The 72,089-nt window shown below is 40.2% G+C and overlaps 2 protein-coding genes across 3 annotated transcripts; both read right to left on the reverse strand.

Moving 5' to 3' along the window:
• Nucleotides 1-39,102: 39,102 nt before the first annotated feature.
• Nucleotides 39,103-45,499, reverse strand: LOC147617869 (flavonoid 3',5'-hydroxylase-like). 2 transcript variants are annotated; one of them, XM_086776121.1, is made up of 2 exons: nucleotides 44,569-45,499; nucleotides 39,103-39,920 (listed from the first exon to the last, which is right to left on the reverse strand). In XM_086776121.1, the coding sequence occupies exons 1-2, from the start codon at nucleotides 45,469-45,471 to the stop codon at nucleotides 39,306-39,308; spliced, it is 1,518 nt and encodes a 505-aa protein (XP_086632247.1). In that variant the 5' UTR covers nucleotides 45,472-45,499; the 3' UTR covers nucleotides 39,103-39,305. The 2 variants fall into 2 exon arrangements, with proteins under 2 accessions (XP_086632247.1, XP_086632246.1); XM_086776120.1 differs by lacking the exon at nucleotides 39,103-39,920 and adding an exon at nucleotides 43,466-44,286.
• A 23,757-nt stretch (nucleotides 45,500-69,256) lies between these two features.
• LOC147617870 (cytochrome P450 76C2-like) lies at nucleotides 69,257-71,359 on the reverse strand. The gene is made up of 2 exons (XM_086776122.1): nucleotides 70,340-71,359; nucleotides 69,257-70,057 (listed from the first exon to the last, which is right to left on the reverse strand). The coding sequence occupies exons 1-2, from the start codon at nucleotides 71,315-71,317 to the stop codon at nucleotides 69,443-69,445; spliced, it is 1,593 nt and encodes a 530-aa protein (XP_086632248.1). The 5' UTR covers nucleotides 71,318-71,359; the 3' UTR covers nucleotides 69,257-69,442.
• Nucleotides 71,360-72,089: the final 730 nt, after the last annotated feature.

Below are 72,089 nucleotides of genomic sequence, written 5' to 3' on the forward strand. Positions count from 1 at the left end.
TTCAATCTAGCAGCACGTAGTAGTTCTAGTATGAAATGGCAAAAGAGAGTAGATACTAGTTTAGGGAAAGAGATTGGATCCTCTCAAGGAAGTATACCTGCCAAAGCTTGGTCGACTTCACTGGCTAGACATGCAAGACCTATGCTTCACACTATCTAGCATTCTCTCCGACCACCTCCTAGCACTGCAGTATCCCCATAGACCACTCAATCACAGCACACCCCTCACCCCACACACAGAGATAAAAAAGGCCAAGAGAGTAATATTGTATACCAAGAATGTAGAGAGAATGATACACTTGAGGAGAGAGTGCTCCCCTTTTCTCCTCCCTCCTCTTCTTACAACCCTAAATCTTTCTTGGGTGTCCTCCTCCTCAAATTTTCAACCTTTATCATGTTGTGTAGAGAGGGAACATCTTCCGCTTCAGATGTCACACTCATCGGGAAAAGGTAGATGGTGCTCAAAGAAGATCTTGCCCTTCCTTGGGAAAGGGAGAGCGGTGTTCATTTGGAGTTGGCTATATAAATCGTAAGTGCCTCTGGTATTCTAAGGACCCGATGGGTAGGAGATGTTCGAGGGCACCGACAGTGTGACGGAGGTCGGAGTGTGGTCACGGAGGTCGGAGGTGATAGTGGAAGGAGTTGTTGAGACAACCCTACCAGTGCAAGCTCGTTTGGTGATAGAACATGAGATAAAGACAAACCTAAGGAGTGGTGAGGAAATGATACCTCACCTCGTGTGTGGGAGGGCCGATGATGTAGTGGTGGCGAGGGCAATAGTCGAGGAAGCCATGAGAGACGTGATGGTGATGGGAGGCCACAAGAGAGGTGGTGTTCCACGGGAACACTCACGGGAACACCGATTATGGAAGGAGGCCGGAAGCAATTAATGCAACAGAGCGGGATTGTAGCCATGGGAACATAAAGACGCACATAATTTTTCCATATTTTTGTGCCAAAGTGCAATGTAAATCGTTTTAGGCCAATGTGGGTTCTAAATGAGAGTTCTAAGTGTACTAAGCAAGGCTCACTTATGGGGTTGTCCGCCCATGTGTGAAAGAGGCCTACGGTTAGGGTTAGTGACATCTCTACAAAAGAGATGTTAGCTAAAGAAAGTGGACGTTTTTTGGCCATTCTCATAAGCTATTGAGTGAAGCTCTTGAGCTCTCAAGCTATGGCAACTCTCTAACTCTCTCTCTATTATATTTTAATGAGCATCAAGCTCCAATGAGTATAGTTCCACTTCATTCTCTTAATTTGTTTTAGCATCATTGAAGTAGATTAATCTATGATTAGTTGAATGCTTCTTTCTCTCTCTTGTGTATGCTGCATGCTTGTAGTGTGTGTGTGTGTAGTCTCCATTGATGCAAGCACTTGGCAATGAGTTATTCATGGATAGACTCTCTCTATGAGCTTGTGGGTTTGTGAATGTTACATTCTATGCTTGCTTAAGCTTTTGTGGGTTAGTAGATGCACGCTTATGGGTTTGCAGGCATTAGGGAAAGCTAAGATTTATTCAATGTTTGAATGGGATTAAGAGATTGCCATGCATTGCTTGTTCTCTTGATTAGTATAGTGGATTTAAGGGATTGAGAGATTGATTGAGGTGTTGAATGGTTGAATCGTCAAGTGGTGGTTTGTGTATGTGAGCTCTCCCTCATGGGATAAGCCTTCATGCACTAATCGGGTTGAGTCCTCGGATTGACATTGTGTTTCTTAACACATTTGTTGATCGGTAGTACTCTATGAGCACTATATTGCACAGTAGAGAGAACCGCTCTACAATGGCGCCGCTGTCGGGGATCGAATGCCTACATTAGTTGAGCACCATACACACACTACCACTCCTTGTTAAGCTCCAATCGGTTGCAAAACTATTGGATAGGAGAGCAGGCTTTGGGACTAATTTTGGTATTTATTTAAGACTAATCTGTTGTTAAATTCTCTTTATTTGTCTTGCAATTTAAGTGCGATTGGCTAGCTACGCTTCTCCCTTGAGGTCAGGACAAGGATTCAAGACACGGGAAGGATTGGAGGTAGGCGCTAAACCTGCAAATTTCAATTTGTGTGCGAAAGAGAGAGGCCTGTTTTTGCATTTCTGTCATTCTGTTTGAGGATAATTTTTGTTGTGTGAGGTTAATTTTTACAGTTTCAATTTTCTGCATGTTCGTTTTATTTTTTGTTCTTAACTTAGTTTAGTTTTCTGCATCTTTAATTTTGTGCATTTTAGTTCTCTGTTAAACCTGCATTTTAGTTCTCTGTAGAGAAACTGAAATCTGTACACACACATGAAGATTGAACATTTTGAATTTGCTGCAAATCTCATAGCTGCACACGCATTTAGTTCACTGCACACGCATTTAGTTCATTGCACATGCACTTCAAAAAAAGAAAATAATAATAATAATAAAAGAAGACGGTTGTGCGTGAACAGCACACCGCGCGGAGAGATCCACACATCGCACCATAAAGACCGCCACCGCACACCGGATAAGGGGGTGCCAAAAAAAAAACAGTGGAAATTTTTTTCATTTTTTGCCACCGCGAAAAAATTGGGGGAGGTTATCTAACTTTTCGAGAGGAGTTAGAAAACACCCATCGTCGAAATTTTGGTCCCGATACCATTTTTCCATAGTGAGTCAGTATGGAAAACCGGTAAATTTTAGGTGATTTTTGATCCAAAAAAATACGCTATTTTTTTGGCCTAATGTGTTTGAGGGGGTTCAAAATGGGTTCTCGCAAAGTTTGAGCTAGCTTGAAAATTATGGATTAAAAAAAAAAAAAAACCTTAAAATTTGACCTTATGCACTTGCGTTTGGGACATCATATAGACACTGCCATAGGGTCTAGGGTACCTTCTAGAGTACCTACGCAGGAAAGTGGGACCCAATCGGTAGGAAATTTGGCAGATATTGCTGAAACCTTTTTTGAATCTCAATCTGATACCCTTTCCAGGACAACTAGCTCATTGTCTATGGACAATCTAGGGCCGTCAAATAGTCATCCCTTAGCCCCAAATAGCACACCCACCAGATCTTTAAATCCATTTGAAGCCGACACCATGGGGTTATCACTCAATGTGAGACTTCAATATGTCTACACGAATGCTCAAGGAGCTGAGATCTTTAGGAATCCACAACAACAGTATCTCGTTAGATCGCAGACTTTTTCTCAGAGCTTGATAGAGCACCTCTAGTCAATGACCAGGGTAACATGTACATGGGTGGAGATGGTGTTCGCTTCTACGAAGCCACCTATCATCCAGAGAATGTAGACAAATTAGGGGAGCTCTCTAAGAGTGAGTTCCTAGACTTATCAAAGCCTTCCAATGCAAGGGAGTCTAAAGATGATTGGCTCATTGAGCCGGACATGCCTGGACCATCCAATGCCTAGTCCTTAAAGCCATCCATAGATGATTTACTTTTTGTAGATCTAAATTTGGAAAGGGATAGGAAAGGCAAGAGCAAAATGGATCAGGGGGCTGAGAACCAATGGGAGTTTGTATGACAAATTCCAGTGACAAAGGTCTTTCAGGATGACCCACTTCAAGAGGTCTATAAGGACTCTTTAGAAGTATATTATGCCACAACTAGATTGCCAGAGCTAGACCTTCCTCTAGCACTTGTGGTGGTAGCAAGAAGCTTGCAAGATACAAGAACTGAATCATTGATAAATGGGCCAATGAATACCGGACCTTAGATTGGAAGGAGATTCGTGAGCTCACGTGGAGAGGACAACCATTATTCATGGAAGTGTTCTCCACTAATACAGCTAAACCAGGAGAGACAGCCTTTCTTGGAGAAACTGTTGCTCCTCCCCTATGAGAGTTCACTAGAGAGGGACCCTCAACATCAAAGTGGACCACTGCAAGTAGCCCAACTCTAGCACCAAGATATTATCCTACAGCAAAAGTGTGACAGATCACACCACAACAACGTTTCTCTCACTATGACAATCGGAGGGTAGGGGAGCCAACTCGGCCTCCCATAAATGCACCTCCTGAAATGCGAGTAACAAGATCTTTGGAAGGGGTTGGTGAGGTAGGTAATAGGGGACCCACACCAATTTGGGATGCATGTGGACCATCTTACCAAAGAGAGGAACAGTTCCCACTGAGAGTGAGGCCGTAGGTCCGATGATGAGTAATCAAGATGAGTAAGGCCATCAACTCTTCAGAAATTGGTAAAGAAGTACGAAGGGTCGGGAGATCCATATGACCATGTAGCAGCATTTAGGCAAGCAGTTCGAGCTGAGCAAGTGACTGATAAAGCATACGCAAATTGAAGGATTTGGGCTCACTCTTGAGAGAAAGGCCCTTGCTTGGTTTCAGGCACTAGAGGCTTCAGACAAATCTTCTTTTATGAGTTTTGGAAGAGAGATTCATTGTTGCTTTTTCTTTGATGGGGATTCAGCATGACACAGTAGCAAACATCTACTCTTTCAAGCAAGGCGAGAGTGAGAGTGTTAGAGACTGTGTAAATAGGATGAAGTAGTACATTAATCGTTGCCCAAAAGATGAGAAGCCCACCCAGAGTCGACACCCAGAGTCGATTAATTTCTCTCTTCTTAAAAGGACTCAAAAATTCAACACTGCACACACATCTCTATGCAAAGAAGCATACAAATTTCAATGAGTGTTCCCATGATGCTATGGATTTCACAGATAACTTCAAATTCCAAGATGGTACTGGCCCTCAGTTGCAACCTAGAGATCAGTGGGGTGATGACCAAAGTTTAGGATCTAGCGCACTAGTAAATCCAGACCACATAGCTTACCTAGTACTGAGGAGATTGGGACAAACCTATCGCCCACCCATGCAGCCACAACAACAGTAGCAGCGAATGAGGAGTGTACTACCTACAGGTCCTCATCTTTTGGAGCATGTGGCGGTAACCATAAAACCGAAGAATATAATACCTTTTCTCCTCTAGTCACAAACCAACCCACAAAGAAGTGGTGCCAGGCCTGTGCTTGGAATTATACCCACACCACACAGGAATGTACTCGCATTGCAAGAATGAGACAGGAGCGTGAGCAGCAAAGGGGTGTAGTGGCTCCACAAATGCATCAACAGTATACTAATTTTGAACGTAAGCCACCGATGGCACAAGAGCAAGCACGACCTGTACTTGGAGCTCAACCTCGTGCTCGTGGGACTGCTCCTGTGAGGTTTGTTGACTACGACAATTCAAATATGTGTAGAGACTTGGTAAACCCAAGCTATGTGGAGGAGGAATATACATCATATTCATTTAAGGAAAATCTCTTTGAAAGTCCCGCATATCCAAGCCAAGCACTAGAGCCTCAACCGGGGGAACAAAATTCTTTGATGTTGCTAGGAGGCTACCAACCTAGGACTCCAGGCCCCTCAGGTCAATGGCAGCAAAGGAAAGTAGAAGCCAAACTAATGGGCCCCTGTTATGAGTGCGGAGAACCCCATTGGGCTCGTGATTGTCCACATCGCCCAAGGCAAGCAGCTCGATCCAATACAACAATACCACAGTTTCCACCAATTGAAAGATATTGTCTAGGGTGTTGTGTAGAACACTTTCCAAAGAATTGTTTGCTGAAACCACATGAGGAAACTACCTCTCAACCAAAGGTCTCACTCAACTTTGTAGAGGTAGTTCCATCCCCACCTTCATCCGAGAATGAGGATGTCGTGCCACTTAGAGTCATGACTAGATCACAGACACGAAATGCCGAAATGCAGACTGATGAGACACCTTGAACTAGGGATGCAAAGGCAAATTTAGTGGACAAGACCCTACATTCCAAAAGAAAAAGGACCACTAGGAGGAAAAAGAACCGCAACAAGCAAACTAAGAGTGCATCCACTAGTTCTCAAGAAGTCTCTAAACAAAACATGAAGGATCAAGCTTTTACATCCCAAGAAGTGCATGAGGAGCATCAATCTCAACCTGGGCCTAGTGCTAAACAAGATGAGGCTAGTACAACCGAGGATAGTTCTGGGGGTTTTGTTTTTGTGGATAAGGTGAACGAGACTCTAGATGCCATCATTGATGCTCATAGAAGTCGCATTGCAGCTTTATCTGAGCTACCCAAGAAGCTTGAAGAATACCCAAACCCTCGTGAGAGGAGAAGATCAATCTAGCTGTACATCAGTAACTCATTAGGGAAGCTCAATCAATACTTGAGGGCCCACCTCCACCTATCCCTCGGGGCCCAACCTCGCTTAAGCCAACATTAGAAACCATACGAGAAGTGTCATCAAGTTGGGAAATGAAAAGTGAGCTGATCTCACAAGCTCATAGCGAGAAGTCTGCACCAATTGATACCCCATTGAAAGAAGGCATTCTGCCACCACCTAGTCTTGCCTTCCCATGCAATGATGAAGTTATTGATCCTAAACGAGGACATGGCAAATGAGATGTGGGCAGCAATTCATGTGAGAAAGTTAATGAGAATATGTCCTCTATTATTTCACCTCCATTCTCTGAAGTGGATTTTACCGGGGGCACAGAAAACAACTTAAGATGCCCAAGCATCCAGGAGGAAGTTCAAACAATTGTTTCTCCTAGAAGTAAGCATACAATGAAAACCTTACCATCTTATTTGGGAGAATATGAGAACTGTTCTCAAACCTTGAGGATACCCTCCCTGCATAGAAGGTTGATAAAGGAGATGGATATGGGTATCGTGCAAGCTACTTTGTCAGCACCAGCAGTGGCTTGTACCTTACCTTTGCTTGATTTGATAAAGCTTCGACCTGAGTTGTGGAATGATATTGCCAATGTTTGTCAGAGCAGGTATTGCTACAAAAGGTTCACCATCATTGTACTATACACCCTGAGACAAAGCATGTTATGCCAGTTCCTATCAACAAAGTAGGAAAATTTTGTGAGGACGATCAGGGCGCAATGCTACCCTCCCATTAGAAGTGCGAAAAGTAGCTTCAACTGCAATACTTGACAGTGGTGCAGGAGTGGGCAATGTGACAAGGTCCATTTGGGAAAAGTGGGGCAAACCAGCTATTAGGAGTACCAGGATGCGCTTGCAGCTAGCAAATGGAAGCTTAGAACATCCCATTGGGCTGCTAGAGAACATATTGGTCACCACATGTGGGATTGAATATGAGCACACATTTGCAGTAGTGGATTTTGGAAAGCATCCAAACTATGAAGTGATATTGGGTAGACCATTCATGCGACAATTTCAAATGATTCAAGATTGGGGATACAATTATTTGTACCTCTGACATGATTCTGTCATCACAAGGGTCAACCTAAAGAATCATTCATATCGTGATGTAACGCGGTCTCCAATAGATGAGTTTGATTCTGCTTCATCTGAGGGCTCAAGAGTTACTTTGTCAGATGGACGAGAAGATCTCTATGTGTGGAGCCTCATGTAAGGATTTCAACACTGAGAGACTTAAGGGTAATCGAAGTGTATCAGATGAGGCATACATTCCACAACCCTTCCCTGAGCACTTAATTAATCCCTTAGAATGGAGTCATGTCCTTGCAACATTATCGACATGTGCTTTACCTAAGCCAATTCAATTTTGTGACTCAGATGGATATGACATTATTCCTATACGAATGGTACAACCACGTGACCTTCTAGATGATTTGTACTATGGGGTTGCATCCACAGCACTGTATGTAGAGGAAGTCTCAGTGGAGGATTTAACACTCAAATCGGCTAATGATGCTGATAAGGAAGACGGATGGGACTCTGATTTTGATGATGATGTGATAATCCCCGAGGAAGAGTTAGGAAAGGCACGCCTACTCTTGAGAGGAAGGGAGGTTCAAGTAGAGATCCCTCGAAGCCGACCCAAACGTAAATGCTGTAAGAGCCATAAGAGAATCCGTAAACAAGATGAGAGGGAACGACGTGAGAGAATACAAAAAGAAAACGAGGAGCTTAAGAATGAACACTCTCGACCACCACCTCACTTCTCAGGAAAGAATGGATATCTATACTATGTCCAAGCACAAGATAGTATCAAAGACCAAGTAAAACGATTAGATGGATTCCAACCAGGAGAAAAGCTAAAAACTATTAGCAAAAATCACAAAAAAACAAAGAGACCAAAACAAAAACTCAAGTCTCAAACAGATTCAAAAGAGAGTGTCGGAAGTGCAAAGATAAAGGTTGAACGAAAAACTCTGATGCAAGATTGCAAAAGAGAGCTCAAAACCGCATGGTCTTCAATTAGTGATGACTCAAGTGGACAAGAATAAGGTCTCAATGTTCCCCCCAACTTCACACAGTACACTCTTCAAGATCGGAAGATTGTTCTTCAACAGCCCATGCGACAAAAGCCAAGCATGCCAGGGGTTTCATATGATGGTCTAGAAGATGCAAAAAAATTTGATATCGCTAAGCCAGGAGAAGAGCCTCGCTATGTGTGGATTGCCACAGACTTGTCCTTAGATGAGGAGAAGTTATTAATTCAAACAATAAAGGAGTATCGCGATGTTTTTGCTTGGAGTTATAAAGACCTCAAAGGAGTTGATCCAAGCATATGTCAGCATACAATTCCATTGCGAGAGGATGCAAAGCCTTCCAAGCAACATCCTTATACTTACAATGAGAATTTTGCACGAAAGATAAAAGAAGAAATAGACAAGCTCTTAGAGGTAAAATTTATCTATGAGATTGAACACACTGAATGGGTCTCCCCTATTGTAGTGGTGCCCAAGAAAAATGGAAAACTTCGAGTATGTGTAAACCTCAAGAAGGTAAATGAAGCTACTGTACGTGATCATTACCCACTTCCAATCACGGATCATGTTTTCGAAACGAGTTGCAGGGAAAAAGGAATATAGTTTCTTGGATGGATTCTCCGGTTATAATCAAGTGTCAATTGATCCAAAGGATCAACACACAAGACAGCCTTTGCTACTGAAGATGGCATCTTTGCCTATCGTGTTATGCCATTTGGTCTAACAAATGCACCTGCAACCTTTCAACGGTTAATAAGTCATGTATTCAAGGAGTACCTTAGGCTATTTCTTGAGATCTTTATGGATGATTTATGTGTTCACTCACAAGAGCGTGATGATCATATAGAACACCTCAGACATGTGTTTCAAAAGTGTCAAGTTTATCGTATATGCTTGAATCCTGACAAGTGCAAATTCATGGTAAGACAAGGGAAAATTTTGGGCGATATTGTTTCTCGCAATGGGATTTCAACAGATATGGATAAAATTGATGTCATTGTCTCATTACATCGGCCTATCAACCCTAAAGGGGTACAAATATTCATGGGACATTGTGGCTATTATCGTCGATTCATCTACATGTACGCTATCCTAGCCAGACCATTATATGCTCTTCTTGTAAAGTTTAATTGGACTGACGAGTGAGAGGAATCCTTTGAAAAGTTGAAGCAAGAATTAGTGTCTGCACCCATCTTACGGGCACCAGATTGGAACTGAATCTTTCATGTCCATATTGATGCTTCAAACTTTGCAATTGGATGTATTTTGGCTCAATCGGGAGAACATAATAAGGATTTCCCAATCTCATATGCTAGTCGACAGTTGAACAATGCTGAGAAGAATTATACCACAACATAAAGAGAAGGTTTGTCCATGATATATGCAGTGAAAAAGTTTCGCCATTACCTTTTGGCAAACAAATTTATATTTTTTGTGGACCATCAACAAGCACTGCTATATTCGGTGAATAAGCCTTGTGCAACTAGAAGGATTGTGAGGTGGTTTGTCATCCTTCTTGAGTTTGATTTTGAAGTGGCAGTCTGAAAAGGAACAACTCATCTAAGGGCAGATCATTTGTCTCGAATCACCTCTGGAGAAGCTCCTGTGGGTGTGGATGATGATATGTTAGGTTCAACACTTTTCCTTGTAGAGACAGCTCCTAAATGGTCTGACCCCATCTTAGAAATTTTGACAAGTGGGCAGATACAACTAGCGGGTCCTAATGTGGACCTATGGCGACCATTTAAGTTAATCTCAGGGAGATTATATCGTCAGGGTAATGACGGAGTGTTGCGGCTTATACCTAACCCTGATCAATATGAGGAGATCTTGGAATGGGCACATGAGGGTATTGGTGGAATCCATGCATCAGCTACTACTTGTGTGCGACGTATAACTCAGGATGGGCAATGGTGGCCTACCATGCATGTGGATGCTGAAAAATTTGTTCATAACTATGCTTCATGTCATATTCAACAACCAATTCATAGTGCACATTATTCCAAATTTCAACTACACCAAGTTGGAGTAAGTATATTGTGGACTATCTTCAGCATGGTCATACTGATCGAACAATTCCTAAATATCGAAAGCATGCTATTGAAGTTGAAGTGGCCAACTATATGCTGATAGAGGGCCAACTCTACAAGAGGGGCAAGGATGGCAACTTGCGCATGTGTGTATGTGAAGCTGACTACTTGAAAATCTTGACTCATGCACATGCAAGTGTTGGGGGTGGACACTTTTCGGGTAATACCACAGCTAAGTTGATTAGGTGGTCTGGGCTTTGGTGGCCAACCTTACAAATGGATGCCAAAGAATATGTGAAACGTTGTGACGATTGTCAAAGGACCAAACCTCCCATCACAAAGGACAATATGCCAGTGCGGCCTATGTTAAGCACACGTGCGTTTGCCAAATGGGGTATTGATTTTGTCGGTCCCATTAAACCTCCAGCTCATCACATGCATGCCGAATATATTATAGTCCCAACTGACTATTTGACCAAATGGGTAGAGGCAAAGGCTACAGTTAAAAATGATGCTAGAACCACAGCCAAGTTCTTGTATGAGTACGTGTTTACACGCTATGGATTACCTATTGAAATCGTTAGTGATCAAGGGGTGCACTTTGTGAATGAGGTCATAGAGTTTTTACTTCAAGAATTTATGGTAATTCACAAGCGTTCTGAACCCTATCATCCACAGACCAATGACAATACAAATTGCAAATTGATTCTGATTGCATCTTGGAATCTGCTGCTCCACAAGTTTTATCATGTCAAAAGGGTGGTAGTTCTACCTTACACAACCCACTTTCAACACCTGCTCTTCAAGCTCCAAGACAAATGATGTGGATAATCGATGAGTCCTCAAATGAGGGCCATGGTGGCTGGCATGTTCCAACTACTCTAGTCACTGCTCAAAGAAGGCCAGGCAAGAAAGAATTGTCAATTTGGCTACCCAAAGATGCGTACAAACTTGTACCATCTAGCCTAGTTGCTAAACCTCCTAAAAAGCATATCTTTTCCAAGCCTAAAGATCAGATTGTTACTCATTGGGTCCCAAAGCATGTTCTTAAAGCACAAGACTATTATGAGGGTGCAACAGCACTTTGGCTTCCCAAATGCCATGGTTTGCTAGAGCCAGAAGAGTGTATCAATAAGATTCCAAAAGCCACTCTTGGTTTTTCATATCAGTGGGTGCAAAGGAAATCAACACAACCTCTTCAAGATAGGATAGGTGGTTGTAATAGCACCTACAAATCTACTTGTGTTGACCTTCTCCAAACATGTATTAAATCACCAGTTGTCCCAATTTCTCCTTGTTACACAATTCCACCATCAACTTGTGTACCTAAGACAAATCCAACTTTACATGAGTCTCCTTTGAGCATAGATTCTAGCACTTCACTGCCTAAATCCTCTTATCTTGCTCAAATTCCTCGACAATTGCTAACCTTCCCACCTCTTAAGGACATACCCAAAACCAAGGGTAAGGCATTAACACTACAATTGAAGCTCTTTGGTAGATCAGTGTTTGAATAGTCTCACTTTTACTAATGTGGTTCCTTATGCCTTTACAGGATTGTGTTCTTTTTGAGATGATCTTATCTACATTATTTTTGATAGGGATTGTAATGATGGATATGAGTGTATAAAGTTTGAAGTTTCTAAATTTCATTGTTCTACGCCCAGATACCTCCTGATGGATACTTGGCGAGATACATGTCCACCATGCATTGACCCTGATAGTACTCAACCTGAACATCGCGGGGATTATAGTGCTCCTCCTTTTCAAACTCATTCTAGGTACAGGTGAAAATTGATGTGGGCATCACTTTGTCACTTTATTCTATCAACAGCATCACCCATTTCCACATTGTCAAGAGTGTGCACGACTCATATTAGGAGAAGCTTCACACATTTGCTGGCTATACCGCTCTTACTTTCGAGGATATGGCACGGGCTTAATGAAACAAATTGTGGGAATTACACCCCAATGCCATAACCTTCTTGATGTGAGAGTACCAGACCGAGGACCAAATCAACGTAGATTACCTGAGGAGGTTCAAGCACAACAATGGAGGGATACATGCATAAATGACTTGCAACCACCTATCTTGCAAGCCCTTCTTCCCCCAGCCTCAACATGTCAATTTTGGATCACTATGAGCACCTATATTGAGCAATTCCAAAATCGGAATTGTCTGCTTAACCTTCCCATAGAACCAATGCCATATTTTAGCGAGGAAGCACTCCTTCCTCTACCACCTTCTCCAGAGGCCGGCTTTTGTACAGGGTTATCCTTGCATCTTGAAGTGATTAATACCATCTTTCCAGCAGAAGTGGACACGGATCCACCGCCAGTGCAAGGATAAGCACATCAACTCCATAATAAGATCAACAAGCCAGGGCACTTTTCTCCCGCTGGGTTTTTCCCCTCGGCTATGTTCGGTGATTGGCACCAATAACAAGTTTTATTCTTTTCTTGTTTGTTAATAAGACATTTTGCAGAGATCTCAGCTAAACAAGAGCATACAAACACGCCCCAATAGTCCACCTACCGTGCACACAAATTAGGAAGGGGGGAGACATGCAATGCCTACAAAGAGCAAAGAGAAGCAATCTGTACAACATCAGCAATGCATCAATGCAAACGCACAACATCAAAACGAGCACTACAACAGGTGTATTCAAATCATAATCTTTTGTTCTTTATGTGCTTTTCACTTTTGCATATATTGTTTGTATGTTCACACACAGATGGTTGGTTTAAGTTTTAAATTAGTTGTTACCATGTGGTGAGCGATTTCTAGATTCTTAGAGGACTTAGTAGAAGGTATTTCTATTTGAAGATGGTGTAGGATATATGCCAACGGAGTATGCCAAGTCTTATGCTCTCGAAGTATATTAGTTATCCCTAGTGGTAGCTACCTCTTAGGTATGGGCTAGGTGCTACGATTAATAAAAAATTTACGAAAATCATGCCCTCAAAAATATATACAAGTGAATCGAGACATGATGTGTCTACAACCATGTGGAATGCTTGGTAGGACCATGGGTTGTCTTAGCACCTTGGGGCCAATGCCTTGGTTTCCATGGGGTGAACATTGACGTCTAAAAGATTAAGAAGAAGACCTTCAAGGACTCTATCGCCTTGATAGATGCTGGTAGGACTCTGGGGTACATTATGGGCCCTCGAGACCGATGCCCTCATCTTCATGGGGTACTCCTTATGTCAAAAAGAAAGAAAAGGGTCTGTCGCCCTTGAGATACTTAGCAGCCTTTAGATTCTCTTGGCGGGCGGAGGTCTCTTGGCCATTGCTTGGGTCTCATTGGGATGGAACCTTCCTCTTTATCAAGCTAAAAATTATAATTCTCTTTAATCTTCTGCTCTTTACACACCAAAAAAAAACCAAAAAAATAAAAAACAAAAAATAAAAAAGAGAAAGAAAAAAAGAAAGAAAGAAAGGTCCAATCACCATGGCTTATATTTAGGAGTAGGGTTGCCATTGAGGAATAACTTAAACACTTGTAGGACATTGAGACTGCGGTCATAACCTGCGGTGTAAAAGCACACTTGCCTTTGCATAGCACTATCTACCACTTAGTCTCACTTTGACTAGTCTTTACTCACTTCTTTTAGCACTCTTTAAAACTCTAATCGGCCTTTCACTTGCATGCTCACGTGTGAGATTGTCATTGCTGTTTTTTTTTTCAATAAAAGGCTTTACTTGTCTTCCATTGTTTTTTGCAGCTTTTGCTTCTACCGCGCCCGAGGACATGCACGATTTAGGAAGGGGGGAATGTTCCACGGGAACATTCACGGGAACACGGATTATGGAAGGAGGCCGCAAGCAATTAATGCGAGAGAGCGAGATTGTAGCCATGGGAACATAAAGATGCACATAATTTTTCTATATTTTTGTGCCGAAGTGTCTACATGGACGTAAATAAGAATAGCTGATCTATGTCCATGCCGATCTTGGGCACTATATATAGTCTAATTTGGCACCCATCATCAAGCTCATTGTATTCAAGAACTCTTGTAAGAAAGACATGCTTTGTCCGAGATTCTATCTAGATTTCCATTGATGCGTTGGGGGAGTCTACCTCTATAGCTCGTCCCAACACACCACCGTTAGGGAGGACACTATATGCTAGCACCATAACACCAACAAAACACATATCATAGACACACTCTATCCAAATCCAAACTGCACATACATGTGATGGTCCTGGGTGATGGCCTCTATATTACCACCACCAGCAACACAAAAAGAATATATACTAGAATCAGATGCGGGGAACACCAAAATCACAACTCCAAGGCACTTTACAACTCTGTTAACATCATCTACTACAGTCTTGTTGACTCAAACTGACACTTGAACATTCTCTACCTAACTCAACTGACTCCTCCAACTCTAGGTTCCTAAAATGTCCTCCAACATCAGCAAACTTCAAATGATTTTCCTCAAAACCTCACTGAACCTATTAGCACTCCTCTGTTGACTCTACGAGACATTCCTAACTAAAAAATAAAGCTATCTGACACAATTTTGATTCTATACCAATAGAGACTTCCACTCACAATTGATTCTTCTCAACAAATTCCATCAAAACAACATAAATATAACACTAAAGAATAAAAATTCATCAATCCAACTCATAGGATTCAAACTCACACTCAAACCTTTTGCATATAGATGAAATAAAGCCATTCTCAACAACCCTGAGACATGGGGTTCAAACAAAAAAGAAGAAACACCAAAAATATGAGGGATCCATTATAAGTATATCCTAGCAACAACCCTTCAGAACATGTCTTCATCTTCATAGGTACAAACATCAATGTAATTTGCAACCACTTCTACACGTCTCCATCTTCAAGCACAGAAAGGAACAATTGAGCACAGCACTAGATCGATCCAAGTTCTATGAGAGCTGCACTCCTAGAGATCCTAGGGAACCTCAACCTCCTAAAGATCCTTTGTTTCCTTTTTCACCCTCTACTCTGGACAAAACCAAGCCTCCTCACACTACTCCCATGTCTTCTTCCACCCAGAAAAAAATCTAACAAGATTTCACAGAGCTTCTTCAAAATCTTGGCTCTTCTAACCTTTCTCATGGGCTGCTCTCTCAGCTACTCTCATGGCTGCAAAAGCTCCTCTTTTTCTAGGAAATTACGATGATTAGCTTAGCTCCTAGCCTCTCCTTCTCTTAACTAAAACTGGCAAAAGTTAGATTTATTTAAAGGTGACCATGCAAAAGCCTATTATTTCTATGGTTCTAAGCATGCCTGATGGGATTACTCTCATTTCTAAGGTTTAGGTAGGCACACTTCTTGGGAACTAGATCCTCAAAACTAAAAAACCTATCATTATTTATTGAAATCCCTTTGGTTAGAGCATTCATGCTCAACCAAATCCTACTAGCTCACCAAGATGGTCCTCAAGGAAGAATAGATCCAAGTCCCAAGAAGTATCTTCAAGATTAGTTGGGAAATTTGCATCAATATGCGGGCTGGTATCCATCACCACCCACTGAATCCTTTTGGATATGCATGACCCTGCACAAGTATGGCTTGATCCTGTAGCCATTCACTCTCTTGGAATGCCATTGATCATCCAAATCAACCGACTCATATGAACCATTCTCATATGCATATACTACCTTGAAGGGGCCCTCCCATTTGCTCTACAACTTAGTTTGTGTTATGTGTGCATCATAACCCACCTTAGGCATGTGAGCATGGGATCATGGGAACATGCTCTAGTGGGACAACGGTTAGACCTAACCTGGGGTTGGGGCTAGGGTCAAGCAACCAAGAGTCACACATGGAAATGGAGAGTCAAGATTCACTTGATAGCTCTCCTATATAATAGGAGCATGGGTCACTCTCAAGGGATGTTCTCTTGTGTAGAGCATAGTATCTACTCTCTTTTGCCATTTCATACTAGAGCTACATGCTGCTAGATTGAAGACATACCTCTTGGTGGTATGGAACACCAAGGTTAGGTATGTGGTTCTTCATTACTTTGATGTGTGCACCCTTGGGCCCTCCCATTTGATCTAAAACTTAGTCTGTGTTATGTGTGCATCATATTATGTGCATATACTAGGAGGCTAACCCACCTTAGGCATGTGAGCATGCGATCATGGGAACATGCTCTAGTGGGACAAGGGTTAGACCTAACCTGGGGTTGGGGTTAGGGTCAGCAGGCAAGCAAGGGTCACACATGGAAATGGAGAGTCTCTCTGTCTCTCTGTCTCTCTCTCTCTCTCTCCCACCCATCTGACACGCCACCTAACCGCCCCTTTACCCCCCCCCTCTCTCTCTCTCTCTCTCTCACCCAGTTGCCCTCCTATAGTAGTAACCACCATCTCCCATCATCGCCGCCTATCCACTCTTAGTCCTCACCCCTGTAGAGCCATCACCATGGAGGAATGCTTTTTCCCCGCCGTCACCACTACCTTGGCAATAAGCAACATCAGTCGTGTCTGCACCCATGGATTGACTTCTGCCCTAGTGATGTCACTCCTCTCCAGCCCACCACAAAGACCGTCACCTCGACTTCTTGGATCCCACTCGTGCCCACCTATAGAGCGGTTCTCTCTACCGTGCAATATAGTGCTCATAGAGTACTATCGATCAACAAATGTGTAAAGAAACACAATGTCAATCCGAGGACTCGACCCGACTAGTGCATGAAGGCTTATCCCATGAGGGAGAGCTCACATACACAAACCACCACTTGACGACTCAACCATTCAACACCTCAATCAATCTCTCAATCCCTTAAATCCACTATACTAATCAAGAGAACAAGCAATGCATGGCAATCTCTTAATCCCATTCAAACATTGATTAAATCTTAGCTTTCCCTAATGCCTGCAAACCCATAAGCGTGCATCTACTAACCCACAAGCTTAAGCAAGCATAGAATGTAACATTCACAAACCCACAAGCTCATAGAGAGAGTCTATCCATGAATAACTCATTGCCAAGAGCTTGCATCAATGGAGACTACACACACACACACTACAAGCATGCAGCATACACAAGAGAAAGAAAGAAGCATTCAACTAATCATAGATTAATCTACTTCAATGATGCTAAAACAGATTAAGAGAATGAAGTGGAACTATACTCATTGGAGCTTGATGCTCATTAGAGTACAATAGAGAGAGAGTTAGAGAGTTGCCATAGCTTGAGAGCTCAAGAGCTTCACTCAATAACTTATGAGAATGGCCAAAAAACATCCACTTTCTTTAGCTAATATCTCTTTTGTAGGGATGTCACTAACCCTAACCCTAGGCCTCTTTCACACATGGGCGGACAACCCCATAAGTGAGCCTTGCTTAATATCATTCTGCCTTACAACATCTCATGTAACCTTGCAAGTCCATCCAATTCAACAACGAGAAGAAGTCACCCAAATTAATAATGCCCAAGGCTTTCATTACTTCTATCAATAGATGCACAAAGTTAGATGATTTTCCCCCGTGCACATTAACCATTATCATGCTAGTAATAAGGAGGAGGAGCTTTAATCCACCACCACCACATGATTCTGTGTAGGTAGCTGTAAGAGTTGATATATTAATCTATAGAATATTAATGTGCCCTGAGGATCCTAATTATAGGAGTATTTCAATGAACACCTCCTTAGATCCTTTCGCCCCCTTGCCATGTTTTCTTACAGCTGTGAGAGCCCCCTCCCCCCTCTCAGTGTCACCTATGAGATAATCAAGTCATGAACATAGATGTGACCACTAGCACAATCCCCTGGTCAACCTTTCTCACATAAAGTATTCATCATCATAGATGACCACTAGCACAATCCCCTTGTCAATCTTTCACACCTAAAATGCGAAATCAACATTAGAAACACTATTGCAAGCAAAATAGGTAACTGACGAGGGTTACCTAAAAAGATTCCCTCCCAAAATGTGTGAAATCTCAAAAATGGCTTAAAAACATAGTTTTTGGAAAACACATCTAGAATTCCATGTAAAAATTTAAAAAATACATAAATTTTGCTATTTTTTTCAAGATTGAAAACATGTGTGACCTTCGTAGATTTATAAACTGTTGTTGTTTGTGTGACAAAAATAAACTTGACTTACAAAATTACACAGGATTCTACATAACTTAAAGAAATATCAATCTTTTTCAAATAAAAATTTATTTTATAAATTTCATGAATATAAGACACTTTTTTTAATGGCATTTTTGGGACAAATTCTACCACTATGCATAAATATGCACATTATTTGATAAGCACTCAAAAAATATTAGAATACATAACAATATAAGCTCCATAATTTATGAAAAAATCTACAAACATCCTTGAATCTATTTCTAGACCCAAATAGTAAAGCCTTTAGTATATACTTACCTTGACAGTTTGCATGATATAATTATTTGCTCTATTATCTATAAGCACATAGTGGGCATGATATATAACCAATGCTAAGAGTTTAAAGAGGTCAACTTATAGGTGTGCAAAGGTAGACTTGTATTCATATATATATGTAGAAGATGGTAACTATGGAGGCTCTGAGTAAACTTAAGCATGTTAAAAGAGATATTTTTTTAGCAGGACAATCTTAGAGGAAGAAATCATATAGTCTATGGGTGTAAATTTTGACCCACATAGGCATTTGTTTTCATGGAGGAAATTTTTGTTATGCAATATGGATAAGGATGGCGAGAACAAATTGTAGCCTATATCATGTACATATGTGGTGGTGGTAAAAATTCATAGTATGCATATGTTGATGTTTGATCCACATAGCCATTATCATCATGAACATAGGTGATGGTATATCTAAGAGTAGTGTAGGAATGAGATCTAGTTATAATTATTTATAGTGCATGTGAAGGATGTTGAAAGATGGTATGTCTAAGGGTAGTGTAGAATGAACTCTGGTTATAATTATTTAGAGAACATGCATAGGATGTTGAGAGATGCAATCTTTGCTCACGAACATTGTCTTTGTGTACAAAGATAAAAGAGAGGAGCTTAGGGCTTCTGGAATGGTGGTAGAGAAGACCTTAGAGCTTTCATGCGATGACGGTAGATTCAAGGTCCCCTATGCTGGAGAGCATACTAGTGCACACACATAGGCATGGTAGAGGTCACGCTCACATGCATCCCCCTCCTCGACATAGATGGTCGCACTACATGTATTTGCTTATAGTTCTTCAGCTTTAAAATTGAATTGTAGAATAAAAATGAGGGTTGGCGAATCAATCGACTTGTGGTATTCCAAATCAATGGAGCCTTGCACATTTCGATTAAAACCAATGGATTACAGGTCATCATGGATTATCTCATCTAGCTCTTCTATTATCTTGATTTTTTGACATCTACTATGTAGCGATATTATTTATGATACAAAGGTTACATGGTTACATAGACAAGCATTTTTTTAATGACCTCCTCTCAAATTTGTAGTCAAAGGTTGCGACCATATGTGTTTTTCACATCCTTAGCCATAAACCTATGTTCTACCTATATCACCTTATCCTAGGTATATTTTTTCTTTAATTCTATGCAAAATATCAAGTTTTATGGAAAAGTTGATGTTTTGCATAAAATCGATGTAAAACATTAACTTTTTCATAAAACTTAATGTTTTGCATCAACTCGATGCAAAACATCAAGTTGTGTGGAAAAGTTGATGTTTTGCATCAACTCGATGCAAAACATCAACTTTTAGGCTAAAAGTTGATATTTTGCATCGAGTTGATGCAAAATATCAGTTTTTCCACACAACTGGATGTTGTGCATATCGAGTTGACGCGCAAAACATCAACTTTTCCACAACTCAATGTTTTACATCAAAGTTGATGCAAAATATCAAATTTTCCACACAACTCGATGTTCTGCATCAAAGTTGATGCAAAACATCAACTCTACCACAAAACTTGATGTTTTGCATCAAGTTTCAGATGCTCCGAAGAGAAAAAAGTTGGAGGATCGATTTTCACAAACAGCTCTTTTTAGTGATTCCGTCTACAATAGCATGCTCAGACAACCTATTCCATAAATTTTGAGTATGAACACAACTATGTTTCGATGCGATTTGCATACGTCACAAAGCAACTTGCTGATGCAGTAAGTCACTTTGTGACGTCTGCAAATCGCATCGAAACATAGTGGTGTTAGTACTCAAAATTTATGGAATAGGTTGTCTGAGCATGCCGTCATGGATAGAATTGCTAAAACACGCTTTTTGTGAAAATCGATCTTCGATCCTTCAACTTTTTTCTCCAAAGCATCTGAAACTTGATGCAAAACATCAAGTTTTGTGGTAACGTCGAGTTATGTGAAAAAAATGATGTTTTGCATCAACTTTGATACAAAACATCGAGTTGTGTGGAAAAGTTGATGTTGTGCATCGAGTTGATGCAAAACATCAAGTTTTATGAAAAAATTGATGTTTTACATCGATTTTATGCAAAACATCAACTTTTCCATAAAACTTGATGTTTTGCATCAAAGTTGATGTAAAACATCAAGTTTTGTGGTAAGTTGATGTTTTGTATAATGTTGATACAAAACATCAAGTATTGTAAAAAAGTTGATCTTTTGCATAGAAAGTTAATGTTTTACATCAACTTGATGCAAAATATCAAAATTTTGTAAAAGTTGATGTTTTGTATCAAGTTGATGGAAAACATCAACTCTTAGCTGAGAAGTTCTTACTCAGTATAAGTTGGCCGCAATCGTTATAGTAGCTAAAACATCCTTACTATCTGTAGTAACCAGCAGGATTCGAACCTAAGTCCCTGCCTGATATTTTACAAAAAAATATTTTGGAAAGTATAAACTTTTGTTTCTTAAAGAGACATTTTCATACTTTCTATACTCATTTAATAACTAAAATTACCATTTAACCCTTTTTTGTCACATCAAGGACACATCATCTTTAAAAATGAGTGTGAAATTATTTTTCAAAGACAACTTTTAAATAGCTTATTCATGATATTTTAAAATTCATATGTACATAATGAACCCTTTTTAAAAAAGTATATATTATCAATTAAGAAATTGTGATACTCAAGAGCTTCAAAATGGATTTTAATACTACTCTCATCGAGAGACAAAATAGGGTTTTACAATTAAGATCATAATCATATCAAGATGACGCTTTTGTAATATAATTATACAAATAGTTTTTTATAGTTACACGCTGTAGCACATCCTCAATCATGCTAACATGGCAGATGACCCAAGTAATCTAAGCTTCAAGTGTACACATAGAAGAAAAAAATTGTATTTGTGGATAGTGAAGAAGAGGATGCCTCATCTACCTTATCACGGAAAGGCACATCGACTAGTGATGGTGTAGCAATGATTATGAGGAACCATACCTATGCCATAAGCTATATGTTTAGAAAATGGCTTCTTTTATAGTTGTATCATTTTTTTAATGGATTGAAGATGGAAATAATTAACATTGTCTCTATTTTGGCATGTTTTTTGAAAACTTATTGTTACATTTTTAATTATAATCTCAAAAAGTAAGCAAAACGAAGTCTTTTTTTTCATGTCAATTTTTGTAAGAAACATGTAAAGTGCCCAAAATATTATCGTTTTTTGGCAATGTTATACTCATGTGTAGACCACTTTTTAAAAAGAGGTGAAAAACTGAACTTTTTTAATGGAATCTTTGAAAGATGCCAAATGTTTCTCGTTTTCAGGAAATATTACCTATTTTGTACACAACAGTGTTTGGATATAAAGGGAAAAGATTGAAAAAATGGGATTGTGCTAGTGGTCTCACCAACATAGATTACCACTAGCACCCTTGTCAGTCTTTATGTGCAAAAGATTGACAAGGGGATCATGCTAGTGGTCATCAACATAGATGACCACCACTAGCACGCTTGCCAATATTTATGTGCGAAAGATTGACAAGGGGATTGTGCTAGTAGTCATCAACATAGATTACCACTAGCACCCTTGTTAGTCTTTCTCATATAAAGTGAGAAATCTACATTGAAAATCTAATATCCAATAGTGAGACAAGATACTCCCCTATCTTACATGACCATGTACTTTAAGCCATATAATGTTTTGCACAACCTGCAAACAAAATATGGGTGTGCATTTATGTGCATGACTTTTTCTATGTCTACCTTATCTTTAAAGCTCTAAAAGTGGGTAAACACTTCGTTTTTCTCTTTTATCAAATACATGTAAGAAAACAAAATGGTGGAAATATTATCAACACAATAGTGGAAGTAGGATCAACACAATAGCGGAAACATGATCAACATAATAGTGGAAGTAAAATTAACACAATACAAAGCATTGAATTACTGAAAGAAGTAGAGAGTAAATAATATTACTGCTTACAAACTTTGATTACAATTGTTGATGGCCATCCATCCACTTGTGTACTTCAAGTAAGAAGCTTTTATGGTGATCTAGAGAGCCTCTAATATCAATTTACATATGGATATGACACACTCAAGATCGATCCATCCATCCACCTATGTGCTTCAAGTAAGAAGCTTTGATGGTGATCTAGAGAGACTCTAGTATCGATTGGCACATGGATATGACACACTTAAGATCTATTTACAAAGATAGAGATGAAAGGCATGGGAGTGCATAAAGAATGTATTACTTTACAAACACAATTAACTTGATGATGAATAAAGGATGCTAAACTAGTCTATAGAAAGTATGCAAGGTTGGCATGGGTCGGCCAAATTATCCAACCTATAAACAAGGTCCAAAATGACTAGTTGACGATATCATTTGACTCAAACTATGTTAGATTACAACAAAGTCTTTTAGGAATCTCATGCAGCTCCCACCATGGCAATATGAGACCGTTTAGATTATCAAATGGGCCTTGTAACCCGAGAACATTGTGTCCTTGGTTTGCTATCTAGCACTCACTAATGCAGTCCCATAGCCCGTATTATAGTGTATCACATAGGTCGCACAAGCATGCACATATACTTGGTAGAGTTCCAAGTCTACATAAGCTATCTCCAACCATTTGGCCACACTTACCCACCATCTAATGTTTAAACTGGAAACTATCCGGGGGGGGGGGGGGGGTGCTCACAGTTCAAGTGTCTAAACTAGGAACTGCTGAGTGCTTGGGTGCTTATAGTGTTTCAATAGAAACTCCACTAAATCATCATCTTTCACCGATAGATCGATAGACCAAAGGGATTCAACAATTCCCTTTATCTTTAAAGCATACACATTGATAGACATGCTTCCTTGCCTTTATGTTGATCTAAAACATCTACACCAGAGGTATTGCCATGCAATTACTAGAGTGTTGGTATTATGTATGTATCCTATCATTGTGTCTTTGACAGTGATTAAAAGCCAATATTCTTGCAGCATAGTTCCTGTCCTTAAATGCTTTTACATCTACTAGAGTGACATTGTCTTAAGGAAACTATGGAGGCTCCTTATTGTGTCCTTCCACATAGTCCCAAAATACTTTACCCATCAAGAAATTGGTCATTATGAACTTCCAAGAATGGAAGTTGTTCTTGTCCATATTCTTAATGACAATCTGATTGAGTCTATTAGACATGTTTGCCTACAATAACCAGAACCTGCCAAACAGATAATTTTTGTAGGCAACTTGTAACACAGGGCAACATCTTCTATGAGACTTCCCAAAATGGTACTTTAGCATAACTTGTATGTCACTAGATGTGACTAGAGTACATGTACTATACACCCAAGATGAGCAATATATATGTAAACATTGTCTGCACTCCCAATTTGCACTACTACTCTGTAATAACCAAATTTTGACCAGAGATAGTTCTCAACTAAAACTTTCCAAAACTACCAAAAACACCTTGTAATGATGACTAAACAGAGACTAAAACATGCCCAAAACATGATTTTGATTGCAAAACTTTATTAGAAAGTACTATGCACCTTATAAGCACCTTAACGCCTGCATGAAAATGGCCCCTCAATTGGACTTGAGTAGCTCCCAGAGCTACCCAAGGGGTGTCATACCTAAACAAGAAGGGAAAGAGATGATGATGCTCTTACCCATGTACCACATATGGAGGAGAGGGAGAGCTTAAGTTCCTTGTTGCAAGAAGCTAACAGACACACAAGAGAGAGAGAAAGACATAAGAGAGAGATGGATGGCTGGATTTTCTTCATAGATAAGAGAAGAAGATAGATAAAAATTGAGTCATCCATCTCTCCCTTGTGGCTTACTCTCTCTCTCTTGTTTGTGTGTGTGTGTTTGCTTGCAAAAAGGAACTCAAGCTCTCCCTCTCCCACACATTATTTTTATAGTATCAAAGCTTTGGTTTGTGTGAGATCTAAGTCTAGGTAAACAAGATTCAAGAACAAGGCAAAGAAGGAAGTAGTATATGGGTAAGGGTATTTCTATCTCTTTCCCTCTTTGATTTTGGAGCAACACCTGTGAGAGCTATAGGCAGATAGGAAAGTCATTGTCTCAGATTGAGACATCCTCTTGGGTGAAGAAAGAAGACCATATTGTATGCAAATAATATAATTAACTAATTTTTATACAGTTTGGTATGATTCGGGCACATTTTGAGTCGCGTTTTAGCTCTGCAATTTTTTTGTAGGCACTATGTGAAGTGTCAATTTTGACTATGTATACCCAATTTTGTATTTGGTGCAAAGTTATAGTAGAAATTTTGTTGTAGGATAGCCTATGCAGAGAATCTAAGTGTTGGCAAATGTATGTGTATGTAACTAGTTCACATACAATGGTGTTAGAGCAGGTTTACAGTACTGCAGTGTTGCTGATTATAAATTTGATGCTTCTTATGCAAGTACATATTTTTTTGCAAACACTATTTAGTAAGTTGCTATATGTAATCATGTGTAACAGTTTATTCCAGATTTGAGTGATAACCTGGAGAAGAATAATTTCTAAACATGAAAGTTTAGAATGACCAATTTCCTTATGGGAAAAGAATATTGAGCGTTCATCACCCACAGATGATAAAAAGGATCCAGAGATTGATGAAGAAAATTCCACCCCATAGCAAGTACAAGCATATAAAGCATGGCATAAAAGAGCTAGAAAGGTGCTATATTGGTTGTCTACCAGTGTGACAAAATCTATAATTGTGTATATATAGGATGCATAAATGCCTAAGAAGGTTTGAGACACCTTGGAGAAGATATATAGTAAACACCCAAGCTCAAAAGATGCAACTAAAGCATGAGCTACATAATGTGACCAGAGAACATCTAAGTATAAATGATTCCTTAGTGAAGTTTAAAGGGCTTGGAGAGGCCCTTGCTTCTATTGGATCACTAATAAATTATGATTGGGATCACCAATAAATGATAATGATATGGTGTCCATGACCTTGAATGGTCTTGGCAAAGAATACAACTAGTTTCAAACCTTCATTATTACAGTTCAAGAAAACATTCACAATTTTCAAGAATTGATTGCTCTTCTCATCCATGAGGAGATGAATATTGGGGGAGGTTCATCCTCTAGAAATTTAAATGAGCAGGCCTTCTACTCAGATACAAGTAGAGGTAGAGGAAGATCATATGCCGAGATGGAGGCCATTTTGGAAACAAAATGGGCAGTAATAATAGGAATTAAACATACAAACAGGTGAAAGAGGCCACTCTTGAGATTGGGGGAGCCAAAGGGGTCAAGGTGGTTGGCAAAGAACTCAAAATGCAAATAGCATAGAGTGCTATAGTATGGCAAACTAGGGAATATAGCCAAAGACTATTATAAAAAGGAAATCGATGTCAAAATTGGAACATTACAGCCAAACAACTATGCATCATCAAGTAAACAAGGTGAAGATACAGAAGTGAGTAGCTATTTTGTGATGCAGCATATGCTTAGTTCTGCAATAGAAGATATATCAGAATTTGGAGATGTTTGTATGTGGATTTTGGCACCTCTACCCACATGGCTAGCCATGGTGGTGAGTAGTTTAGAGATGCTTAGTTCTGCAATAGGAGATATATCAGAATTTGGAGATGTTTGGTATGTGGATTTTGGCACCTCTACCCACATGGCTAGCCATGGTGGTGAGTAGTTTAGAGATGTGCAAAAAATGAAAAAACCAGGTTATGTAAAAATAGGTGATGATACTGTACATCCCATTCTGCATGTTAGTAAAGTGTCATTGTCTATGCAGGATGGCAAAATGAAGTACTTAGCAGATGTGCACTTCATGTTTTAAATATTACAAAGAACCTGGTTTTCTATTAGACAGATGGTTGAGCATGGTCTACGAGCTTTTTGGTGGTGTTGTACGGAAGACTCTCTCACTTGTAGCATGAGTAGTATGATCCGTGTGTAGCTCAATCCAATGGGATTTGCATCCCTTTCGGAGCTAGGGATTCAACCCGTACCGGTGCACAAAAGCTTATCCACAAATGGAGAGAATGCTATGACTACCATCACATGACACTAGACTAAGCACACACACAAGCTCAACTTGCCCTCATTCCTACACACCCATTCATTCACAAATACAAGCAAGAGGAACACAATCACTATGCATACAAGCAAAGAGAAAGACCTCACTCCACTCCTATCTTCCTACAAGCATGCACACACTCAAGCATCAAGCTTCCATGAAAGCTTCAAATCAGCCCACATACACAAAAACAAAATACTAAAAGCATGCATAAGAGTAGAATGATTAGAGAAGAGGATGAGAAAGACTCATGACATTGCTATTGATTCAATGAAGAGATTTATCTCATACAAAGATGTAGATGGGGTGAGAGAAGAGTCTTCACCTCTATGGAGAAGAGGGTAGCTCTCTCAAAGGAGCGCTTGCATGAACTTAGCCCAAAGTGTACCTAAGCTCTCAGATGAGCCACTTTTTATACTAAAACTCCTAAAACTCCCAAAACTTCCCATGTGGGATTATTCTTAAGCCCACTCCCACACTCATCTACAATTTGGAACTCTTTACAAGAGCCCTAAATAAGAATGTCACTTGTTTTCCTGCTTGCATCTTTGTGTTGCATCCTTGCATTGATCACCACTCGTCACGCAACACTCCCCCCTTCCTATTTTACGCACGTCCTCGAGCGCGGTAGAAGCAAAAGCTGCAAAAAACAATGGATACAAGTAAAGCCTTTTATTGGAAAAAAAACCAGCAATGACAATCTCACACGTGAGCATACAAGTAAAAGGCTGATTAGAGTTTTAAAGAGTGCTAAAAGAGGTGAGTAAAGACTAGTCAAAGTGAGACTAGGTGGTAGATAGTGCTATGCAAAGGCAAGTGTGCTTGTACACCACAGGTTATGACTGCAGTCTCAATGTCCTACAAGTATTTAAGTTATTCCTAAGTGGCAAACCTCCTCCTAAATATGAGCAATGGTGATTGGACCTCTTCTTCTTTTCTCTTTTTTTTTTTTTTGTGTGTGTGTAAAAGATGATAAAGAGGAAGGTTCCATCCCAATGAGACCCAAGCAATGGCCAAGAGACCTCCGCCAAGAGAATCTAAAGGCCGCTAAGTATCTCAAGGGCGACAAACCCTTTTCTTTCTTTTTGACATAAGGAGTACCCCATGAAGATGAGGGCATCGGTCTCGAGGGCCCATAATGTACCCCAGAGTCCTACAAGCATCTATCAAGGCGATAGAGTCCTTGAAGGTCTTTCTTAACCTTTTAGACGTTAGTGTTCACCCCATGGAAACCAAGGCATCGGCCCTTAGGTGCTAAGACAACCCAAGGTCCTACCAAGCATTCCACATGGCTGTAGACACATCATGTCTCGATTCACTTGTATATATTTTTTAGGGCATGATTTTCGTAAATTTTTTTATTAATCCTAGCACCTAGCCCATACCTAAGAGGTAGCTACCACTAGGAATAACTAATATACTTCGAGAGCATAAGAACTTGGCATACTCCGTTGGTATATATATCCTACACCGTCTTCAAATAGAAATACCTTCTACTAAGTCCTCTAAGAATCTAGAAATCACTCCACATTTTAACAACAACTAATTTAAAACTTAAACCAGCCAACTGTGTGTGAACATGCAAACAATATATCCAAAAGTTAAAAGCACATAAAGAACAAAAGATTATGATTTGAATACACATGTTGTAATGCTCGTTGATGTTGTGCGTTTGCATTGATGCATTGCTGATGTTGTGCAGATTGCTTCTCTTTGCTCTTTGTAGGCATTGCATGTCTCCCCCCTTCCTAATTTGTGTGCACGGTAGGTGGACTATTGGGACGTGTTTGTATGCTCTTGTTTAGCTGGGATCTCTGCAAAATGTTTATTAACAAACAAGAAAAGAAAAGAAAGGAATAAAATTTGTTATTGGTGCCAATCACCGAATATAATCGAGGGGAAAAACCCAGTGGGAGAAAAGTGCCCTGGCTTGTTGGTCTTATTGTGGAGTTGATAAGCTTACCCTTGTACTGGTGGTGGATCCGTGTCCACTTCTGCTGGAAAGATGGTATCAATCACTTCAGGATGCAAGGACAACCCTGTACAAAAACCGGCCTCTGGAGAAGGTGGTAGAGGAAGGAGTGCTTCCTCACTAAAATATAGCATTGGTTCTATGGGAAAGTTAAGCAGACAATTTCGATTTTAGAACTGCTCAATATAGGTACTCATAGTGATCCAAAATTGACATGTTGAGGCTTGGGGAAGGAGGGCTTGCAAGATAGGTGGTTGCAAGTCATTTATGCATGTATCCCTCCATTGTTGTGCTTGAACCTCCTCAGGTAATCTACGTTGATTTGGTCCTCGGTCTGGTACTCTCACATTAAGAAGGTTATGGCGTTGGGGTGTAATTTCCACAATTTGTTTCATTAAGCCTGTGCCATATCGTCGAAAGTAACAGCGGCATAGCCAACAAATGTGTGAAGCTTCTCCTAATACGAGTCGTGCACACTCTTGACAATGTGGAAATGGATGATGCTGTTGATAGAATAAAGTGACAAAGTGATGCCCACAGTAATTTTCACCTAATGGAGCATAAAAGTACCTAGAATGAGTTTGAAAAGGAGGAGCACTATAACCCCGGCGATGTTCAGGTTGAGTACTATCGGGGTCAATTCATGGTGGACATGTATCTCGCCAAGTATCCATTAGGAGGTATCTGGTCATAGAACAATGAAATTTAGAAACTTCATACTTTATACACTCATATCCATCATTACAATCCCAATCAAAAACATTGTAGATAAGATCATCTCAAAAAGTACACAATCCTCTAAAGGCATAAGGAACCACATTAGTAAATGTGAGACTATTCAAACACTGATCTACCAAAGAGCTTCAATTGTAGTGTTAATGCCTTACCTTTGGTTTTGGGTATGTCCTTCTTAAGAGGTGGGAAGGTTAGCAATTGTCGAGAAATTTGAGCAAGATAAGAGGATTTGGGCATTGAAGTGCTAGAATCTATGCTCAAAGGAGACTCATGTAAAGTTGGATTTGTCTTAGGTACACAAGTTGATGGTGGAATTGTGTAACAAGGAGCAATTGGGACAAGTGGTGATTCAATACATGTTTTGGGAAGGTCAAAACAAGGAGATTTGTAGGTGCTATCACAACCACCTATCCTACCTTGAAGAGGTTGTGTTGATTTCCTTTGCACCCACTGATATGGAAAACCAAGGGTGGCTTTTGGAATCTTATTGATACACTCTTTTACCTCTAGCAAACCATGGCATTTGGGAAGCCAAAGTTCTATTGCACACTCATAATAGCCTTGTGCTTTAAGAACATACTTTGGGACCCAATGAGTAACAATCTAAGGTTTAGGCTTGGAAAAGATGTGTTTTTTAGAAGGCTTAGCAACTAGGCTAGATGGTACAAGTTTGTATGCATCTTTGGGTAGCCAAATTGATAATTCCTTCTTGCCTGGCCTTCTTTGAGCTGTGACTAGAGTAGTTGGAACATGCCAGCCATGGCCCTCATTTCAGGACTCATCGATTATCCACATCATTTGTGTTGGAGCTTCAAGAGCAGATTTTGAAAGTGGGTTGTGTAAGGTAGAAACACCACCCTTTTGACATGATAAAGCTCGTGGAGTAGCAGATCCCAAGATGCAATCAGAATCAATTTACAATTTGTATTGTCTATTCTTCCAATCTAATGAATAATTGGTAGCACTTAACCATGATCGACCGAGAACAGCCTCTACCACTGCCTTGGACTTACTTGCCACATAAAAGGGAACTGACATCTGGTGATCCTGAATGGACATCATAATGACACATTTTTCCTCTATAGGGTTTTCTTCACCTGAGAAGCTTCGTAAGTCAATAGGAATGTGCACAAGTGTTGGTTGTCCCAAGGCTATCCATGTGTCAAACGAGAGAACATTATAATCTGCGCACCAGAGTCAATTAAGGCAGAGACAAAGTAGGTAGTCTCATGAAGATGAAGACACACTTGAATATTGAAAGGATCGACATATTGTTCATCAGTAGCCAATTGTAAGGCCAACATAGAAGCCTTGCGACGCTCCTTGGCTTTTGCAACTCTAGCTTTAGCCTCTTCTTGAGCCTGACGTTTAAGTAGGTCATGTGCTTCTTTCCGTGTGTGTGCAGCATGCATTTGTTGAAGCATGGCTTCAGTTAATGGTTCATTGTATTTCTTGAGATGACTTCCATTAATGAAGTTAGGCATTTGCTCACCTTCTAGTGTCTCTTCCTTATCAGCATCATTAGCAGATTCGAGTGTTAAATCCTCCACTGAGACTTCCTCTACATGCAGTGCTATTGTGGATGCATCCCCATAGTACAAAACATCTAGAAGGTCACGTGGTTGTACCATTCGTATAAGAATAATGTCATATCCATCTGAGTCACAAAATTGAATTGGCTTAGGTAAAGCACATGTTGATAATGTTGCAAGGACATGACTCCATTCTAGTGGATCAATTAAGTGCTCAGGGAAGGGTTGTGGAATGTATGCCTCATCTGATACACTTCGATTACCCTTAAGTCTCTCAGTGTTGAAATCCCTACATGAGGCTCCACACATCCACACATCTTCTCGCCCATCTGATAATGTAACTCTTGAGACCTCAGATGAAGCAGAATCAAACTCATCTATTGGAGACCTTGTTACATCACGATATGAGTGATTCTTTAGGTTGACCCTTGTGATGACATAATCATGTCGGAGGTACAAATAATTGTATCCCCAATCTTGAATCATTTGAAATTGTCGCATGAATGGTCTACCCAATATCACTTCATAGTTTGGATGTTTTCCAAAATCCACTACTGCAAAGGTGTGCTCATATTCAATCCCACATGTGGTTACCAATATGTTCTCAAGCAGCCCAAGGAGATGTTCTAAGCTTCCATTTGCTAGCTGCAAGCGCATCTTGGTACTCCTAATAGCTGGTTTGCCCCACTTTTCCCCCAAATGGACCTTGTCACAATGCCCACTCTTGCACCACTATCAAGTATTGCAGTTGAAGCTACTTTTCACACTTCTAATGGGAGGGTAGCATTTCCCTGATCGTCCTCACAAAATTTTCCTACTTTGTTGATAGGAACTGGCATAACATGCTTTGTCTCAGGGTGTATAGTACAATGATGGTGACCCTTTTGTAGCAATACCTGCTCTGACAAACATGTGGCAATATCATTCCACAACTCAGGTCGAAGCTTTATCAAATCAAGCAAAGGTAAGGTACAAGCCACTGGTGCTGACAAAATAGCTTGCACGATACCCATATCCATCTCCTTTGTCAACCTTCTATGCATGGAGGGTATCCTCAAGGTTTGAGAACAGTTCTCATATTCTCCCAAATATGATGGTAAGGTTTTCATTGTATGCTTACTTCTAGGAGAAACAATTGTTTGAACTTCCTCCTGGATGCTTGGGCGTCTAAAGTTGTTTTCTGTGCCCCTGGTAAAATCCACCTCAGAGATTGGAGGTGAAATAATAGAGGACATGCTCTCATTAACTTTCTCATGAACTGCTGCCCACATCTCATTTGCCATGTCCTCGTTAGCATCAATAACTTCATCATTGCATGGGAAGGCAAGGCTAGGTGGTGGCAGAATACCTTCTTTCAATGGGGTGGCAATTGGTGCAGACTTCTCGCTATGAGCTTGTGAGATCAGCTCACTTTTCATTTCCCAACTTGATGACACTTCTAGTATGGTTTCTAATGTTGGCTTAAGAGAGGTTGGGCCCCGAGAGGGATAGGTGGAGGTGGGCCCTCAAGTATTGATTGAGCTTCCCTAATGAGTTGCTGATGTACAGCTAGATTGATCTTCTCCTCACGAGGGTTTGGGTATTCTTGAAGCTTCTTGGGTAGCTCAGATAAAGCTGCAATGCGACTTCTATGAGCATCAATGATGGCATCTAGAGTCTCGTTCACCTTATCCACAAAAACAGAACCCCGAGAACTATCCTTGATTGTACTAGCCTCATCTTGTTTAGCACTAGGCCCAGGTTGAGGTTGATGCTCCTCATGCACTTCTTGGGATGTAAAAGCTTGATCCCTCATGTTCTGTTTAGAGACTTCTTGAGAACTAGTGGATGCACTTTTAGTTCGCTTGTTGTGGTTATTTTTCCTCCTAGTGGTCCTTTTTCTATTGGAATGTAGAATCTTGTCTACTAGATTTGCCTTTGCATCCCTAGTTCGAGGTGTCTCATCAGTTTGCATTTCGGCATTTCGTGTCTGTAATCTAGTCACATGACTCTAAGTGGCACGACATCCTCATTTTCTGATGAAGGTGGCGATGGAACTGCCCCTACAAAGTTGAGTGAGACCTTTGGTTGAGAGGTGCCTTCCTCATGTGGTTTCAGCAAACAATCCTTTGGGAAGTGTTCTACACAACACCCTAGACAATATCTTTCGATTGGTGGAAACTGTGGTACTGTTGTATTGGATCGAGTTGCTTGCCTTGAGCGATGTGGACAATCACGAGCCCAATGGGGTTCTCCGCACTCATAACAGGGGCCCATTAGTTTGGCTTCTACTTTCCTTTGCTGCCATTGACCTGAGGGGCCTGAAGTCCTAGGTTGGTAGCCGCCTAGCAACATCAAAGAATTTTGTTCCGCTGGTTGAGCCTCCAGTGCTTGGCTTGGATATGCGGGACTTTCAAAGAGATTTTCCTTGGATGAATATGATGCATATTCCTCCACATAGCCTGGGTTTACCAAGTCTCTACACATATTTGAATTGTCGTAGTCAACAACCCTCACAGGAGCAGTTCAGGAGCAGGAGGTTGAGCTCCAAGAACAGGTCGTGCTTGCTCTTGTGCCATCGGTGGCTTACGTTCAAAATTAGTATACTGTTGATGCATTTGTGGAGTCACTCCACCCCTTTGCTGCTCACGCTTCTGTCTCATTCTTGCAATGCGAGTACATTCTTGTGTGGTGTGGGTAAAGTTCCAAGCACAGGCCTGGCACCACTTCTTTGTGGGTTGGTTTGTGACTAGAGGAGAAAAGGTATTACATTCTTCGGTTTTATGGTTACCGCTACATGCTCCACAAAGATGAGGACCTGTAGGTAGTACACTCCTCATTCACTGCTGCTGTTGTTGTTGTGGCTGCATGGGTGGGCGATATGTTTGTCCCAATCTCCTTAGTACTAGTTTAGCTATCTGGTCTGGATTTACTAGCGCACTAGACCCTGAACTTTGGTCATCACCCCACTGATCCCTAGGTTGCATCTCAGGGCCAGAACCATCTTGGAGTTTAAAGTTATCGGTGAAATCCATAGCATCATGGCAACACTCATTGAAATTTGTATGCTTCTTTGCATAGAGATGTGTATGCAGTGTTGAATTTTTGAGTCCTTTTAAGAAGAGAGAAATTAATCGACTCTGGGTGGGCTTCTTATCTTCTGGGCAACGATTAATGTAGTGCTTCATCCTATTTACACAGTCTCTAACACTCTCAGTCTCGCCTTGCTTGAAAGAGTAGATGTTTGCTACCGTGTCATGTTGAATCCCCATCAAGGAAAAAGCAGCAATGAATCTCTCTTCCAGAACTCGTAAAGAAGATTTTTCTGAAGCCTCTAGTGCCTGAAACCAAGCAAGGGCCTTTCCCTCAAGAGTGAGCCCAAATCCTTCAATTTGTGTATGCTTGTTAGTCACTTGCTCAGCTCGAACTGCTTGCCTAAATGCTGCTACATGGTCATATGGATCTCCCGACCCTTCGTACTTCTTTACCAGTTTCTGAAGAGTTGATGGCCTTACTTGTCTTGAATACTCATCATAGGGCCTACGGCCTCTCACTCTCAGTGGGAATTGTTCCTCTCTTTGGTAAGATGGTCCACATGCATCCCAAATTGATGTGGGTCCCCTATTACCTGCCTCACCAACCCCCTCCAAAGATCTTGTTACCCGCATTTCAGGAGGTGCATTTATGGGAGGCCGAGTTGGCTCCCCTACCCTCCGATTGTCATAGTGAGAGAAACGTTGTTGTGGTGTGATCTGTGGTCGCACTTTTGGTGTAGGATAATATCTTGGTGCTAGAGTTGGGCTACTTGCAGTGGTCCACTTTGATGTTGAGGGTCCTTCTCTAATGAACTCTCGTAGGGGAGGAGCAGCAGTTTCTCCAAGAAAGGCTGTCTCTCCTGGTTTAGCTGTATTTGTTGAGAACACTTCCATGAATAATGGTTGTCCTTTCCACGTGAGCTCCCGAATCTCCTTCCAATCTAAGGTTTGGTATTCATTGGTCCATTTATCAACGATTCGGTTCTTGTATTCTGCAAGCTTCTTGACTACCACCACAAGTGCTAGAGGAAGATCTAGCTCTGGCAATCTAGTTGTGGCATAATATCCTTCTAAAGAGTCCTTATAGACCTCTTGAAGTGGGTCATCCTGTAAGACCTTTGTCACTGGAATTTGTCGTACAAACTCCCATTGGTTCTCAGCCCCCTGATCCATTTTGCTCTTGCCTTTCCTATCCCTTTCCAAATTTAGATCTACAAGAAGTAAATCATCTATGGATGGCTTTGAGGACTGGGCATTGGATGGTCCAAGCATGTCCGGCTCAATGAGCCAATCATCTCTAGACTCCCTTGCTCTGGAAAGCTTTGATATGTCTAAGAACTCGCTTTTAGAGAGCTCCCCTAATTTGTCTACATTCTCTGGATGATAGGTGACTTCGTAGCGAACACCATCTCCACCCATGTACATGTTACCCTGGTCATTGACTAGAGGTGCTCTATCAAGCTCTGAGAAAAAGTCTGCGATCTTAACAAGATACCGTTGTTGTGGATCCCTAAAGATCTCAGCTCCTTGAGCATTCGTGTAGACATATTGAAGTCTCACATTGAGTGGTAACCCCATGGTGTCGGCTTCAAATGGATTAAAAGATCTTGTGGGTGTCCTATTTGGGGCTACTTGGGATGACTATTTGACGGCCCTAGATTGTCCATGGACAATGAGCTAGTTGTTCTGGAAAGGATATCAGATTGGGATTCGAAAAAGGTTTCAGCAATATCTACCAAACTTCCTACCGATTGGGTTCCACTTTCCTGCGTCGTAGGTACTCTAGAAGGTGCCCTAGGCCCTATGGCAGTGTCTATATGACGTCCCGACCGCAAGTGCATAAGGTCAAATTTTAAGGTTTATATATATATATATATATATATATATATATATATATATTTAAACCCTACCTAACCACTAAATGCAACTAACATGAATATGTGTGTAATTATCTATTTTTTTAAATATTTTTTTTCTATTTTTTACTAATTACACAAATATACTAATTATGCATAAAATTACAAAATTTTTTAAAAAAATGCAAATTACACTAATTATGCAAAAAATTTTAGAAATTTAAAAAAATAAAAAATTACAGAATATGCAAAAAATGTGGACTCAAAATAAAACACATAATTTACAGATTTTTTCTTTCTTTCTTTCTTTCTTTTCTTTTCTCTTTTTTTTAAAAATTATTTTTATTATTTTTTCTTTCTCTTTTTTTTTATTTTTTCAAAAAAATGCAAAGAACAAGGAAATTAAAAAAAATAAAAAAAATAAAAAAAATACTAACCTTATCTTCGGCGCCTTATCCTTCGAATCGTGCGGCCTCCTCGCGGTGCGGTTACCTTATCCTCTACTCGCCGCCTTCACCTTCACACCAGGCCTTCTTTGCTTTCTCTGCCGGCCACTTCACAGTCTTCATCGGCCTCTCCGCTTCTACGGCCACCTTCGTCCTCGTCTGACTCCTCTTCACTTCCTTTCTGCTGCATCTACCTCCATCGGCCATGTCAGATGCAGCCGACCACCTCCTCTGCCGGCCACTTCACCACCAGCAGCTCTTCACCACCACCGGCTTCTGTAGCCTTCGCAGCTGCCGGCAACTTTGTCTTCTCTCCCTTCATGTTTTGCTGCCCGACCTTCGCCGCCTTGACCTTTGCTGCTCGGCCTTTGCCGCCCGGCCTTTGCCTCCCACACGGCCTCAGATGCAACCGCCTGGGCCTTCGCCTTTGGAGCTGCCTCTCGCCACCTTAGCAGCTGCCGGCCACTTCACCACCGTCGCCTCTCTGCTCTTTCTTCTGCAGCCAGCCGACCGCCGCACCGTCACCTTCTTCGGACGTTGCGCCACCTCCTCAGCTGCAGCCAGCTTATGCTTCTACTCGCTCTTAGTCCTGACCCTACACTACCGACTCAAACTTCGCACGCGTGATAGGGCTACACTACCTAGAACGCATGAGTTTCTACGCACATGGTAAAAGTAACACCAACAACAAAATATAGTCGCTTCTAGAATGAACGAAGGTCGTTTCATCTACAAGGGAGAGCAGTGTGCTGCAGCACGCGAGAGAGTAAGAACACCAGGGGCATTTTATAAGCATAAGACAGAAAATTTCTATACAATATCAAAAACATCACATGGAAGGGTGTGGACACATAGAATGCTACCAAACGAAGCAAAACCAAGCATAAACATGAATGAGAAAACATTAGCGGGAGTAGATCTCAACCGCACAAGTAAGTACTAATCTATTTTTTTCTCCTCTAATCACTAGCTCCGAGATTCCACACTCATGCTAACCCTAAACCTAAAAACAAAAAGAAATAGTGGTAGTAAGGCAAGCTTCTCAACCGGTTATGAGTCTTTTCCCCGACAGCGGCGCCAATGGAGAGACGGAAGACTCTCTCACTTGTAGCATGAGTAGTATGATCCGTGTGTAGCTCAATCCAATGGGATTTGCATCCCTTTCGGAGCTAGGGATTCAACCCGTACCGGTGCACAAAAGCTTATCCACAAATGGAGAGAATGCTATGACTACCATCATATGACACTAGACTAAGCACACACACAAGCTCAACTTCATTCCTACACACCCATTCATTCACAAATACAAGCAAGAGGAACACAATCACTATGCACACAAGCAAAGAGAAAGACCTCACTCCACTCCTATCGTCCTACAAGTGTGCACACACTCAAGCATCAAGCTTCCATGAAAGCTTCAAATCAGCCCACATACATAAAGACGAAATACTAAAAGCATGCATAAGAGTAGAATGATTAGAGAAGAGGATGAGAAAGACTCATGACATTGCTATTGATTCAATGAGAAGAGATTCATCTCATACAAAGATGTAGATGGGGTGAGAAAAGAGTCTTCACCTCTATGGAGAAGAGGGAGAGTAGCTCTCTCAAAGGAGCTCTTGCATGAACTTAGCCCAAAGTGTACCTAAGCTCTCAAATGAGCCACTTTTTATACTAAAACTCCTAAAACTCCCAAAACTTCCCATGTGGGATTATTCTTAAGCCCACTCCCACACTCATCTACAACTTGGAACTCTTTACAAGAGCCCTAAATAAGAATGTCACTTGTTTTCCTGCTTGCATCTTTGTGTTGCATCCTTGCATTGATCACCACTCGTCACGCAACATACACGTGTAGACCACTTTTTAAAAAAAGATAAAAAGTAAACCTTTTTTATGGAATCTTTTAAATATGCTAAATCTTACTCGTTTTTAGAAAGTATCACCTATTTTATCTGCAACATCGTTCATAGTTTATACACCCTAATTCATATCCTTCAACATCCATCATTTTTCTAATTTTTCTTTTTTTATTATTGTTCAATTAAATCCTTGTCAAAATATTATCCCATTGATTTTTCCATTCATTCTAATCCCTTTACAATCATTTTCTAAATATTTGATGTTTTAATATTTTTCCATTGTAAATCACTAACACATCTTTGATACCATTCAAAGATAAAAGTTGTCTTCTCAATCCAGCTACAACACTTCCTCACACTTCAATGGATGATGACCAATGATAGAAGGTTCAACAATTTATTTCCCTAGGCCTAAAGCTGAATGTGTTTTAACACTAGGGATTAGACATGAAGAGTCACACTATATATCATGGGACACCTCGCCACGTGAAATAGACGTTATGGGACATGAGAATCATGAGTATTAATCCTATTTTCAGGAGTTAACTAGGTGGATGACTATGATGGGCCTAAGTTCTTACAATCACTAATTATTTTTATTACCAGAGTTATGGAAAAGGTGCTTTAGTTTCAAGAGATACCAGTTTTGATACTTTGTAATCATGATTGGCCAGGGTTGTGGAAAAAGTGTCCAAGGAGTTTCAAGAGATATGAGTTTGTAATAACTTCCGGCCAAGGTTGACACTAGCCACTTAATGGTGGTTAATGAGGCAAACGGCTTTGATTACATCCTTCAGCATTACCTACTGCATTCTTTGAATTAATGAACATACAAATTTTTACTTGTCAACACCACAATGGTATTGTTTTGCTAGACCTATCAAAACTTATTATGTATCAAACTTCTTCATTAAACCATATAAGCTCATTAGTTCATCCACCCAATGTAGCATAATCAACTTGTTATGATAGAATATAATGTTTCTTGTTAAGTCATCCACTCGAGAAAAGCTCAAATGACACAGGTTACAAACATAATCAACTTGTTATGATAGAATATAATGTTTCTTGTTAAGTCATCCACTCGAGAAAAGCTCAAATGCCACAGGTTACAAACATAACAACAAAATATAAGAGAGTAGGGACCGCTTACAAAAATGGCTTAAATTCAAAGTAGGTAGGTTAGCATTGGATTTAGGGCTTGTTTTTCAATGTATTAGGACTTACTTCTAGGCTTCATAGTTATATGTAGATAACTTAGGTGTTACCATTGCAAGTAGGGGCTTTGCCTTGGTCACTAGGATACCACATTTTTTCGACATATCGAGCTCATGGCCAACATTCCAAGTGAAAGCTTGAAGCAAGCTTGCGAGAATGATTTGCACATTGATCAGGCCTAAGGTACGGCCAGGGCACATTCTCCTGCCCGATCCAAAAGGTAGGAGCTCAAAGTGTTGGCCACGCACATCTATGTTGCTATCAAGGAACCTCTCTGGCCAAAACTCTAGAGGCTTTTCCCAAATGCTAGGATCCCGGCCTATCGCCCATGTGTTTACATAAGCTTGGGTCTTTGCCGGTATCTCATAGCCTAAGATTTGGCATGGTTTAGTTGACTCACGTGGTACTAGGAATGGTACCACCGGGTGTAATCTCATAGTCTCCTTTACCACTGCCCTCAAGTAGGGCATATTAGGGATGTCTGACTCTTGAACCGTGCGTGCCCTCCCAACTACAATTTCCAGCTCTTCCTCTGCAGTCTTCATCTTTATAGGATTTGCCAATAGCTCTGTAAGTGCCCACTCTATCAAGACTGAGGATGTGTCAGTCCCTCCTCCGAACAAGTCCTGTTACAAAAGTATGCCAGTTACAGCAATACAATCGGCAAGTATGGACGCCATTACTAACCATTCAAGAGCTGAAGCTGCAAGAGTTCCTTATCTCTATCTGTCTATGAAGCAAGTTCCTTATCTTCACCAATCAATAGGGAAATGCAATCAAGTCTAGGAGCCATCGTCATCATAGATGAGTATGGGAGCATGAAACGAAAGTAAACTTGTGGATGTTTTGTTGTAATCAGCTCTCATTGATAATATAGGATCACTTGTTTTAGCATTGTTAAGTATGTAAACACATTAAACCTGTGGATGTTTTGTTGTAATTAGCTCTCATTGATAATATAGGATCACTTGTTTTAACATTGTTAAGTATGTAAACACATTAAAGTGTTATCATTCTTCTCTATCGTATGTAGAAAATATTCCTCGTGCAATCACCATAAAGAAACATGCACTTATACTTGATCTTAATGGAGTTTTACTCAACAAGGAAGAGAAGAGGCATCCACAAATAAATTATATTTGAATTGATATTGGTCACACCACAGTTGTTATTCGCCCCGAGTGTTTTGAATTTTTGGATGAGATTTGCCAGTACTTTCATGTTGGTATTTGGTCCACCATGCTACAAAAGAATGTTTGTGCACTCTTGAACAATATGCACATAAGAAATATCATTTCTTTATGGTGTGGGGATAAGAAGAATGCTATATCCATAATCTTGGAAAAGTGTATAGGCCAGATAAACCTACTGTTGAGGCTGTGTTTAAACCTTTACTCAAGGTTTGGAATCAGTGCCAAGATATTTGCAATAAGAAGAATACATTGCTTATTGATGATAGCCCTTTCAAGGGATGTGTTAATCCAAAAGACAACTGTCTCTTCCCTGAAAGTTTTCAAGGAGGGCATGACTATGTACTGTGCAATGACCTTCTACCCTACCTTTTAAATCTAAATAATACAAATGACATTAGGTCTATTATTTTGCTTAATCGGCTAGGTCAATCTCCTATCACACATGGTCATAATTTATTTATCGATTTTCAAGATGTCCTGGAAGAATGGCTCCAATTCACCTCCCAATTTTTGCGAGAAGAGCTCAACAAATATTCAGATGAAGTGGAAAACTCATCTTGTGCATCTTCACACTTACCATTGTATGGTGATAAGCTAAAGTATGTCCAATCAAGAGGGGAAAAAAGAGAAGTAGAATCCATAAGCAAGGATCTAGCAATGTTGGCATCCAAAGCTGGAGTACCATTACTATCCAAAGACCAGCTAAGCTTGTTAAAAGTGTGTTACAAAAAAGAAGGATTTTGAGTGATCAACATGCTATTGCTTATGCTACTCGCTTGGGATATGATCGTGGTCATCTCATAAGTGGAGTTGCAGCAAAAGCATACATATCAAGGCTACAAAAGGCTTACTTGAGCTTATGGGTAGGATAATGTCTGGTTTCATTAAACATTGAGTGATAGTATAATCAGATTCCAACCTAACCCATACTAGTTGTTGCTCTGTAGGTCGAAGGAAACCATTTCTGAGGTCTAAATGTGCAGTTTGAAGTATGGGATCTGCACAAATATCAAGACTTGTTGGGTGCAGAATGTTTGGAGCCATTTTGTACTAAAAGCCCATAAGATAGACTTAGGCTTTGGCCAAAACAATGTGCTTAGATGGGTCTAGTTTTTGGATTGTACGAGCCAAATCTTTACACTATTGTATCAAGCAATCAAATGCCTCCAAACTTACTGTCATTTGATTATCTCTTTTGTCAATATTTGCAATTTGATTGCAAACAATGAAGATGTGTTTGTTTTTTATTGAAGATATTGCCTTATCAAGGTGTAAGGCTATGAATATTATAATTTAATTTGGATAGACTCAATTATCTCAACAGTGAAAATCTTTTATACATCATATTCAATAAATTTGATGAAATTTAGCATTGACAATATACTGGCTCTTTTATTTTTTTGGTTGAACTTCTGAGGTATTGGAGCATTTGTCTATGAAGGTTTAAGACCATCCATATCATGGATGAATTTATGTTGTTGGCACATAATATATTTATTTAAAATTTTGAATGTCCATTAACCATACATTTTGTTTTCAACAGGATATGTTGAAGCATATAGCTTTGATTTCAAGTGTACAGAAAACTTACTATTGAGGTGGCACCAACCATTGGTGCTCATGTACCTAGAAGCAAAAGAGTTCCACCACCCCCAGATATAATAAGGAAACAAAGAAGAGTATTGATACTTGAACTCAATGGTGTTTTACTTCAGACCATTGAGATGCAACATGGTGATGTATGTCCAGACTGGGCCAAACATATGCATCTTGTGGAAGAGAATACAAGTGTTTGGCATTTGATTCGCAAAGATGCATTCACTTTCCTTGATTTTTGTATGCAATGGTTTGAGGTATGCATCCGGAGTACGATGCATTCTTGAGTTGTGCTTTCCTCTCGGCACCATCAAAAGTTTAAGGTCATAGCAGGGCAGGCAGCATGTTAAAAGATGAATCTTCTAATTGGATATCGATTTGTATACCACAAAAACTTGGATGTAGCATGGAGAATTTTTCATGACCTAGATGGAAATAACACGCTAATTTTTTATGATACCCTCTACAATGTAATGTGGAATATGCCTGAACCTACTTGATTTTTCCAAAGATGTGCAATCAAAATATAGAGGAGCTTCAAAGTTTTTTGGAGACAACAATCAGCGCATGGTTACTTGGTTGGATTTATGCAAAGAACAAACGGGAGTATACTTGCAACACTTTAGTAAATGAAGCAGTTTATGATAGAGAAACTTTGTATGTATTGGAGCAATACATGAGAAAATGCTATGTTTGAGATACAATTTGTACTCTCATTGAAATTTGATTGCTTCCGGTGTTTCTAAACACCACACTCTTTGGAGATCCCTCAATTCTAAGGTTCCTTTTCCAAGTGTTCTTTGGCATTATTATCCCATGTTTTTACTTCAATGTCCCTCAAATTTGAGCATATATATCATGATTTATAATCTTGATATAGTGTCTAAGATGGGTTTTTATCTGTGGATCAATCGTAAACTTAGCACATTGTTACTGTCATTGAGATTTACTTTTTGTTTTGTTGTTTCTAACACTACACCCTTTAGAGATCTCTCATTTCTAAGATTCCTTTTTAAGTGATATTTAGAATTCTTTTGGCAAATTAAATAAAGCCCATGTTTTTACTTCAATGTCTCAAAGTGGAGATAGTATTTAACATTATCTTCTTCATATGAAAGGTATTGTATAATCTCAATTAAGTTTAGTGTCATGTTTTCCTTGTCCTTCCAATATTGTTGCATTGACGTATGTATCTATACAACTACAAACAAATACGCCAAATAGTTGTGTCAAGAATAATCTAATGGCACAAAGAGTGCACCAACAAATAGATGTTAGCTCAAACTACACAAAAATACCGAGTTTCCAACCAATCCTATAAGAAATGGGACTCGAATAATTCCCAAAATTCCTAAATTTGTCTTCAATGTACATAGAGTTCATCCATAAAAGCATAATCAACTTGTTATGATAGAATATAATGTTTCTTGTTAAGTCATCCACTCGAGAAAAGCTCAAATGCCACAGGTTACAAACATAACAACAAAATATAAGAGAGTAGGGACCGCTTACAAAAATGGCTTAAATTCAAAGTAGGTAGGTTAGCATTGGATTTAGGGCTTGTTTTTCAATGTATTAGGACTTACTTCTAGGCTTCATAGTTATATGTAGATAACTTAGGTGTTACCATTGCAAGTAGGGGCTTTGCCTTGTTCATGAGAAGACCAAAATTTTCCGACATATCGAGCTCATGGCCAACATTCCAAGTGAAAGCTTGAAGCAAGCTTGCGAGAATGATTTGCACATTGATCAGGCCTAAGGTACGGCCAGGGCACATTCTCTTGCCCGATCCAAAGGGTAGGAGCTCAAAGTGTTGGCCACGCACATCTATGTTGCTATCAAGGAACCTCTCTGGCCAAAACTCTAGAGGCTTTTCCCAAATGTTAGGATCCCGGCCTATCGCCCATGTGTTTACATAAGCTTGGGTCTTTGCCGGTATCTCATAGCCTAAGATATGGCATGGTTTAGTTGACTCACGTGGTACTAGGAATGGTACCACCGGGTGTAATCTCATAGTCTCCTTTACCACTGCCCTCAAGTAGGGCATATTAGGGATGTCTGACTCTTGAACCGTGCGTGCCCTCCCAACTGCAATTTCCAGCTCTTCCTCTGCAGTCTTCATCTTTATAGGATTTGCCAATAGCTCTGTAAGCGCCCACTCTATCAAGACTGAGGATGTGTCGGTCCCTCCTCCGAACAAGTCCTGTTACAAAAGTATGCCAGTTACAGCAATACAATCGGCAAGTATGGACGCCATTACTAACCATTCAAGAGCTGAAGCTGCAAGAGTTCCTTATCTCTATCTGTCTATGAAGCAAGTTCAATGATTATCTTGGTGCGACTGCATTAAGCTGACGTTGGATGGAGGTTGAATCACAACCCAACATATTAATGGCGAGGCACGTTAAAACAACAAAGTTCAGGTAAATAACCCAACATGATTTACGCTCAGAAATGTCAGAAGAAGAAAGAGAAAGCGCATTACCAAGAGCACTGTCGTAATATGGTTGTCTGTTATTTGTATATTTTGGGGGGGGTTCAAGGAGGCCAACAGCAGAATGTCCAGGACGTCCACAGGAGGGTCATACTTTCCTCCTCTCTGCTGCCGCCTGTCGTCAATGAGTGCATGGAAGGCGGCATTCATTCTGCTGGCGGCGACTTTGCTACGTCTCACGCAGCCTTGCAAATCCATCCAATTCAGCAACGGGAAGAAGTCACCCAAATTAAAAACGCCCAGGGCTTCCATTACTTCTATCACCGGATGCACAACGTTAGACGATTTGCCTACAACCATTCTGGAGATGATGTTGTTGGTGGCAATTTGCAGCAAGGGACGGACAGAAACAAGCTTGTTGACGTTGTTGCTGTCGGCCAGGACAGATCGCAAGAGGGCGACTACTTCCTCCCTTCTGATGGGCTCGAAGCTCTCCAGGCGTTTGGTGGTGAAGAGATCCGTGGCGCAGAGCTGGCGCAGAAATTTCCAGTATGGACCGGGGACGGAAAGAGTGATGCCCGGGCATGAGCCGTAGACGGCGTCGGCAGCGGCGAAGTGGGCTCGGGAAGCGAAGGCCTGGTCGTGGGTTTGCAAGATCTGCTTGGCCATTTCTGGTGTGGAGGCCACAAGGAGAGGGACGGAGCCCAGCCTCAGGAACATGAGAGGCCCATACGCTTTGCTGAGGTCGCAGAGGGAGCGATGTGGCTCCCGCCCGAACAAGTGCAGGTGCCCAATGATAGGCAACGCTGGAGGGCCGGGGGGCAGCGTTGCTTTGAATTTCCTTGCCAAACTCAAGGAAACCAGCGTGCACATTACCATTACCATGCTACTAAAAAGGAGGAGGAGGAGCCATGCCTGTGAATCCCACCACCAAATCATGGTCCTCTGCATCATCTCTAGAATCCCAACATGGCCGACGATCCTCAATGAACCCTTCCCTAGATCTTTAATTTCTCTTTCTAAAAATTGATGAGGTAGCTCTTGTTGAGATATCGAGCTCTAGTGAGGCGGTGGACACTGATGACCCGCCTGGGGGATAGGCCCCACACTTACACCACTGGCATGGTTGGTGAGATCTTGGGAGATATGTGGCCAGTGGGATGACAGGCTGTGTGACAGCCATTCTAGAGACTGGCATAGTTATAGCGCCAGCTCATTTAGTCGGGTTCACACTATAGAGAACCCGTGTATGTATTTGGTTGAGTACCTTTCATATTGTGTGTACTCTTATTCTTGTATATGGTGTGTTGAGTGTTGAGTAGAGAAGAAGAAGATTTTCAGCCTCTCACCTTGTGTGTTCTCTATTAGGGTTTTGTGAGTGTGTGTGTGTGTGCTTGCAAGAGCTCAAGCTCTCTTCCTCCCTGCATCTTTTCATGGTATCAGAGCCTGGTTCGTGCTAAGGGCTGAGCTGCAAGCAAGAGAACCACAGGAAGCGGTACGAGGGTAAGAGCTGCAACTACTCTTCCCTATTGTGTTGGTGACTACACCCTTGTCGGGAGCTCTACGGGAGGCACCGGCAAACGATCTCCGATTGAGGAGCTTTCTTCGCGGGAGTGAAGCTATAGGGCAACTATACAGTCCTTCGGACTAAAATTTTCGGGCCGAAAACGCGTTTCGGGCGCGTCTGGACCTCCGTTTTTCAGAAAGCAGGCGATTTCGGGCACTGCGGGTAAGTCATCGATTCTCTGCAGAACTCTGTTTTACGAACTGCAGGAAGACAGATTGACTGTGCAGACACTGTGGGTGCTGCAAAGAGGTCTACAGTTGCCATTGGGTGTATGTATGCACATTGAAGTCACTGGTTGTGACATTTGAGTACTCCAGTACCGCTGTGCAGAAAATACTGCAGGTTGTGCAAAAAAAACCAGAGTGCAGTTTCTGGTGAAATTGTGTGTTTGGCAAGATGTCTAATGATGGCATAACACAGATTGTGGCTGAGAAGCTGGATAAGAATAACTTCCATGCTTGGAGGTTCAGGTTGACGAATTTCCTAATGGGAAAAGGCTATTGGGACTACATAGAAGGTGAGCATGAAGAGGCACCGGAGATACCGGATATAAATCCGACTGCTGCAGATGTGAAAGAGTTCAAAGACTGGAACCAAGGAGCAAGGAAGGTCATGTATTGGCTCTCCATTAGTATACAGGACACCATGATTGGGTATATTCAGGATGCCAAGTCCCCCAAGGAGGCGTGGGACACCTTGGTAAAGCTCTATGAAACAAATACCAAGGCACGCAAGATACAGTTGAAGAATGAGCTTCATACTGTGGAGAAAAAGAGCATGTCTGTGAATGACTATGCATTGAAGATAAAGGGTATTGTGGAATCCCTTGCATCTATTGGTGTGTCAGTAGATGATGATGACAAGGTGGAAGTCTGTCTACGTGGTCTCGGGCCACAATACAAGGCGTTTAAGACGTCCATTCAGACTCGGGAAAACATTCCCAACTTTACGGATTTGGTGTCTATGCTGATTATCGAAGAGAAGAGCTTGGGTGAAGACCAACAACCTTCACAAAGTAAAAACAGTTCAGAGCAACAGGCCTTCTACACAAGTTCAGGAAGAGGAAGAGGTAGAGGAGGCCGTGGACGCGGTCAAGGAGGTGGCCGAACAGGTAATCAGAATTTTGGACAGCAGCAGCAGCAGCAACAACAGTCCCAGAATCAACAACAACAACACGCAGGTGGAAGAGGCAAATTCAGAGGCAGGGGGAGTCAAAGAGGCCGTGGAAATTGGCAAAGGCAATATAATGATGCACGTGAATGCTATTATTGTGGTAAGCCTGGACATGTGCAGTCTGAATGTTATAAGAAGCAGGATGACATGCAAAATGGGAAAGTGCAGCAAAACAACTATGCATCCTCAAGCAGAAATAATGAGGATAATGAAAGGTTGTTTGTTATGCAGCATGTCGTGAATGCCATGTCTGAAAATGTGGATGCAGCACAAAAAGATAATGTATGGTATGTGGATTCAGGCGCTTCGAACCACATGACAAGTCATGGGGAGTGGTTCAAGGAGATGAAGAACCCGGAAAGACCAGGTTTTGTGGAAACAGGGGATGACACTGCTCATCCAATTGCCCACGTTGGAGATGTGCCATTGTCTATGCAGGATGGCAAAGTGAAGTACCTTGCAGATGTACTTCATGTACCGAACATAACAAAGAATCTGGTTTCAGTTGGCCAGATGATTGAGCAGGGTTTGCAGGTTCGATTTAACCCTGATGGATGTTATGTTGAAGATTTTAAAGACAAGTGCAGGTTGGTTGCAAAAGGCAACAGGGTGGGCAGAATGTTTACGTTGGATGTAGACATGCCTGAAATGAGTGCTGCGATGTTTGCAAATGGCTCAGGAGTTGTTGCAGACACAGACATATGGCATAAAAGAATTGGACATGTGAATGTTCAGAGATTGAAGTCTATGCAGACAAAAGGAATTGTGACAGGGCTACCAAAATTTAACGTGGAAGGTATGCAGAAAATATGTGAAGCATGCCAATTTGGGAAGCAAACAAAGCATGTGTTTCCACGTAACAGATATGTGAGCAGAAATGCACTAGATGTTGTGCATTCAGATGTATGGGGTCCTACGAAGACTGTGTCTATGGGAGGCTGCAGGTACTATGTCACTTTCATTGATGACCACACAAGGAAAGTGTGGGTATATTTCATGAAAGAGAAGAGTGAGGTGTTCACTCACTTTCAGAATTTCAGAGTTTTGGTTGAAAAGCAAACAGGAAAATATGTCAAGTGCCTAAGGTCAGATGGAGGGGGAGAATACTTCTCCAATGAGTTCTCTAAATTTTTGAAGAAGAATGGTATTCGGAGACAGTTCACATGCAGATACACTCCGCAGCAAAATGGAGTTGCTGAGCAGAAAAACAGGCACATTGCTGAGATTGCGCGAGCATTGATGGAAGAGAAGAATATGCCGCATTGCTATTGGGCTGAGGCTGTTTCTACAGCAGTATACATCATGAACAGGACTCCAACTGCAGCCATACATGATATAACTCCAGAGGAGAGGTTTACTGGCAGAAAACCAGATTTATCTCATCTGAAAGTTTTTGGATGCATTGCATATGTGCATGTGCCAGATGAGCTGAGAACCAAGCTGGATCCGAAAGCTGAAAAATGTGTGTTTATTGGATATTCCCTTGAGCAAAAGGGATACAGGTGTTATAACCCTGCTACACGTGAGTTGAGGGTAAGCAGGGATGTTGTCTTTGATGAGATGAGCAGCTGGTATGCTGCTGAAAAAGAAGCTGTTGGGGCTGATTTGAGTGGAAGTGTGGTTGCACAAAATGCAGGTCAGCAATCACAGTCTTTGAGTGGACCAGGAGAGTCCTCATCTAGTGGGTCTGTTGATAGACCATGGAGTGGCAGGCTGCGTCATAATACTAGCCCTGCAAATGTGATTAGTACATAACGTAAAGGAAAAGAGAAAGTGGTTGAGCCCCTTGGTATGCCTGACATTTCTGCAGGGCATTCTCATGTTGATGGAGAGTCTAGTGGCTCAGATATGAGTCTTGATGAGGAGCTTGGGATCCCAGCTATGAGAACACCTGGTGTAAAGAAGGCTATGGAAGCCATGAATGAAAAGCTGCGAAGATCAGGGAGAGTGAAGAACCCTGTGCAGAGATTTACATATGATGGTTATGTGGCACATCACTATGCATATATGGCAAAGGTTGTGCAGGTTGTAGAGCCCACATGCATTGATGAGGCTGTTGGAAATGTGTGTTGGGAGAAAGCCATGGATGAGGAGATGGATGCACTATATGGAAATGAAACTTGGGATTTAGTGCAATTGCCAGAAGGCAAGAAAGCCATTGGATGCAAGTGGGTGTACAAAGTTAAACATAACAGTGATGGAAGCATAAACAGGTACAAGGCTAGATTGGTAGCCAAAGGATATGCGCAGACATATGGGATTGATTATGAGGAAACTTTCAGCCCAGTTGCCAAGATGGCAACGGTGAGAGTTGTGATAGCAGTGGCTGCGTCAAAGCAATGGTCTTTACATCAGATGGATGTAAAGAATGCATTCTTGCATGGGGATTTGCAAGAAGAGGTGTATATGTTGCAGCCACCTGGTTATGAGGATGTGGGTCACCCCGAGCATGTTTGCAGGTTGAAGAAAGCCTTGTATGGCTTAAAGCAAGCACCAAGAGCATGGTCTGACAAGATTTTTGAATATCTTGTCACTATTGGCTTTCATGTAGCCAATGCAGATTTCTCATTGTATGTGAGACATGGTGATAGAGGGGTTGTGCTTGTTGTCATCTATGTAGATGACTTGATCATTACGGGGGACCATGATGCAGAGATCTTTGATGTAAAGATCTTGCTTAGACAGAAGTTCGAGATGAAGGATCTGGGGGAGCTCAGATATTTCTTGGGCATTGAGGTGATTAGGTCACCACATGGTATTGGATTACTGCAGAGACAGTATGGCTTGGACATGTTGTCCAAGTATGGTATGACAGGCTGTAAGCCTATTTCTGTGCCATTGGATCAGAATGGCAAGTTGAGTGCAGACTCAGGAGAGATCTTGGAGGATCCTACTATGTATAGGAGCATAGTAGGAAGTTTGATCTACATGACGATCACCAGACCAGATTTGAGCTATGCTGTTGGGTTGGTGAGTCAGTTTATGCAGGTTCCACGGAAACCGCATTTGGATGCAGTGAGACGCATACTGAGGTATGTGAGGTCTACTTTGCATTGTGGACTATTCTATGAGACTAGGACAGAGATATGTGTACATGGGTACACAGATGCTGATTGGGCTGGTAGTATCTCAGATAGAAGATCTACCAGCGGATTCATGTTTTCTTTGGGGAGTGCTGCTGTGACTTGGAGCAGCAAGAAGCAGCCTACGGTTGCTCTATCGAGTACAGAGGCCGAGTACAGAGGAGCTGCTATGGCAGCATGTGAGGTAGCTTGGTTGAGAAAGCTACTTGCAGATTTGGGTCTATCACTGGATAGACAAGTTGTCATTTTCTGTGACAACATTAGCAGTATACAGTTGGCCAGGAACCCAGTCTTTCATGCTCGTACGAAGCACATAGAGGTCCACTACCACTTCGTCAGAGAGAAGGTCTTGGCAGGAGATCTTGACCTTGTTTATGTCAGCACAGAGGATCAGGTAGCTGACATCTTCACCAAAGCATTGGGTACAGAGAAGCTCCGCAGATTCAGGGCTTCGCTTGGTGTACATGAGATGGAGTTGAGCTCGAGGGGGAGTGTTGAGATATCGAGCTCTAGTGAGGCGGTGGACACTGATGACCCGCCTGGGGGATAGGCCCCACACTTACACCACTGGCATGGTTGGTGAGATCTTGGGAGATATGCGGCCAGTGGGATGACAGGCTGTGTGACAGCCATTCTAGAGACTGGCATAGTTATAGCGCCAGCTCATTTAGTCGGGTTCACACTATAGAGAACCCGTGTATGTATTTGGTTGAGTACCTTTCATATTGTGTGTACTCTTATTCTTGTATATGGTGTGTTGAGTGTGAGTAGAGAAGAAGAAGATTTTCAGCCTCTCACCTTGTGTGTTCTCTATTAGGGTTTTGTGAGTGTGTGTGTGTGTGCTTGCAAGAGCTCAAGCTCTCTTCCTCCCTGCATCTTTTCAGCTCTTTCTTGTAGACTCCTAGCCAATCACCTTTTGATACATGTGGTAGCCGATCAATTTTTCATACATGTGGTAGCTCTTTCTTGTAGAGTCCTAGTCAATCAATTTTTCATACATGTGCTAGCTCTTTCTTGTAGAGTCCTAGTCAATGGATAAATAATGGAAGGTCCTTGAAATTTTGAAACAACTCTTTTTTATTTTCTCTTTCTAGATTTTGTCTTTTTGAAACCCAATAATAATTTTCCATGTGTGCACTCACGGACTTTGAAGGTCACATCATTGTATAGGTCTCGTAGTGAGTATACTAGATAAATGGTCATAGCAACTTAAAAACTTTGAGGCACGGGAGGTGCAATACAAGTGATTTTGTTAATACCTAAGTTATCCATTTAACCCTTTTTTGTCACATCAAGGACACATCTTCTTTAAAAATGAGTGTGAAATTATTTTTCAAAGTTAGACAACTTTTAAATAGCTTATTCGTGATATTTTAAAATTCATATGTACGTAACAAACCCTTTTGAAAAAAGTATATATTATCAAGAAATTATGATACTCAAGAGCTTCAAAATAGATTTTAATACTACTCTCATCGAGAGGCAAAATAGGGTTTTACAATTAAGATAATAATTATATCAAGATAACGCTTTTATAATATAATTATACAAATAGTTTTTTATACTTACACTCTGTGGCACATCCTCAATCATGCTAACATGGCAGATGACCCAAGTAGTCTAAGCTTCAAGTGTACACATAGAAGAAAAAAATTGTATTTGTGGATAGTGAAGAAGAGGATGCATCATCTACCTTCTCATCTCACGGAAAGGCACATCGAGACTAGTGATGGTGTAGCAATGATTATGAGGAACCATACCTATGCCGTAAGCTAGATATCTAGAAAATGGCTTCTGTTATAGTTGTATCATTTTTTTAATGGATTGAAGATGGAAATAATAAACATTGTCTCTATTTGGGCATGTTCTTTGAAAACTATAATCTCAAAAAGTAAGCAAAACAAAGTCTTTTTTTTTCATGTCAATTTTTGTAAGAAACATGTAAAGTGCCCAAAATATTATCGTTTTTTGGCAATGTTGTACGCATGCGTAGACCACTTTTTAAAAAGAGGTAAAAAACTGCTCAAGCTTTTTTTATGGAATCTTTGAAAGATGCCAAATGTTTCTCGTTTTCAAGAAATATTACCTATTTTTTCCACAACAGTGTTTGAATATAAAGGGGAAAGATTGAAGAAAGGGGATTGTGCTAGTGGTCATCAACATAGATTACCACTAGCACCCTTGTCAGTCTTTATGTGCAAAAGAGTGACAAGGGGATCATGCTAGTGGTCATCAACATAGATGACCACCACTAGCACGCTTGCCAATATTTATGTGCGAAAGATTGACAAGGGGATTGTGCTAGTAGTCATCAACATAGATTACCACTAGCACCCTTGTTAGTCTTTCTCATATAAAGTGAAAAATCTACATTGAAAATCTAATATCCAATAGTGAGACAAGATACTCCCCTATCTTACATGACCATGCTTTAGGTGCCTACTTTAAGCCATATAATGCTTTGCAGGCACAACCTGCAAACAAAATATGGGTGTGCATTTATGTGCATGACTTTTTCTATGTCTACCTTATCTTTAAAGCTCTAAAAGTGGGTAAACACTTCGTTTTTCTCTTTTATCAAATACATGTAAGAAAACAAAATGGTGGAAATATTATCAACACAATAGTGGAAGTAGGATCAACACAATAGCGAAAACATGATCAACATAATAGTGGAAGTAAAATTAACAATTTAACACAATACAAAGAATTGAATTAAAACAAGTAGAGAGTAAATAATATTACTGCTTATTACAAACTTTCTTTGATTACAATTGTTGATGGCCATCCATCCACTTGTGTACTTCAAGTAAGAATCTTTTATGGTGATCTAGAGAGCCTCTAATATCAATTTACATATGGATATGACACACTCAAGATCCATCCATCCATCCATCCACCTGTGTGCTTCAAGTAAGAAGCTTTGATGGTGATCTAGAGAGACTCTAGTATCGATTTGCACATGGATATGACACACATAAGATCTATTCAAAAAGATAGAGATGAAAGAAGGCATGGGAGTGCATAAAGAATGTATTACTTTACAAAGAGTTCTTGAACACAATTAACTTGATGAATAAAGGATGCTAAACTAGTCTATAGAAAGCACGCAAGGCATGGGTCGGCCACATTATCCAACCTATAAACAAGGTCCAAAATGACCAGTTGACCATATTATTTGACTCAAACTATGTTAGATTACAACAAAGTCTTTTAGGAATCTCATGCAGCTCCCACCATGGCAATATGAGACCATTTAGATTATCAAATGGGCCTTGTAACCCGAGAACATTGTGTCCTTGGTTTGCTATCTAGCACTCACTAACGTGGTCACATAGCCCGTATTATAGTGTATCACATAGGTCGCAAAAGCATGCACATATACTTGGTAGAGTTCCAAGTCTACATAAGCTATCTCCTAACCATTTGGCCACACTTACCCACCATCTAATGTCGAAACTGGAAACTATCGGGGGGTGCCTGGGTGCTCACAGTTCAAGAGTCTAAACTAGGAACTGTTGAGTGCTTGGGTGCTTAGTGTCCAAGTATTTAAACTTGGAATCGTCAAGTGCTTAGGTGCTCAGTCTCCAAGTGTTTAAAGTAGGAATTGTCGAGTGATTCAATAGAAACTCCACTAAATCATCATCTTCCACTGATACATCGATAGACCAAAGGGATTCAACAATTCCCTTTATCTTTAAAGCATACACATTGATAGACATGCTTCCTTGCCTTTATGTTGGTCTGGAACATTTACACTAGGTATTGCCAGAGTGTTGGTATTATGTATGTATCCTATCATTATGTCTGTGACACTAGTTAAAAGCCAATACATGAATTTTCTTGCAGCATAGTTCCTGTCCTTAAATGCTTTTACATCTACTAGAGTGACATTCTCTTAAGGAAACTATGGAGGCTCCTTATTGTGTCCTTCCACATAGTCCCACATAGTCCCAAAATACTTTACCAATCAAGAAATTGGTCATTATGGACTTCCAAGAATGGAAGTTGTTCTTGTCCATATTCTTAATGACAATCTAATTGAGTCTATTAGACATGTTTGCCTACAATAACCAGAACCTGCAAAAACAGATAATTTTTGTATGCAACTTGTAACACGGGGCAAAATCTTCTATGAGACTTCCCAACAGTACTTTAGCATAACTTGTATGTCACTAGATGTGACTAGAGTACATGTACTATACACCCAAGATGAGCAATATATGTGTAAACATTGTCTGCACTCCCAACTTGCACTACTACTCTGTAATAACCAGATTTCGACCAGAGACAGTTCTCAACTAAAACTTCCCAAAACTACCGAAAACACCTTGCAATGATGACTAAACAAAGACCAAAACATGCCCAAAACATTATGTTGACTACAAAACTTTATTAGAAAGTACTATGCACCTTATAAGCACCTTAACGCGCTTGCACGAAAATGGCCCCTCAATTGGACTTGAGTATCTCCCACAACTACCCAAGGGGTGTCATACATAAACAAGAAGGGAAAGAGGTGATGATGCTCTTACCCATGTACCACATATGGAGGAGAGGGAGAGCTTAAGTTCCTTGCAAGCTAACAGACACACAAGAGAGAGAAAGACATAAGAGAGAGATGGATGGCTGGATTTTCTTCTATCTTCTTCTCTTCTCTATAACCATACAACTAAAAAGATAAGCGAACATACTATAAGAGAGTACTCTTATACAAGAGCATATAATTGTTAGTTCATAGTGTGAAGTCGACTATATGAGCAGGCACTATAACTATGCCATAACTCTAGTACTCCAAAGTGTCTATCACACATCTTGTCATCCTTTGGTAGCCAGTGCAAAAGCTACCACCCAAGCAGTCATCAATGTATAATACTAGTTGAGCTCAATATCTCAACACTAGAGTATGACATAGTTGTAGTGCTAGCTCATATGGTGGAGTACATACTATGGACCGACCATTGTATATTATAGTAAGAGATTAATTTCACTTATAATATGTAATCTTATCTCTTTAGTTTATGGTTGTAGATAAGAGAAGAAGATAGAAAAAAATCAGTCATCCATCTCTCCCTTGTGGCTTCCTCTCTCTCTCTCTCTCTCTTGTGTGTGTGTGTGTGTTTGCTTGCAAAAAGGAACTCAAGCTCTCCCTCTCCCACACATTATTTTTATAGTATCAAAGCTTTGGTTTGTGTGAGATCTAAGTCTAGGTAAACAAGATTCAAGAACAAGGCAAAGAAGGAAGTAGTACATGGGTAAGGGTATTTCTATCTCTTTCCCTCTTTGATTTTGGAGCAACACCTGTGAGAGCTATAGGCAGATAGGAAAGTCATTGTCTCAGATTGAGACATCCTCTTGGGTGTGAAGGAAGAAGACCATATTGTATGTAAATAATATAACTAACTAATTTTTATGTAGTTTGGTATGATTCGGGCACATTTTGAGTCTCGTTTTAGCTCTGCAATTTTTTTGTAGGCACTATGTGAAGTGTTAATTTTGACTATGTATACCCAATTTTGTATTTGGTGCAAAGTTATAGTAGAAATTTTGTTGTAGGACAGTCTATGCAGAGAGTCTAAGTGTTGTAGGTGTTGGCAAATGTATGTTTATGTGACTAGTTCACATACAATGGTGTTAGAGCAGGTTTACAATACTGCAGTGTTGGAGATTATAAGTTTGATGCTTCTTGTGCAAGTACATAATTTTTTTACAAACACTATTTAGTTAGTTGCTATAGGTAATCATGTGTAACAGTTTATCCCAGATTGTGAGTGATAACCTGAAGAAGAATAATTTCTAAACATGAAAGTTTAGAATGACCAATTTCCTTATGGGAAAAGGATATTGAGCGTTCATCGCCCACAGGTGATAAAAAGGGTCCAGAGATTGATGAAGAAAATTCCACCCCATAGCAAGTGCAAGCATATAAAGCATGGCATAAAAGAGCTAGAAAGGTGCTATATTGGTTGTCTATCGGTGTGACAAAATCTATAATTGTGTATATATAGGATGCATAAATGCCTAAGAAGGCTTGAGACACCTTGGTGAAGATATATAGTAAACACCCAAGCTCAGAAGATGCAACTAAAGCATGAGCTACATAATGTGACCAGACAACATCTAAGTATAAATGATTCCTTAGTGAACGTTAAAGGGCTTGGAGATGCCCTTGCTTCTATTGGATCACTAATAAATGATGATTCGGATCACCAATAAATGATAATTATATGGTGTCCACATGACCTTGAATGGTCTTGGCAAAGAATACAGCTAGTTTCAAACCTTCATTACAGTTCAAGAAAACATTCATGATTTTCAAGAATTGATTGCTCTTCTCATCCATGAGGAGATGAATATTGGGGGAGGTTCATCCTCTAGAAATTTAAATGAGCAGGCCTTCTACTCAGACACAAGTAGAGGTCGAGGAAGATCATAAGCTAGAGGCCGAGATGGAGGCCATTTTGGAAACAAAATGGGAAGTAATAATAGGAATTAAACATACAAATAGGTGAAAGAGGCCACTCTTGAGATTGGGGGAGCCAGAGGGGTCAAGGTGGTTGGCAAAGAAATCAAAATGCAAATAGCTAGAGTGCTATGGCAAACTAGGGAATATGGCCAAGGACTATTATAAAAAGAAAATCAATGTCAAAATTGGAACGTTACAGCAAGACAACTTTGCATCATCAAGTAAACAAGGTAGAGATATAGAAGTGAGCTGCTATTTTGTGATGCAGCATATACTAAGTTCTGCAATAGGAGATATATCAGAATTTGGAGATGTTTGGTATGTGGATTTTGGCACCTCTAGCCACATTACTAGCCATGGTGGTGAGTAGTTTAGAGATGTGCAAAAAATGAAAAAACTAGGTTATGTAAAAATAGGTGATGATACTGCACATCCCATTCTACATGTTAGTAAAGTGTCATTGTCTATGCAGAATGGCAAAATGAAAATACTTAGCAGATGTGCACTTCAGGTTTCAAATATTACAAAGAACCTGGTTTTCTATTAGATAGATGGTTGAGCATGGTTTACGAGCTTTTTGGTGGTGTTGTACGCATGTGTAGACCACTTTTTATAAAAAAAGATAAAAAGTAAAGCTTTTTTATGGAATCTTTTAAATATGCTAAATATTACTCATTTTTAGAAAGTATCACCTATTTTTAGCACTTGCATAACTAATTGTGGCTCGAACTTAAGTTAGAGCCTCACTTGCAAGTGCTAGATTTGCATACGGAGGTGACGCTCAAACCTAAGATCGAGCATCACCATTATATACTAGTTTAGCACTAGCAAGTGAGGCTCAAACTCAAGTTTGAGCATAAGCTCCAAATGATTGAAAACCCATAGATGCATGATTCCTCCTAATATTTTGTGATATCTATAGTAAGGGGGCTAACTTCTTGCTTTGCAACTTTGCAGGCCTTTGTGGAGACCATAGAGCACACACTACATAAGAATTTTGTCAAAAATGATTTACACTTGCTTCTATGTGATAATAATGTATGGCAGAATTGGGTTAAGATCATGAGGCTATATGCAAAAGGCTTGCTACCAAATACAAAGGGCGAAACTCAAACTAAAGGTCTTGATCAAAATCCCAAACTTCCAACTTTGAAGAGTGCGCAAACTCAGCACAGGTACCAGGAAGAACAGTCACACTAGTCTCAATGTTGTTTAGGTGCATTTTAGATCTTCAAAAGAGTGAAGTTTTGGACATTCAAATAGCACTTATTGACAAGAGAATATTGCTGAAGGGAAAGCAAACCCATCAAAGAATGGATATGGAGGAGATGGCTTGGAAGCTAAAAATAGATCGAGTGCTCAAAGATGCAATAGCCGCCTTCTATTTTGATCTGACAAGGGAAAAGATGACTTGGGAACAGGTGTGTGAGACATATAAGCTAGGGGAGTATGAGTATAATCAATTGAGGAGCTACAGCCAGTCCTTTGTTTTGTTACCTGAGTCTACTCCTTGGACAATTAGGGGGTGGGTTTTGATATGACAAAGATTATAGCCTTCTGTAGTGAAGAGCATGTACCATTTCAACTGGCAATCATGGACCTACATGGTACAAAGGAGCAGCTCTCAGAATTTTTCTCCAAGTTGGCACTTGCTTTGAACACACTCAACTCACAATATGAATATATTCTTGTGTGTTTTGTTGATTTCATCACCATTGGAATGCTTATCGAAGGGATTTCCAGCCAGTCAACAAAGGTGCACTATGAATTTGGCGTGATCCACACACAAAAAGATGATGCTTGGACATCTGGAACAGTTGAGATTGCAACTGTTATTCTTTTCATCAGCAAGGTTGACAAGTTTGAGGCCATTGATAAGGATCTCAGAAAAAATGTATTCATCTCAGGCTCTAGTGGCCAAAATAGAGAATTCATCGACAAAGGCTTTATTGATGGTCTCATCACACGGTTTTGTCCTGAACACAGCTATGTTGAGAGATATATTGTGGTGGAGTTGTGCTAGAGGAGAGCTTGCTAAAGAAGAGACGATGTATTGCTTTATGCAAAGATGATTTGGAATTGATGGCATTAGAATCAAAGTGCTCTGCTCTTTTAGACGGTCACCCGTCCTTGCAAGAGTGGTGTTGCAGTGTTGGAGATTATAAGTTTGATGCTTCTTGTGCAAGTACATAATTTTTTTACAAACACAATTTAGTTAGTTGCTATAGGTAATCATGTGTAACAGTTTATCCCAAATTGTGAGTGATAACCTGAAGAAGAATAATTTCTAAACATGAAAGTTTAGAATGACCAATTTCCTTATGGGAAAAGGATATTGAGCGTTCATCGCCCACAGGTGATAAAAAGGGTCCAGAGATTGATGAAGAAAATTCCACCCCATAGCAAGTGCAAGCATATAAAGCATGGCATAAAAGAGCTAGAAAGGTGCTATATTGGTTGTCTATCGGTGTGACAAAATCTATAATTGTGTATATATAGGATGCATAAATGCCTAAGAAGGCTTGAGACACCTTGGTGAAGATATATAGTAAACACCCAAGCTCAGAAGATGCAACTAAAGCATGAGCTACATAATGTGACCAGACAACATCTAAGTATAAATGATTCCTTAGTGAACGTTAAGGGGCTTGGAGATGCCCTTGCTTCTATTGGATCACTAATAAATGATGATTCGGATCACCAATAAATGATAATTATATGGTGTCCACATGACCTTGAATGGTCTTGGCAAAGAATACAGCTAGTTTCAAACCTTCATTACAGTTCAAGAAAACATTCATGATTTTCAAGAATTGATTGCTCTTCTCATCCATGAGGAGATGAATATTGGGGGAGGTTCATCCTCTAGAAATTTAAATGAGCAGGCCTTCTACTCAGACACAAGTAGAGGTCGAGGAAGATCATAAGCTAGAGGCCGAGATGGAGGCCATTTTGGAAACAAAATGGGAAGTAATAATAGGAATTAAACATACAAACAGGTGAAAGAGGCCACTCTTGAGATTGGGGGAGCCAGAGGGGTCAAGGTGGTTGGCAAAGAAATCAAAATGCAAATAGCTAGAGTGCTATGGCAAACTAGGGAATATGGCCAAGGACTATTATAAAAAGAAAATCAATGTCAAAATTGGAACGTTACAGCAAGACAACTTTGCATCATCAAGTAAACAAGGTAGAGATATAGAAGTGAGCAGCTATTTTGTGATGCAGCATATGCTTAGTTCTGCAATAGGAGATATATCAGAATTTGGAGATGTTTGGTATGTGGATTTTGGCACCTCTAGCCACATTACTAGCCATGGTGGTGAGTAGTTTAGAGATGTGCAAAAAATGAAAAAACTAGGTTATGTAAAAATAGGTGATGATACTGCACATCCCATTCTACATGTTAGTAAAGTGTCATTGTCTATGCAGGATGGCAAAATGAAAATACTTAGCAGATGTGCACTTCAGGTTTCAAATATTACAAAGAACCTGGTTTTCTATTAGATAGATGGTTGAGCATGGTCTACGAGCTTTTTGGTGGTGTTGTACGCATGTGTAGACCACTTTTTATAAAAAAAGATAAAAAGTAAAGCTTTTTTATGGAATCTTTTAAATAAATATTAGTCATTTTTAGAAAGTATCACCTATTTTTAGCACTTGCATAACTAATTGTGGCTCGAACTTAAGTTAGAGCCTCACTTGCAAGTGCTAGATTTGCATACGGAGGTGACGCTCAAACCTAAGATCGAGCATCACCATTATATACTAGTTTAGCACTAGCAAGTGAGGCTCAAACTCAAGTTTGAGCATAAGCTCCAAATGATTGAAAACCCATAGATGCATGATTCCTCCTAATATTTTGTGATATCTATAGTAAGGGGGCTAACTTCTTGCTTTGCAACTTTGCAGGCCTTTGTGGAGACCATAGAGCACACACTACATAAGAATTTCGTCAAAAATGATTTACACTTGCTTCTATGTGATGATAATGTATGGTAGAATTGGGTTAAGATCATGAGGCTATATGCAAAAGGCTTGCTACCAAATACAAAGGGCGAAACTCAAACTAAAGGTCTTGATCAAAATCCCAAACTTCCAACTTTGAAGAGTGCGCAAACTCAGCACAGGTACCAGGAAGAACAGTCACACTAGGCTCAATGTTGTTTAGGTGCATTTTAGGTCTTCAAAAGAGTGAAGTTTTGGACATTCAAATAGCACTTATTGACAAGAGAATATTGCTAAAGGGAAAGCAAACCCATCAAAGAATGGATATGGAGGAGATGGCTTGGAAGCTAAAAATAGATCGAGTGCTCAAAGATGCAATAGCCGCCTTCTATTTTGATCTGACAAGGGAAAAGATGACTTGGGAACAGGTGTGTGAGACATATAAGCTAGGGGAGTATGAGTATAATCAATTGAGGAGCTACAGCCAGTCCTTTGTTTTGTTACCTGAGTCTACTCCTTGGACAATTAGGGGGTGGGTTTTGATATGACAAAGATTATAGCCTTCTGTAGTGAAGAGCATGTACCATTTCAACTGGCAATCATGGACCTACATGGTACAAAGGAGCAGCTCTCAGAATTTTTCTCCAAGTTGGCACTTGCTTTGAACACACTCAACTCACAATATGAATATATTCTTGTGTGTTTTGTTGATTTCATCACCATTGGAATGCTTATCGAAGGGATTTCTAGCCAGTCAACAAAGGTGCACTATGAATTTGGCGTGATCCACACACAAAAAGATGATGCCTGGACATCTGGAACGGTTGAGATTGCAACTGTTATTCTTTTCATCAGTAAGGTTGACAAGTTTGAGGCCATTGATAAGGATCTCAGAAAAAATGTATTCATCTCAGGCTCTAGTGGCCAAAATAGAGAATTCATCGACAAAGGCTTTATTGATGGTCTCATCACAGGGTTTTGTCCTGAACACAGCTATGTTGAGAGATATATTGTGGTGGAGTTGTGCTAGAGGAGAGCTTGCTAAAGAAGAGACGATGTATTGCTTTATGCAAAGATGATTTGGAAGTGATGGCATTAGAATCAAAGTGCTCTGCTCTTTTAGACGGTCACCCGTCCTTGCAAGAGTGGTGTGGTGCAAGTGGCGGCACAAAAAAGCAAACACTAGAATTCTAAATATCACTTAAAAAGAAAATCAATGTCAAAATTGGAACGTTACAGCAAGACAACTTTGCATCATCAAGTAAACAAGGTAGAGATATAGAAGTGAGCAGCTATTTTGTGATGCAGCATATGCTTAGTTCTGCAATAGGAGATATATCAGAATTTGGAGATGTTTGGTATGTGGATTTTGGCACCTCTAGCCACATTACTAGCCATGGTGGTGAGTAGTTTAGAGATGTGCAAAAAATGAAAAAACTAGGTTATGTAAAAATAGGTGATGATACTGCACATCCCATTCTGCACGTTAGTAAAGTGTCATTGTCTATGCAGGATGGCAAAATGAAATACTTAGCAGATGTGCACTTCAGGTTTCAAATATTACAAAGAACCTGGTTTTCTATTAGATAGATGGTTGAGCATGGTCTACGAGCTTTTTGGTGGTGTTGTACGCATGTGTAGACCACTTTTTATGAAAAAAGATAAAAAGTAAAGCTTTTTTATGGAATCTTTTAAATATGCTAAGTATTACTCGTTTTTAGAAAGTATCACCTATTTTTAGCACTTGCATAACTAATTGTGGCTCGAACTTAAGTTAGAGCCTCACTTGCAAGTGCTAGATTTGCATACGGAGGTGACGCTCAAACCTAAGATCGAGCATCACCATTATATACTAGTTTAGCACTAGCAAGGCTCAAACTCAAGTTTGAGCATAAGCTCCAAATGATTGAAAACCCATAGATGCATGATTCCTCCTAATATTTTGTGATATCTATAGTAAGGGGGCTAACTTCTTGCTTTGCAACTTTGCAGGCCTTTGTGGAGACCATAGAGCACACACTACATAAGAATTTTGTCAAAAATGATTTACACTTGCTTCTATGTGATGATAATGTATGGCAGAATTGGGTTAAGATCATGAGGCTATATGCAAAAGGCTTGCTACCAAATACAAAGGGCGAAACTCAAACTAAAGGTCTTGATCAAAATCCCAAACTTCCAACTTTGAAGAGTGCGCAAACTCAGCACAGGCACCAGGAAGAACAGTCACACTAGGCTCAACGTTGTTTAGGTGCATTTTAGGTCTTCAAAAGAGTGAAGTTTTGGACATTCAAATAGCACTTATTGACAAGAGAATATTGCTGAAGGGAAAGCAAACCCATCAAAGAATGGATATGGAGGAGATGGCTTGGAAGCTAAAAATAGATCGAGTGCTCAAAGATGCAATAGCCGCCTTCTATTTTGATCTGACAAGGGAAAAGATGACTTGGGAACAGGTGTGTGAGACATATAAGCTAGGGGAGTATGAGTATAATCGATTGAGGAGCTACAACCAGTCCTTTGTTTTGTTACCTGAGTCTATTCCTTGGACAATTAGGGGGTGGGTTTTGATATGACAAAGATTATAGCCTTCTGTAGTGAAGAGCATGTACCATTTCAACTGGCAATCATGGACCTACATGGTACAAAGGAGCAGCTCTCAGAATTTTTCTCCAAGTTGGCACTTGCTTTGAACACACTCAACTCACAATATGAATATATTCTTGTGTGTTTTGTTGATTTCATCACCATTGGAATGCTTATCGAAGGGATTTCTAGCCAGTCAACAAAGGTGCACTATGAATTTGGCGTGATCCACACACAAAAAGATGATGCCTGGACATCTGGAACAGTTGAGATTGCAACTGTTATTCTTTTCATCAGCAAGGTTGACAAGTTTGAGGCCATTGATAAGGATCTCAGAAAAAATGTATTCATCTCAGGCTCTAGTGGCCAAAATAGAGAATTCATCGACAAAGGCTTTATTGATGGTCTCATCACAGGGTTTTGTCCTGAACACAGCTATGTTGAGAGATATATTGTGGTGGAGTTGTGCTAGAGGAGAGCTTGCTAAAGAAGAGACGATGTATTGCTTTATGCAAAGATGATTTGGAAGTGATGGCATTAGAATCAAAGTGCTCTGCTCTTTTAGACGGTCACCCGTCCTTGCAAGAGTGGTGTGGTGCAAGTGGCGGCACAAAAAAGCAAACACTAGATGATGCAGAAAAAGAGAACCTTCAAAATCTTCACATTGATGACCCGCCAAGTACAAACCTGCCAAGTACAAAGGAGGAAGACAAAGGTGATGATATTGACAACAAAAATGACACAGATGATGATAAAGAAGTTGGGGATGCTATAGACTTTGAAGATGTAGGGCAAAGGAATGAAGAGGACCAAGGGAATGATGCTCTATTCGATGAGGATGCCGAAGACAATTTTGAAGATATTGGAAGGCATGAAAATGATGATGAAGGTGGGAATGACGATGATATATTGGATACTGCAAAAGCCACGGAAGCTTCAAATTTTGGGGTTGCTATAGCCGTTGAGAAGATTGGGGATACAGATGTCAACAACGCTTTCCATGCTCATAGCCCATCAAGATCTCAACCAAAGAAAGGTAGAAAAGTGCATTCACAGTGCTTATGAATGTACAATGAATGGCGATCATTGAAAGGAGCTTATCAACAACTAATATTAACATAGGTCTTGTTCAAAGTGTGGATTTGTTGAAATAATTATTAGTCTTTTGATTAATACATTGGCTTTTTTGGATTCACTTTTAACATTTTTCTATTAAAGTGAATATTTCTATTCTAATTATCCTTTATTTCATGCCAACGTCTGGTACAAATGATGATGCACACTTACTATTAAGAAATTACTCCATATCCTAGTGTAGCAGTGAGGCTCAAAATTAAGTTTGAGCTTAATACAAATGATGACGCACACTTACTATTAAGAAATTACACTTACTCCATATCCTAGTGTAGTGGTGAGGCTCAAACTTAAGTTTGAGCCGTACCTCCACTTATGTCCAACCTTGGGGATGTCTTCCAACACAAGGCACAATCTCAAGTTGAGCGATCTTTACTTTGCCCTTGTAAGTGAGGCTCAAACTCAAGTTTGACCCTTATGTGAAAGTCTTGGACAGGCAATGTGGTTCGTAATTCATTATGGTACATCAATCAATGTTGAGTAATCTAAGTTTGGATACAAAGTATATGTGTAGATATAAAAATGACTAGTATTGTATTAGCCTTGGTGTATTATTTAAATCCTAAAAGAAATAGCATTTTATTTTAATCTTACAGATATATACAAAGAAGGGAAAGACGAAGATAACATTGCTCAACTAGAACATCATCATGAAAGCCCTACTAGAGAGATCAACTCTCATGATTCAAATGCTAGAAATAATGAAGACAACATGGTGGAGGTAGATCACATCGATGATTCAGCTTTGCAAACATCTTCAAGGCCTTTAAGTGATAGGACTAAAGAGACCAAGGACATTCCTGATTTGCAAGTTAATGTTGAGGTTAGTGAGAATAAAAATAAAGTTAATGAAGAGCTTCAAGAGACTTTTGCAACCAAGGAGAGACAAGAAGAGCTTCAAGAGACTTTTGCAACCAAGGAGAGACAAGAAGAGATTGTCGAACAAATTGATGAGGTTACCGTATGCTACGAATAAAGGGAAAATAGTTGAAATCAAGGACTCTGTGGAGGGTGTTGAAGAAATTGACGAGGCTGCATATGCTACGAATAAAGAGAGAATAGTTGAAATCAAGGACTCTGCAGGCAGAGGGTGCCAAGAAAACTAAAGGTAGATCTTTTTCAATAGGATGTTATTTAAGATGATTTATTCAACAATTTTGTGTGTTAAAAAGTATGTTTCTCAGCGAGAGTTGTTTTTGTAGGTACAGCTGCTTCTAACAATCACAAGTTAAGTGCGCAAGAAATAGAGCAACGTGTTGAGGAGCTACGTTCCGATACACAAAAGAGTAGGCCTCTAGGAAGTTTATATTCTTTTGAGAGAGATGGAGATAGATTAGTATTTCAATCTTCACCAATCAATAGGGAAATGCAATCAAGTCTAGGAGCCATCGTCATCATAGATGAGTATGGGAGCATGAAACGAAAGTAAACTTGTGGATGTTTTGTTGTAATTAGCTCTCATTGATAATATAGGATCACTTGTTTTAGCATTGTTAAGTATGTAAACACATTAAACCTGTGGATGTTTTGTTGTAATTAGCTCTCATTGATAATATAGGATCACTTGTTTTAACATTGTTAAGTATGTAAACACATTAAAGTGTTATCATTCTTCTCTATCGTATGCAAAAAATATTCCTCGTGCAATCACCATAAAGAAACATGCACTTATACTTGATCTTAATGGAGTTTTACTCAACAAGGAAGAGAAGAGGCATCCACAAATAAATTATATTTGAATTGATATTGGTCACACCACAGTTGTTATTCGCCCCGAGTGTTTTGAATTTTTGGATGAGATTTGCCAGTACTTTCATGTTGGTATTTGGTCCACCATGCTACAAAAGAATGTTTGTGCACTCTTGAACAATATGCACATAAGAAATATCATTTCTTTGTGGTGTGGGGATAAGAAGAATGCTATATCCATAATCTTGGAAAAGTGTATAGGCCAGATAAGCCTACTGTTGAGGCTATGTTTAAACCTTTACTCAAGGTTTGGAATCAGTGCCAAGATATTTGCAATAAGAAGAATACATTGCTTATTGATGATAGCCCTTTCAAGGGATGTGTTAATCCAAAAGACAACTGTCTCTTCCCTGAAAGTTTTCAAGGAGGGCATGACTATGTACTGTGCAATGACCTTCTACCCTACCTTTTAAATCTAAATAATACAAATGACATTAGGTCTATTATTTTGCTTAATCGGCTAGGTCAATCTCCTATCACACATGGTCATAATTTATTTATCGATTTTCAAGATGTCCTGGAAGAATGGCTCCAATTCACCTCCCAATTTTTGCGAGAAGAGCTCAACAAATATTCAGATGAAGTGGAAAACTCATCTTGTGCATCTTCACACTTACCATTGTATGGTGACAAGCTAAAGTATGTCCAATCAAGAGGGGAAAAAAGAGAAGTAGAATCCATAAGCAAGGATCTAGCAATGTTGGCATCCAAAGCTGGAGTACCATTACTATCCAAAGACCAGCTAAGCTTGTTAAAAGTGTGTTACAAAAAAGAAGGATTTTGAGTGATCAACACGCTATTGCTTATGCTACTCGCTTGGGATATGATCGTGGTCATCTCATAAGTGGAGTTGCAGCAAAAGCATACATATCAAGGCTACAAAAGGCTTACTTGAGCTTATGGGTAGGATAATGTCTGGTTTCATTAAACATTGAGTGACAGTATAATCAGATTCCAACCTAACCCATACTAGTTGTTGCTGTAGGTCGAAGGAAACCATTTCTGAGGTCTAAATGTGCAGTTTGAAGTATGGGATCTGCACAAATATCAAGACTTGTTGGGTGCAGAATGTTTGGAGCCATTTTGTACTAAAAGCCAATAAGATAGACTTAGGCTTTGGCCAAAACAATGTGCTTAGATGGGTCTAATTTTTGGATTGTACGAGCCAAATCTTTACACTATTGTATCAAGCAATCAAATGCCTCCAAACTTACTGTCATTTGATTATCTCTTTTGTCAATATTTGCAATTTGATTGCAAACAATGAAGATGTGTTTGTTTTTTATTGAAGATATTGCCTTATCAAGGTGTAAGGCTATGAATATTATAATTTAATTTGGATAGACTCAATTATCTCAACAGTGAAAATCTTTTATACATCATATTCAATAAATTTGATGAAATTTAGCATTGACAATATACTGGCTCTTTTATTTTTTTGGTTGAACTTCTGAGGTATTGGAGCATTTGTCTATGAAGGTTTAAGACCATCCATATCATGGATGAATTTATGTTGTTGGCACATAATATATTTATTTAAAATTTTGAATGTCCATTAACCATACATTTTGTTTTCAACAGGATATGTTGAAGCATATAGCTTTGATTTCAAGTGTACAGAAAACTTACTATTGAGGTGGCACCAACCATTGGTGCTCATGTACCTAGAAGCAAAAGAGTTCCACCACCCCCAGATATAATAAGGAAACAAAGAAGAGTATTGATACTTGAACTCAATGGTGTTTTACTTCAGACCATTGAGATGCAACATGGTGATGTATGTCCAGACTGGGCCAAACATATGCATCTTGTGGAAGAGAATACAAGTGTTTGGCATTTGATTCGCAAAGATGCATTCACTTTCCTTGATTTTTGTATGCAATGGTTTGAGGTATGCATCCGGAGTACGATGCATTCTTGAGTTGTGCTTTCCTCTCGGCACCATCAAAAGTTTAAGGTCATAGCAGGGCAGGCAGCATGTTAAAAGATGAATCTTCTAATTGGATATCGATTTGTATACCACAAAAACTTGGATGTAGCATGGAGAATTTTTCATGACCTAGATGGAAATAACACGCTAATTTTTTATGATACCCTCTACAATGTAATGTGGAATATGCCTGAACCTACTTGATTTTTCCAAAGATGTGCAATCAAAATATAGAGGAGCTTCAAAGTTTTTTGGAGACAACAATCAGCGCATGGTTACTTGGTTGGATTTATGCAAAGAACAAACGGGAGTATACTTGCAACACTTTAGTAAATGAAGCAGTTTATGATAGAGAAACTTTGTATGTATTGGAGCAATACATGAGAAAATGCTATGTTTGAGATACAATTTGTACTCTCATTGAAATTTGATTGCTTCCGGTGTTTCTAAACACCACACTCTTTGGAGATCCCTCAATTCTAAGGTTCCTTTTCCAAGTGTTCTTTGGCATTATTATCCCATGTTTTTACTTCAATGTCCCTCAAATTTGAGCATATATATCATGATTTATAATCTTGATATAGTGTCTAAGATGGGTTTTTATCTGTGGATCAATCGTAAACTTAGCACATTGTTACTGTCATTGAGATTTACTTTTTGTTTTGTTGTTTCTAACACTACACCCTTTAGAGATCTCTCATTTCTAAGATTCCTTTTTAAGTGATATTTAGAATTCTTTTGGCAAATTAAATAAAGCCCATGTTTTTACTTCAATGTCTCAAAGTGGAGATAGTATTTAACATTATCTTCTTCATATGAAAGGTATTGTATAATCTCAATTAAGTTTAGTGTCATGTTTTCCTTGTCCTTCCAATATTGTTGCATTGACGTATGTATCTATACAACTACAAACAAATACGCCAAATAGTTGTGTCAAGAATAATCTAATGGCACAAAGAGTGCACCAACAAATAGATGTTAGCTCAAACTACACAAAAATACCGAGTTTCCAACCAATCCTATAAGAAATGGGACTCGAATAATTCCCAAAATTCCTAAATTTGTCTTCAATGTACATAGAGTTCATCCATAAAAGCATAATCAACTTGTTATGATAGAATATAATGTTTCTTGTTAAGTCATCCACTCGAGAAAAGCTCAAATGCCACAGGTTACAAACATAACAACAAAATATAAGAGAGTAGGGACCGCTTACAAAAATGGCTTAAATTCAAAGTAGGTAGGTTAGCATTGGATTTAGGGCTTGTTTTTCAATGTATTAGGACTTACTTCTAGGCTTCATAGTTATATGTAGATAACTTAGGTGTTACCATTGCAAGTAGGGGCTTTGCCTTGTTCATGAGAAGACCAAAATTTTCCGACATATCGAGCTCATGGCCAACATTCCAAGTGAAAGCTTGAAGCAAGCTTGCGAGAATGATTTGCACATTGATCAGGCCTAAGGTACGGCCAGGGCACATTCTCTTGCCCGATCCAAAGGGTAGGAGCTCAAAGTGTTGGCCACGCACATCTATGTTGCTATCAAGGAACCTCTCTGGCCAAAACTCTAGAGGCTTTTCCCAAATGTTAGGATCCCGGCCTATCGCCCATGTGTTTACATAAGCTTGGGTCTTTGCCGGTATCTCATAGCCTAAGATATGGCATGGTTTAGTTGACTCACGTGGTACTAGGAATGGTACCACCGGGTGTAATCTCATAGTCTCCTTTACCACTGCCCTCAAGTAGGGCATATTAGGGATGTCTGACTCTTGAACCGTGCGTGCCCTCCCAACTGCAATTTCCAGCTCTTCCTCTGCAGTCTTCATCTTTATAGGATTTGCCAATAGCTCTGTAAGCGCCCACTCTATCAAGACTGAGGATGTGTCGGTCCCTCCTCCGAACAAGTCCTGTTACAAAAGTATGCCAGTTACAGCAATACAATCGGCAAGTATGGACGCCATTACTAACCATTCAAGAGCTGAAGCTGCAAGAGTTCCTTATCTCTATCTGTCTATGAAGCAAGTTCAATGATTATCTTGGTGCGACTGCATTAAGCTGACGTTGGATGGAGGTTGAATCACAACCCAACATATTAATGGCGAGGCACGTTAAAACAACAAAGTTCAGGTAAATAACCCAACATGATTTACGCTCAGAAATGTCAGAAGAAGAAAGAGAAAGCGCATTACCAAGAGCACTGTCGTAATATGGTTGTCTGTTATTTGTATATTTTGGGGGGGGTTCAAGGAGGCCAACAGCAGAATGTCCAGGACGTCCACAGGAGGGTCATACTTTCCTCCTCTCTGCTGCCGCCTGTCGTCAATGAGTGCATGGAAGGCGGCATTCATTCTGCTGGCGGCGACTTTGCTACGTCTCACGCAGCCTTGCAAATCCATCCAATTCAGCAACGGGAAGAAGTCACCCAAATTAAAAACGCCCAGGGCTTCCATTACTTCCATCACCGGATGCACAACGTTAGACGATTTGCCTACAACCATTCTGGAGATGATGTTGTTGGTGGCAATTTGCAGCAAGGGACGGACAGAAACAAGCTTGTTGACGTTGTTGCTGTCGGCCAGGACAGATCGCAAGAGGGCGACTACTTCCTCCCTTCTGATGGGTTCGAAGCTCTCCAGGCGTTTGGTGGTGAAGAGATCCGTGGCGCAGAGCTGGCGCAGAAATTTCCAGTATGGACCGGGGACGGAATGAGTGATGCTCGGGCATGAGCCGTAGACGGCGTCGGCAGCGGCGAAGTGGGCTCGGGACGCGAAGGCCTGGTCGTGGGTTTGCAAGATCTGCTTGGCCATTTCTGGTGTGGAAGCCACAAGGAGAGGGACGGAGCCCAGCCTCAGGAACATGAGAGGCCCATACGCTTTGCTGAGGTCGCAGAGGGAGCGATGTGGCTCCCGCCCGAACAAGTGCAGGTGCCCAATGATAGGCAACGCTGGAGGGCCGGGGGGCAGCGTTGCTTTGAATTTCCTTGCCAAACTCAAGGAAACCAGCGTGCACATTACCATTGCCATGCTACTAAAAAGGAGGAGGAGCCATGCCTGCTGTGAATCCCACCACCAAATCATGGTTCTCTGCATCATCTCTAGAATCCCAATATGGCCGACGATCCTCAATGAACCTAGATCTTTAATTTCTCTTTCTAAAAATTGATACATGAGGTAGCTCTTCCTTAAAATTGATACATGAGGTAGCTCGCTCTTGTAGACTCCTAGCCAATCAACTTTTGATACATGTGGTAGCCGATCAATTCTCTTTCTTGTAGACTCCTAGCCAATCAACTTTTGATACATGTGGTAGCCGATCAATTCTCTTTCTTGTAGACTCCTAGCCAATCAACTTTTGATACATGTGGTAGCCGATCAATTTTTCATACATGTGGTAGCTCTTTCTTGGTAGCCGATCAATTTTTCATACATGTGCTGGCTCTTTCTTGTAGAGTCCTAGTCAATGAATAAATAATGGAAGGTCCTTGAAATTTTGAAATGACTCTTTTTTATTTCCTCTTTCCAGATTTTGTCTTTTTGAAACCCAATAATAATTTTCCATGTGTGCACTCACGGACTTTGAAGGTCACATCATTGTATAGGTCTCGTAGTGAGTATCACTTATATACTAGATAAATGGTCATACCAACTTAAAAACTTTGAGGCACCGGAGGTGCAATACAAGTGATTGTTAATACCTAGATTATCCATTACTTTCAACATTTTTTATTAAAATTCCGTTTCATTTCCTCCCATTTACTAGTAACCTAAACATACCTTATTACCTTCCATTTCACATAGTTTATATACCCTAGTTCATACCCTTCCGACCATCCATCATTTCCCCAATTTTCCTTATTTTTATTGCTTTCCATTAAATCTTTTTCAAGACATTATCCCATTATTTTTTCCATTCATCCTATTCCCTTTCCAATCATTTCCT

The sequence above is a fragment of the Cibotium barometz genome, chromosome 36, assembly GCF_041138505.1.
Source record: "Cibotium barometz isolate CiBa-2024 chromosome 36, ASM4113850v1, whole genome shotgun sequence".
Taxonomy (NCBI): domain Eukaryota; kingdom Viridiplantae; phylum Streptophyta; class Polypodiopsida; order Cyatheales; family Cibotiaceae; genus Cibotium; species Cibotium barometz.

Bases quoted from the DNA above. Each gene is read 5' to 3' on its own strand.
- LOC147617869 (XM_086776121.1), bottom strand. From the start codon at position 45,471: ATGATGCAGAGGACCATGATTTGGTGGTGGGATTCACAGGCATGGCTC. The intron at 39,921-44,568 runs GTAATGCGCTTT...CTTTTGTAACAG, and splicing joins ATATTACGACAGTGCTCTTG to GACTTGTTCGGAGGAGGGAC.
- LOC147617870 (XM_086776122.1), bottom strand. From the start codon at position 71,317: ATGTATCAATTTTTAGAAAGAGAAATTAAAGATCTAGGTTCATTGAGG. The intron at 70,058-70,339 runs GTAATGCGCTTT...CTTTTGTAACAG, and splicing joins ATATTACGACAGTGCTCTTG to GACTTGTTCGGAGGAGGGAC.